Source organism: Lycium barbarum, chromosome 1 (genome assembly GCF_019175385.1).
Source record: "Lycium barbarum isolate Lr01 chromosome 1, ASM1917538v2, whole genome shotgun sequence".
In the NCBI taxonomy this organism is placed as follows: domain Eukaryota; kingdom Viridiplantae; phylum Streptophyta; class Magnoliopsida; order Solanales; family Solanaceae; genus Lycium; species Lycium barbarum.
Window position 1 is genome coordinate 107,800,807 of NC_083337.1, and position 72,089 is coordinate 107,872,895.

Consider the following 72,089-nt stretch of genomic DNA (forward strand, 5'->3'; position numbering starts at 1 on the left):
ATGGACTTCATTACAGGGTTGCCTCGCACTCCATGAAAGTATGATTCCATCTGGGTTATTGTTGATAGGCTGACAAAATCAGCCCATTTTCTCCCCGTCAGAACTACTTATTCCGCCGAGGATTATGCCAAGCTTTATATTAAAGAAATAGTGAAGCTTCATGGAGTTCCTATATCTATTATCACTGACAGAGGTGCTCAGTTCATAGCGAACTTCTAGAGATCTTTTCAGGAAGGATTACGGACTCAGCTGAGCCTGAGCACAGCTTTCCATCCTCAGAGTGACGGACAGGCCGAGCGCACTATCCAGACGCTTGAAGATATGTTGCGGGCCTGCGTTATTGATTTCAAGGGTAGCTGGGAGGATCACTTGCCATTGATTGAATTTTCTTATAATAACAGCTACCATTCCAGCATCCAGATGGCTCCGTACGAGGCTTTATATGGTAGGAAATGCAGGTCACCTATTGGCTGGTTTGATATTGGCGAGACAGAATTAATCGGCCCAGATATGATCCAGCAGGCAGTTGATAAGGTGAAACTTATCCGGGAGCGACTATTGGCAGCCCAGAGTCTACAGAAATCATACGCTGATAAACGGCTTCGTCCTTTGGAATTCCAGGTTGGTGATTGGGTATTTCTGAAGGTATCGCCTATGAAAGGCGTAATGCGGTTCGGCAGAAAGGGCAAACTTAGTCCGCGTTATATTGGGCCTTATCTGATTGTGCGAAAAATTGGACATGTCGCATATGAGTTAGATCTGCCATCTGATTTGGAAGCGGTACATCCGGTATTCCATGTGTCTATGCTCCGCAAATGCATTGGTGATCCCTCCAGAATATTTCCTGCGGATGATATTCAGGTGACGGAGGAGTTATCTTATGAGGAGCAGCCCGTAGCTATTTTGGACCGTCAGGTACGGAGGCTCCGTAATAAGGATGTAGCCTCTGTTAAGGTACTGTGGCGGAACGAGAATAGGAAGGAAATGACCTGGGAGTCCGAGGAAGAAATGAAGAAGAAATATCCTCATTTGTTCCCTATGCCCACAGGTAACCTTGAATCCCTACTTAATTTCATTTCAATGCCAATCGTATGTCATATGTGTTGTTTGTAACCATGAACTCCCCCAAAGTGTTTTCAAACCCTATAAGATTAATTTTACATTCGAGGACGATTGTTCTAAAGGAGGGGAGGATGTTATATCCCGTGTTTTCACACCTTTGGAAAATTGGAAATAATTTGGACTTGTATGAAATAAGGTCATAATTGAATTTATGTAACCCTTGAGTTGTTATGAAAGAATATTAATATGGAAGTGTCGAGGAACGCTAAGGGCAAGAATTGGAGTTTCGGAAATTAGTTCCGGGAATTACAAAATAAAATTCGTAACAAATTGGGCTCAAAAAAAAAATTAATGAATTGGGGGCCCAAACCATGGACCATGGCCGGCCACCTTGGCCTTGGCCCAAGTCCATTTACATGGTCATGTGCTTGACCATGTGACTATTAATTATTATAAGACCAAGTCTTCATAGTATATCCATTAGAGAGCAAGAAAAACCAAAGAAAAAAAATAAGAGCAAGAAGATAGAAGGGTTTCGGGTTGCTTGGAGAAAAATCACTCCCAAGAATATTGGTCCAAAAATTATTCTTTTGTGGTTTTCCTACTAAATTGGGTATTCTCTACAACTTGGTGTAGTTGGGTTGGAGAGAGAAGCACTTATTTCATCAAAGTGATCACAAGTTCAAGTGAAGAAGACTATAGAAAAAGGTAAGAATTTATCCCTTATGATTGTGTTATGAAGTCATGTTTGTGTTGTAGTATGTAGAAATGTGTTGATTGTTTGGAAAAATGAAAGTTTGCAAAGTGGGTTTGGGATATGGGGTTGTAGCCGTGAGGTATATGTGTGGTGTACATGTATGAGTGAATTTTATGTTATATTCTAGTTATGGTTATGATGAAACGCATATTAGAATTAGAAGTTGAATGAATTTAGTTGAAGTTGAAATATAGGGGTTTGGCCGTGTGGTATGGTGTTGGAAGGATGCCAATGAATTAATTTTCTTTAATGTGTTAGTTGTGTTATTGTGATGCTTGCAACGTAAATGAAGATAAAATGGTATAAGTTTGTATTGAAATGGAATGTAGAAGCTTATGTCGTTTTAGTGCGATCTTACGACATTGCGAAGATGAAGTTGTTAGGTTGCAAGTCATGATGATTATTGATGAATTTGGAAGATGAAAACATGTCATGAATATGTATGCCAAATATTAAAAGTTTTGAATGAGTTATGACTTCGGCGGAAAGTTCGTATATTATGTATATCGTGTGTATAATTTAAGAAAACGATATGAAATGCTTTCAAACTATGTTGTGGTAATCTAGATTGATAATGAATGTGAAATTGTTGAGAATAGTTTGAAAGTTAAGGTTAAAGTAAAGGTTATGACATTATGTCGGCAAGTAGAACTAGTGTTGCCATATTGTGTTTCTAATGTTGTTGTTGAAGTTGATGTTGTTGTTTGGGTTGTTGTTGATGATTGTGAGCCGAGTTGAATTCTCGGGGGTGCTATATGTATAGGGGAAGTGCTGCCGAAATTTCGGTAGACAAATGTGAACTTAAGTGAATTCGTAGAATCCATAATTTACAATTGGTAAATGTGACCATTTGCAGATTTCTGACGAAACGGGAACTGAGTTTGGAAAGGTATAAAAAGCTCAAAAGGTATGTAAAGCTATCCCGATTCTTCTCTTGGCATGTCCTAGATGTACTAGGCTTAGATTTACGCCTCGGGGATTATTCTGTTCATCGGAATCCGCGATTGAAATTGTCGCATTTTCATTCAATGGAATTAAACACCTTAAGAGTCCTTTTTGGAGAATTATGCATATTTTCCCCAAATGGTCTAGAAAACTACGGGATGCCCTAGAGTCTTTCTAGGTGACCTCATAAGCATAAAAAAATGCGTAATTTGAGCCCACCGCCTTGCTTGTCCCGAGGTGGGCCCACTATTCCCGGTTTTACCCTTATTGTACTTAAGGCTTGTTTTCGAGCAGTTTTTGAAAGAAATGTCCTAACTACTCTTTTAATTACTAAACAAAAATTGTTTTAAATATTCCATTAAGTCTTATAAATTGTTTTGGCACCCGGAACGATTTCAGAAAGATTATGCTTCTGTAATTCTTCATGACATCCGAACACCATGTATTATGACTTCGTCTGACTTCATTGGATTTGTTTGTCATTAATATGCCTCATCGAGTCTCTGAAAATATTTATGATATTTTGACTGCATTTAGTTTCTCACTACTCTATTCGTGGATGCCCCAATGTTTCCCACACTGAGCCCGGGCCAGGATATGTTGTCAAGCGTAACCCCCTGCATTGTTCGCCGTGCCTCGATGTGAGGGGGCAGGTATATGCGTACATGGGTTTGTGGAGTATGCTGTGCCATGTACGTTTGTCTGATATGATTTACTATGGCCATCTGATATGACATATTATGTTACGGGGTTATGCCCCTATTCTGATTCTTCTGTGTTGTGGCACCAGCGTCGGGAGGGTGGCCACGTTCTGTCTGCCGAGTCCCTTGGCAGGGGCCGGATTTGATATGACATGTGTATCTGTACACACTCCGCATGTTTTGAAAATATATATTTGATACTTTGTATTTTCTGTTTACTTTCTGTACGTTCTATACCAGTTATGATTTTGTTTCTGCAACTCAGGCTTTACATATTCAGTACATATTTCGTACTGACCCCCTTTCCTCGGGGGCTGCGTTTTCATGCCGCGCAGGTACCGACGACAGGTTTGCTGATCCATCCGCTTAGGATCTCATTCTGCTATTTTTGGAGCGCTCTTTTATTCAGAGCCATCTTTTGGTATAGTCTGTCACTTCTATATATGTATATCCTCGTTCATGGGTACGGCGGGGCCCTGTCCCGTCATATGATTCTGTCGGTCTGTTTAGAGGTCTGTGGACATGTTTGTGGGTTGGGGTCTTTCTGTACGGATATGTGTATGTGTTGTGTTTGGGCGATCCCATTCGCCGCGGCGGCCGGTCCGCATATATTTAGATGTTACTGTGTTGGCCCTGTGTGGCCTTTGTTGGTATTTTCTGCGTGCAGGGTATATGGGATAGTCCGTAAAACAAAGGAAACTCTGCCGAAATTTTTCTGGAAATTATCTAAATTGGAAATAAAGCCTTGTCGGCTTCTGCTATATACTAGAATGTGTTTGAGTGCCCAGATAGGGCACTAGTCACGGCCTACGGGGTTGGGTCGTGACATATATATATATATATATATATATATATATATATATATATATATGTATATATATATTTATTTATAATTAGCCCCCATTTAATAAAATATGGCATGTGCCACACGGCCAACATGGCCCCTCCAAGAACCTTCCCGAATATTTTGTGAAATTCCCATTTTCCCCTAGCCTTCCGCACTATTACCATGAGCCATTTTGTGAATTTCCCTTTTTGCCCTTAACCTTTCTCAATATTTCCATACTAATAAGCAACTTGTATATTACAATAATGTTGGAACATAGTCTTGCCCTTGACTTCTCGCAATTGTCTCGAATTATCCGAACGTACAAAATACGGGCTATAACAACATGAATAGCAAACATTTGAACCTGATCGGCATTGACCCCAATGCAACTTCCTACACTGGGAACATCGTGGCACGGGTGGCCTCGCCTGAACCGAATCACCCCTAAACTGGGACCCTGAAAAACTCAGACTCGGCCCTGAATGAGCAGATTTATCAAATCTCTGGCCTGAAAACCATGGAGGTGCACTGGTCATAGAATAGCCTGAATGCCTGGGAAACTGTTGTCGGTGCCCACCTCTAAACTAGCTCATTGGACCCGAAGATCTAGCCCTCTTGTTATGTCCCCGATCTAGCTCACGTTCACTCCTCTGCTGTTGTAAACTTTCTTCTAAGTTCTGAGCGTGGGCCTGAATGCGTGCAATATCCATACCGTCCTGAACGGACGCAGTCAAACACCTATCCATCAAATGTGGCCCTAGGCCTTTAACAAATCGGTGTACCCGGTCACCCATATCCACTACCATGGCTGAAGCATACCTAGCCAAGGAGTTGAAGCGGATACTGTACTCTAGAGCACTCATGCTACCTTGCCTCAAATTTAAGAATTTATCGTCTCTAGCTCACCGGACTTCTAGAGGCATATAATGACATAGAAAAGCATCAACAAACTCTTGCCATACCGGGGGAGGTGCATTGGCCCCCCGTGAAGCCATCCAAACTGTATACCATTGGATCGAGACATCTCTCAATCTATATGATGCTAGCTCCACCGATTCGGTGTCCGAAGCATGTATCAATCGAAGCGTCCTCAACATACCATCAATAAAATCCTGAGGGTCCTCCTCCGGCTTTGACCCAAAGAATTCCGGAGGGTCTAAAGTAACGAAGTCACGGGCCCTTGCACTAACAGCCCTATCACCTTGCCCTGAACTATGCCTCTGAGTCTGGGCCGCAACCAATTGAGTCAGCAAATTAATGGCCTCTCTCACATCTTGGCCTGAAGCATCTGGTGGAGGAGCTGGAGGTGCTGGAGCTGGGGCTGAAGCTCCTTCACGCTCCTCAGTAAGAGGCACTGTCTGGGAGGACTGAGATTGAGCCGCACTCTGGGCCTCACTTGCTTCTACTACCGGTGGCGGTGCTCTTTCAGCCCGCTTTTCTGCCACCGTCTTGCCCTTTTGGGCTGCTGTAGCCTTTCTCTTTTTAGGCATCTCTGAAATGCACAACACAAGATTAAGGGACAAGAATTTCTTCCATCATAGCTCTATCGTACGATTCTTATGAACAAAGAAGGTCATTTATTGCTAAAATGTCCGCAGCTTCTTGTTTATAAGTGTGGCGCGCAACACACCCATAACCAAGACTCTACTAGACACGGCTCGTAGACACACCCTAGGACTGAACTGCTCTGATACCACTTTTGTCACGACCCGTCTAGAGGGCCGCCACGAGCAACCGCTGCTAGCTCACCCGGGCACCCTTGGCTTACACATATACTTACATCTAGGTGAGCCATACGATTAAACATACATCTTTTTTTATTATTATTAATCAGGCTAGTCCCATTGGACGACAACATCTTTAAATCATCATTGACATCTATGCCACATCAAATGTATATAAGCCGAAGAGGCTATCAAAAGATATACAAAATATAGGCCGACAAGGCCGGACACGTCTAATCATACACACATGACTACGAGCCTCTAAGGAAAGTATAACATATCACATCAGCGGGACAGGACCCCGCTATGCCCACAATTATGTACACAATAGAATAAGTACCCAAAAGCTATGGCTCCGAATGAAATGGAGCTCTGTTGTGAAGTCTCTGAGAAAGAAGCTATGGATCGAGCCTGTCTCCGTATGCACCTGTGGGCATGACGCAGCGTCTACAAACAAAAGGACGTCAGTACGAAGAATGTACTGAGTATGTAAAGCATGATCAATATCAATATAGAAGCATAAACAGCAACATAAGAAATAGCATAGGATGGGTGATGGCAATATTGTCGTCATATGCACTTACTTGCCTTTCATAGGAACTTTCCCTTGCTAATACGTATTTGTGTACATACATCATTATCCGTATTCCGTGATAGCACCCGTACCATATTTGTGCTCGTATTCGTATACATGCCTTTATTCACATTCATATACATAGTCATATCATATTCGTACTCATATCTTATACATAGCATTTCCATAGTATACCCGACCACGTAGGATCGGTGTTTCATACATACTTGGCCAACCAAGGCTCAAGGTTACTCATACTTGGCCCTACCAAGGCTTTAGGGTTATCCGTACCCTCTGCAGAAGTGCGCGCGCGTTATGTAATCGTATGCATACTTATTTACATATCATACCCGGCCTCATAAGCTCGGGGTTTTATAATAGTCATACATATACATAATAGCTCACAAACATCTTTACTTTTAATCATCGTTATAATAATCGTCATCGTTATTATCATTATAGTCATCATCAATAGCATTATCACTATTATCATCATCCACCTCTTCTACCTTAATAGGCCTACTCGTAATACGAGAAACTTAGTACAATCGTAGCGTATCAAGAATCGTGAGTCATTATTATGATATTAATGTCGGTTAGCGTTTCACACATGTGTGGCCGGACCATGGCTTTTGGGTTTCCTACATATCTCGACATGCATGAGAATTCAGGCCACTTGTAGTTTGACTCGATTAGAAACTTTAAGGGATTGACCAGAAAAATCTTGTGACCCCTGGTGTTGTGATCGAAGCTTCCCAGGACGGTTGTTAGAGTGTGGCCAGCTCTTGGGTTTTGAGTGTACTTACATATCCCTGGTCTTCGGGAATCACGCCGCATGTAGCTCGACTTTCTGGAGAAGTGCATCTCGCTTTTTGCAGGAATACCTTCGAATTTCACCGGTATGTATCCGACCGGTCGCGGTGTTTTTTATTTAAAGTAAAATATACAGATTGTGGTTGAGTCTGAGATTGGACGGCCCCCAAGTCCTGGCCGGAGAGCTTGACTCTCATGGGCACCCTAGCTTGACGGTTGCATAAGAAAAAGTTCCACGTTTGCTCCGTAATTTGCTCGGATTTGGTTCAGTAGGTTGTCTCTCTCTTGGAGGCTGTGCACCTGCTTCCGAAATTTGACAATATTGCAAATATCTTTATGGTAATTATATGAATGTCCCTCTCGGCAGTACGTATGAATGAATGGCCCTCCCTGCAGTATGAATGAATAAATGCCCCTCTCGGAAATATGAATGAATAAATGGACCTCTCGGTAGTATGAATGAATGAATGGCCCTCTCGGAAGTTTGAATGAATGAATAGCCCTCTAGACAGTAGGAAAGTAAACATGCAATGGCCCTCTCGGCAGTAGGAAAGTAAACGTGAAATGGCCCTCTCGGAGGCAAGAAGTAAGCGTGTAATGGCCCTCTCGGCAGCAGGAAAGTAAACGTGCAATGGCCCTCTCGGCAGCAAGAAAGTAAATGGGCAATGGCCTTCTCGGCAACAGAAAAGTAATCGTGCAATGGCCCTCTCGGCAGCAGGAAATTAAATGTGCTATGGACCTCTCAGCAGCAGAAAAGTAAATGTGCAATGGCCCTCTCGGCAGTAGAAAAGTAAACATGAAATGACCCTCTCAGCAGCAGGAAATTAAACGTGCAATGGCCCTCTCAGTAGCAGAAAAGTAAACGAGTAATGGCTCTCTCAGCAGCAGGAAACAAAACGTACAATGGCCCTCTCGGCAGCAGAAAATTAAATAAAGGAAATGACAGATATGGCCCTTTCGGCTGGATAATCTTTCTTCCGTTCGTTCTGTCAGTTGTTGACCCTTGTGGCTAGATATGCCTCTTGTTGTTTTTTTCTTATGTCCCGTATTTTCGTATAACGGGAAATCAAGAAATAAATAAGACTTGTGTGTGTTGAGGAAATAATTTGATTCAAGTTGCTATGCTCATGTTGATTATGAAATCATTGATGTCAAGACCTCGGGGAAGGCCGAGGGTAAATTTGGAATTTTAGAAATTAGTTTCGGGAATTACAAAACGGGACATTTCACGAATTGGGCCAAGTTTGGACAACAAGGAATTGAAGCCCAAGTCCTTGAAGAGGCCGGCCAAGGGGGGGGGGGGGCAAGCCCAAGCCCATTTCATTAAGGTCATGTGCTATGCACATGACCTATGACTGGATATATATCAAGCACCCTTGGGAATTATCAAGAAAATAATACACAAATTCAAGAACACTCAAAAAATGGCTCTCGGCCGAAGGGTATAGGGAAAGAAAAAAAAAATTTTGCTAGCTTTTGTGGTGATCCAAAAATTCTTGTCCTTAACGTATTATGAAGTACTCGAGCCCCTCTTCAACGGGGTACAATTAGTTTGGCGTAAGGTGCTCGTTTGCGGCAAATCGGAATTTCAAGAAAGAGGTAAGATTTCCATGTTTTAATGTTATGAAATGGATATGTATGTGTTGGTGATTTAATTAGTGTGAAGATTATGGGATGAGGTTGTGTTTGTGCATGGTGTGTGTGTGTAAAAAGGGTGTGTTTGGCCGTGAGTTCCATGTGGTGCAAGCCATAAGAATTTTATCTTGTTTAGTTTGAATAATGTGTTGTTGTGATCTTTATGTCGTAAAGGATCGATTAAAGAATTGAGTTGGTGCTAGAAAATAATTTCGGACGTTATCGGAAAGCGTATACATTTGGTATATTTGTGTATATCATAGTATATTTATGACACTAAAGACCTTAAATAAGATTTATGGTTGATGATAACGGATTTGGAAAGAAACGACGCAAGTTAGAACGTTCGTCGTAACTTTTGGTGTTTTGAATGAAAATTGGAAAGTAGAGAACTTTGGGGATGTTTGTATGTGGTTTGGAACTTGTATGTAGTGTGTTTGAATAATTGGGAATGAGTGAATGAATGGACTAATGTGGAAATAGATTTGGAATTTTGAAGTTGAATCAAGAATTTGCCAACTTATGTATTAAAGTGAAATTTTGAAGTTAATGTAGTATGATTGTGGGTTGTATGGTTTAATGATGTTTGGGCTGTTGTTGTCGTCGTATTTTGAGCCGAGCTAAGTCTCGGGGGTGTTAGATTTATAGGGGAAGTGCTGCCGAAATTTCGGTAGCCAAATATAGCCAAAGACTAAAATGTTAATTCTCATGAATAGTAACTGGTAAAAGTGACCATTTGCAGTTTCTGGACGAAACGGGAATTGCGATTTGAGGAGCGTAAGGCGCCAACCAGGTATGTAAAGCCTACCTATCATTCTTTTGGCATGTCCTAGACATACTAGGTTAAGAGCGGCCCCTCGGGAATAATCCTACTCTTGGAAATCGAGGTTCAAGTTCGAGCACTATTCATTCAGCGCGGTTGAACCCTTTTGTCGCATTTGGTTAAAAGAATGTTCGCACCTCCAAAACTTGTGCTGTTGTGTCCGAAACTCTTCGAAACTTTCGTAGATGGCTCTATGGAGCCGAAAGCCTGTGATTTGTGTCCGCCGCATCAATTTGACCCGAGGTGGGCCCGCGAACCCCGATGCTCCCCTTATTCGGTTTGTCTGGTCCGTTTGTGTCCGTTATGATCTGCGACTGTCTGTTTATGACCCAAGGATGTGTTTGAAACTTCCTATGCCATTAACGTACGTTCTGTGCTTTGAATGATGTGAGATTTTCGGAAAACGACTTCTGAACAGTTTTTTCTTGCGAATTTGACAGTTTGGAACTTCGTAACTTTTATACGCATACTTTGATCAATCTGATTCCTACTCCGAGCCTTCTGGCGTCAGTTTATACCTACATGTAAACTATATGTTGAGTCCGACAAATTATTTTTGATATGCATATGGTTTCTGCACTACTCTGTTCGTGCTGTCTGCTATGACTTCGTTCGTCGGTACCCGGGCCGACTTTGTGATCGTGCGCGCTATAATATATTCGGGAGTTATGATGTGTTACGGTTTCCGAGGCCTCGCCATAGGGCCGGTTACCGTTTATGGAGTTATGATGTGATATGGCATTTGATATGTTCTGATGATGTGATATGTGTGTGATATGATGTGTTTGGAGATTGTACGGCGATTTGAAAACTTCTGGAGTTATGATGTGTTGTGGCACCAGCGTCGGGGGGTGACCACGTTCCTAAACCCTATACATGATTTGATTTGCATTTGTACGTTCGCCTCCCGCACAGGTTTGCTCGTTTGCGATGTCGGTGTGTTTGTTCTTTCTGACTCCAGCTGTGTTTGTGATTTCTGTACCTTCTGCTTTACATACTCAGTACTTCTCCCGTACTGACCCCCGTTTCTTCGGGGGCTGTGTTTCATGCCCGCAGGTACAGAAGCTCGTTTGGGTGGTCCTCCAGTTTAGGCTACTCATTCTGCTGTGTTGGAGAGCTCCCCTTTGATCCGGAGCCTACTTTTGGTACATATCTTTTGTTGTGTCTGTATTCTGTATATTTGGATGAGTGGGTACGGCGGGGCCCTGTCCCGTCCTATGTTCTTATGTTCTGTTTTGTCTAGAGGCCTGTAGTCAGATTTGTGGGTCGTGGGTCCGGTGTGTTTGCATGTGAGTCTGTTTTGCGCCCTTAAGCGGCCCGTACGCTGCTATGGCCAAGTCGGCCTCTGATTTTGTATGTATGTGTATGTACTTGGGGGCGATGTGCATTCCGCCACCCTTCTGATGTGTGTGTGTGAAATTTGGCGATGTATATTCCGCCTCCTTTCTGATTTGTGATTTGTCTGATCTGTACGGGCGACTGCTTAGGATAAGTGTTCGGTAGATATCTGATTACGATGTTGAGTTCGAATAACGTACGTTGAGTTTGGACGAGGCTGATTGTGATGGTTTGGGTGTGAGTTCGTTTGGGGTGTCCCAGAAGGGCACCAGTCGCGGCCCACGGGGCTGGGTCGTGACATTTTTATTGTCATTCTGACCCTTTTGTTTGGATATATCTTTGTCTTTCACTTTTGTACTACCCTTTTGGTTGGATATGCTTTTTAGGCTCGTTCATTACCCTTCTCGGTCGGATGTATCATTTCTCGTTTGCTTGTTGCAGATCTGACGGTCAAACAAGTTGTTCTTGCTGGACCTGGTCTTCATAGTTCTTTCGCTTTCCTGTTAAAACCTGCGTCCACAGAAAAATTGTGTGAGTTTCCTAAAATGCCGATTAGCGTTGCTGTCCTCCCGTCTGGTGGCTCCTCTGGCGTTCTTCAGAACCCTCCTGGGCTCGGTATTTTGAGAGATTTTTTTTAAAGCGAACTTATATTAATGCGTGTATTTTTGAAGATCTACAATAAAAATTTCGTAAAGTGCATCGTTCTATATATATATATATATATATATATATATATATATATATATATATATATATATATATATATATATATATATATATATATGTTATTTTATTTTTTGGAAAAATCTTTTGTCATGACATATGACTTTGAGTGAGGTTTCTCGGATCCTTCTGTTAGACCCTGTATTTTTATACGTCGAGTTATTCGCGAAGGAATCGACGTGAGTTAAAGACGGAACCCTTCCCGGACACGAAATAGAAACCTTTAATTTTTAATTTCTAAATTAGAACTAATTGTTTATAAATTTTACTTGGTATAAAAATATTATTGGAGATTAGGAACTACTTATTTGTGGTGTTAATTAAAAATTAGTGGCAACAATGAGCCAAGAGGAACATTAACGTGCCAATGCCTAGTGATGACTCAAAGTCATCTAAAATAAGGCTATTACTCATTTAAATATTGGCAATTCAATATTATATGAAGGCATGCTATTACATGTTGGAAGACTCATTTAAATATTGGCAATTCATTATTATATGAAGGCATGCTATTACATGTTGGAAGACTCATTTGAATAGTGACAATTCATTCTTGTATGAATGCAATTGACAAAAGGTTCACGTGGAAACCTTATGGAAGACTTTAATTATTCAGCATGCCACATTATTCTATTACTTAGTGGACCTAATATGACCATATGGTCTTCCACTAAAGACCAAAAAAACGGTCTTCAAGAATAGTGTGCAAATGAGGCATTAAATTGAGTTAAATATTAGACCAAATACACTCCACATGGATTAAAATTCTGCTGGTCACGTGTAGAGCTTAGGAAGAGCATATATATATATTTTATATGACTCACAAAATCAGCAAAACCCTTATTCCATCTTCAACACATAAGCTAGAGAGAGAGAGAGAGAACATAAGCCATGGCATTCGGCCATGGCTAGCAAAAAATTGATGCTCAAATTTGTTGATCAAAAATCAGATTTTCAAAGTATTCCAACCCTTAGGAAGGTGCATAGCAACGTGGAGTATTCATTGGAGCAACAAGAACAAGTATTATTTCATTTCACAAATTCTAGTCAAGTTGAGAAGTCAAGTGTTTAAGGGAAGGTTTAACTTTCTTGGCATGTATTAAGGATTTAAATGTATGGTAGGTGTGTAAATATAAATTGCATGTATGAAATCATGAATGTTGGTGTTGGAATGTTGTTGAAGCCGTAGGGGCTGTTTTAAGGGTAATTTAGATGTGTTGTGAATGTGTAAATGTGAATTGCATGTATGAAATTGTGTGTGTTGATGTTGAAGCATTGTGGAACCCGTAGGGGGCTGTTTGGTGTGAAAATAGTGAGTTGATTGTAACTAATATTATGGTTGTTGCTATCATAGATTACATAGTAAAAGAATGAAAAGAATTGGAAAGTCAAAGGTGAAGTTGTGTTGATATGAACATGATTGTTATTTTTGTTGAAATGTAAATTTGGGGCCATGTAGGGACTGTTTTGTAGAAGGTGGTGGACTGATTTTACTTGGTATTTTGATTGTTGTTGTTATGAATCTTATGAAGAGAATAAAGGTATTAAATGGTTAGAGTTGGAGTTAAATTTGTTTGTGGGTTGTTGTAAGGATTATAGTGATAATAATGTAGCTTATTTGCGTATGAATTGAAGATGTAGTTGTCGTGTGGCTGCTGGTCATATTTTACTAAAATGATATGAAAATAAGATATGAAATAATGTGTAAGAATCGTATGTGGTTTGCTAGATATGTTCGTAAGCGTTTGCAAGAATTCCGAGCATCTTTTGTGTAATAGTTAGGGGCTGTTTTGCATACGTTGTTGTTGATCTTGTTGCGCTTGGAAGATTAATGATAATTAAGATTATGCATTGTGTTGTATGTTGGTTGGGCTGTTATAAAGTTGTTTACATGAAAACGTTAAGGCTACGTACTATTAGGAATAACTTGAAGACGTAGTAGCCGTATGTGGATCGTTATTGAATATTGTGAATGTGGGCTGTTTGGAATATTGCGTGGACTGTTTGGAATGTTGTGCGGGCTGTTCGGAGTGATTCTCACATCTTGTCTTGGATAGCCTCGATATAGTACTTGAACGTATAATTATTGGAGTTAGCTTGACTATTATGTAACTAATTTGGGATGTAAGGAAACCGTCGTCTAAATTGTCTAGAAAAGAATTGCTAACGTTGGGAAACGTTTTGAATCTCCCCGTAGCTTAACCATAATTCTTGACGTCTTAATATAGGTTGAAACTTTGGGCAGCGTATACGTGTTGTGTTACGAATAAATGCCAAAGGTATGTAAAGCTAACCCTTCTTTCTTTTGGCATGTCTTAGATCTAAGTGCTGAATGATATGAATTTTGGGGTAATCCTATTCATAAGTTTCGAGTGTGATTTATGATTCTTATTCACTTCTTGATGTTATAATTCTCCAGTGATTGAGCCTCCCCCTTCAGTCTTGTGTACGTTGGATAATAGTCGATATATATCAACTTCTATTTTTAGGAACTCTATGACGACTCATGTCTTGACTTCTATAAAATGTTTCATACTATATTGACAAGCAACGTTTTGTGACTTCACTACATATTCATACTGGATATCATATGTATTGTTATTGTTCCACCTGATCAGCTGGATTATGATATTCTTAAGCCGGTAGCGGCTGCCCGAAGGGGCCATTATTATTAAGCCGGAAGCGGCTGCCCGAAGGGGCCATCATTATTATGCCGGAAGCGGCCGTCCGAAGGGGCTATTGTGTTATTAGCCGGAAGCGGCCGTCCGAAGGGACTATTGTATTATTAGCCGGAAGCGGCTACGAGTAGGATATTCTATATTTATATTGTGTATGCTAGAATTTGTGTAAGGGACCATATGGCATGGTTCAAAATGCTGTTCCAGGTTACTTCCGGGTTGCTTTCTAAACTTGTTTACTGTTACGCTTTTCCTTGTTTATGATTCAGTAATGCTTTACATATTCAGTACATATTCTGTACTGACCCCCTTTCTTCGGGGGCTGCGTTTCATGCCCGCAGGTTCAGGGATGCGGTCAGACAATCCAGCCACCTAGGAGGAGTCAGCGTTGAGAGTCAGACAGCTCCACTTGCTTCGGAGACTGTTCCTGTTTTGGTATAATTTTGTGTGTATATATTATGGGCACGACGGGGCCCTGTTCTGTCACTTATGCATGGTCATACTCTTCTAGTAGTCTGCGGACAGCGTGGGTGTCATGGATACTATTTGGCCTTACCGGCCACTGTTTTGTTGTACAGAAGCATCAGCAGCCTCGTTGGCTTGCATTGTGATATGTTACATATATATATAAATATGTTTTGGGATATTTGAGTACAGGTAACATAAGTTAGGTTATCAGGCAGGTTAAGCTCGGTCACTCGTCATGGCCCTTGGTTGGGTCGTGACACCTTCGGGAGGTATGATAGCTGATATCCGAACTGATGGAAAATTTTTAAGAATTTCTTTCGAAAAGATTCCGTCTCAGTTTTGGGATTCGCCTTGGGCACCCCCCCCCCCCACTACTTTTTATTATGCTGAAATTTTTGAGGTTCCCTAAAAATTTCTGCCCCAGTATAGGGTCTCATTTTGCAATCTCCCAGTTGATTGTTCCGGATAGGAATTTTTTAGACCATCTCAAAAACTCTGCCCCAATGTAGGGTTGACGCAGGTCGATTTTCGTATCGGTCCTCATAGCTCGATCTCATTGATTCCATCCCACTCTACAGTCTCTAAGGTTTTCTTAATGACTTTTGGGTTTTTCTTTTATGATGACCAAGCTCGAAAGTGCCTATGTATCCTGTCGCAGCAAGAATTCAGGTCGAACGTAGTTCGAGATAAAGTAGTTGAGTTTTTGGTTTTAATAAAGCGACTGGGTCCAGTATGGACTGCCTACGTATCCCATCGTGAGGAATTCAGGTCATTGTGTAGTTCATTACATAGATGATTTGTTTTTCTCCTATTCTAGTAAGATTACAAGCAAAAGATATGATTACAAGGAAATAAAAATGTGATTACGAGCAAATGGAATCCTAAATATAGTATCTCTTTAGCGCGTCTACATTGATGGCCTTGGCCCACTCTTGTCCGTCCATCTCAGCTAGGACTACAACTCCTCCTAACAGTACTTTCCTGACCATGTATGGGCCTTGCCAGTTTGGCACGAATTTCTCTTTATATTCCTCTTGGTGAGGGAAGACTCGCTTGAGCACGAGTTGTCCGATCTGGAAGAGTCGGGTTCCGACCCGCTTGTTGAAGGCTCGAGACATCCTTTGTCTGTATAGCTGTCCGTGGCATACCACCACCATTCTCTTTTCCTCTATCATGACCAATTGTTCGTAATGATTTCTAACCCATTCTGCTTCTTTTAGCTCTTCTTGGATGATCCTGAATGAATGGATCTCCACTTCTGCGAGTATGACAACTTCTGTACCGTAGACAAGGAGATATGGAGTTGCCCCAGTGGATGTATGGGTCGCCGTCCGGTACCCCAACAAGGCATAAGGCAGCCGTTCGTGCCAATTCCTTTAGTGGTCCATCATTTTCCTCAGGATTCTTTTGAGGTTTTTGTTGGCAGCTTCTAAGCCTCCATTCAACTGTGGCCGGTAGGCAGTGGAGTTCCTGTGGGTTATCTTGAATTGTCCATAGATGTCCTTCATCAAGTGACTGTTCAAATTGGCACCATTGTCTGTGATGATGGATTGTGGCACACCAAAGCGGCATATCAGATTGTTTTTGACAAAGTCAGCCACGACCTTCTTGGTTACTGACTTGTGCGAAGTGGCTTCTACCCATTTAGTAAAGTAATTGTTACACCTCGAAAATTTTTCCGTTGCTACGAAAGTGAATAAACTAGTGATGAATATGAGTGCATGATGTCCATGAGCAAGAAACGACGTTTGATGACCTTAGGCGAGATTGCAAAGGTATCCGATGTGAAATGAGAAAGTTGGCCAAGTTAAGATGAGATATAAGGTGAGCAATGCATGTGTATGGACGTGGGTGATTAAAATGAGAAGTCTAAAAAATATGGGAAGTTGCAGAATTACAACTGTCCAGTGGTCGTAAAGTGCTAGGACGGACCGTAAACTGGCATACGGTCCGTAAACTAGCAGGTCGTAAACTGCCATGCAAGGCTTCAACTTTCTGCCAGTCGAGAAATGGTAAAATACGACCTGGAGGACGGACCGTAAAGTGATTTACGACCCGTAAACCATGGTCATAAATCACCATGCAAGCAGCCAAAGCTTCTGGTTCTGGAAATGGTTAAAGACGATCGCTAGGGACGGTCCGTAAACTGTAATACGGGCCGTAAACCATGATGGACGACCACTGTTCACCTCAGCACAGATTTTGCAATTCATTAAATAAAGGGACCAAACACTTGTTTTATTTCATTACAACATTACACCACTTCTCTCTAAAAATTTTCTCTACATTTATTACACAAGTTTTCAAGGATATTTGAGGATCAAAAACATTAAATAAGTGAATCAAGAGTAAGGGAATCGTCAAAGGTCATCCAAGTCAAGAAATCCAAATGGAGAAAAACTAGGGTTTTGCTCAAAGTGGAGTATTATCAACTAAAGCTTGTTCCTACAACTTCTAAGGTAAGATTCATGATATTTATATGATGTTTAAGATATTGGAGAGTTGAAATGCATGGATTGTAGAAAATATGGTCAACTAGGTCATGAATGAAGAATAGTGACATTTTGAGGAATAGTTTGAATTGAATCACGAATGTTGTTGTGTTGTGATATGAATGTGTTATAAATGGTATTGAGATCATGAACTCGACACTTTAGATGAATGGACGAAGTTGAATGTTATGACCATAAATATGGGTGAATTAGAAGCAAATTGAGAAATCTAGATTATGTGTATGATGTGAATGACTAACGGCCATTGTTATGATATTAATGAAGGTAGAAACGCTAACATTGGAAGGAAGCGTGCAAGTGTAGAATAGTTCGACGAAAAGGTATGTAAGGCCAACCCTTCTGTCATAAGGCATGGTTCCTTGGCCAAACTCTTAAATCCTCTATATTAGTACGTTGTTTTCAATTGGTTGATATTCCAAGCTCATAAGCTCACGATCCTTGATATGTACTACGATTGTACCACGCACCTCATATGACGAGTAGGCCTATGATATAGAAGTAACGGTAATGATGATGATAGTAATGATAATAATGATGCTAAAGGTGCCTACAGGCTATTATACTTATATGTGTGCCTATGAAGGGCTATAATGAAACCCCGAGCTTATAACGCCGGGTAGAATATATGTATATGATTATGTATAAAGTATGTATACGATTACGAAACGCGCGCACACCTCTGTAGATGGTACGGATAACCCTGAAGCCTTGGTAGGGCCAGGTATGAGTAACCTTGAGCCTTGGTTGGCCAAGTATGTATGAAACACCGATCCTATGAGGTCGGGTATGCTATGTAAATGTAATGTATATGAAATGACTAAGTATATAACATGAATATGAATGTGATAAGACTATGTATACGAATACGAGCACAATTATGGTACGAGTACTATTATGGAATACGGATGATGATGTATGTATACGAGTACGTATGAGAAATGGAAAGTCCCTATGAAAGGCAAGTAAGTGCTATGACGATGATATTATTGTCTCCCCTCCTATGCTATTTTCATATGTTGATTCATTATGCTTATATATCGATGTTTCCATGCTTTACATACTCAGTACATTCTTCGTACTGACGTCCTTTTGTTTGTGGACGCTGCGTCATGCCCGCAGGTGCACAGGGAGACAGACTTGATCCATAGCTGCTTATTCAGAGATTACATAGCAGAGCTCCATTCCTTCCGGAGCCATAGCTTTTGGGTACTCATTCTTTTGTGTATATAATTATGGGCATAGCTGGGTCCTGTCTCGCTCATGTGATATGTTATACTCTTATTAGAAGCTCGTAGTCACGTGTATGTACGTTTAGATATGTCTTTCATTGTCGGCCCATGTTTTGTATATCTTTTATCGGCCAGGTTGGACCATGTACATTTGATGTGGCATAAATGCCAATTACGATATTATGGTAATGTCGTGCAATGGGACTTGTTGACGAATGAATGGAAATGCATGTCTAATTACGTGGCTCACCTAGATGAAAGCATAAGAGTTAGCTAAGAGGGTGGCCGGGTGGGCTAGCATCGGGTGCTCGTCGCGGCCTCGAGTCAGGTCGTGACAAAAGTGGTATCAGAGCAGTTCAGTCCTAGGGTGTGTCTACGAACCATGTCTAGTAGAGTCTTGGTTATGGGTGTGTTGCGCGCCACACTTATAAACAAGAAGCTACAGACATTTTAGGAATAAATGACCTTCCTTCTTCATAAGAATCGTGCGATAGAGCCATGATGTAAGAAATTCTTGTTCCTTAATCGTGTGTTGTGCATTTCAGACATGCCTAAAAAGGGCAAGACAGTGGCAGAAAAGCGGGTTGAAAGAGCACCGCCACCGGTTGTAGAGGAAGTGAGTCCCGGAGTGCGGCTCAATCTCCGTCCTCCCAGACAGTGCCTATTTCTGAGGAGCGTGACGGAGCCTCAGCCCCAGCTCCAGCACCTCCAGCCCCTCCACCAAATGCTTCGGGCCAAGATGTAAAAGAGGATATTAATTTGTTGACTCAGTTGGTTGTGGCCCAGGCTCAGAGGCAAAGTTCAGGGCATGGTGATAGGGCTGTTAGTGCAAGGGCCCGTGACTTTATTACTTTAAACCCTCCGGAATTCTTCGGGTCAAAACCGGAGGAGGATCCCCAGGACTTTATTGATGGTATGCTAAGGACGCTCCGGTTGATACATGCTTCGGACACCGAGTCAGTGGAGTTAGCGTCACATAGATTGAGAGATGTCTCGATTCAGAGGTATACGGTATGGATGGCTTCACAGGGAGCAAATGCACCTCCCCCGATATGGCAAGAGTTTGTTGATGCTTTTCTCCGTCATTATATGCCCCAGAAGTTCAGCGAGCTAGGGCCGATAAATTCTTGAACTTGAGGCAAGGCAGTATGAGTGCCCTAGAGTATAGCCTCCGTTTTAACTCCTTGGCTACGTATGCTTCGGCCATCGTAGCAGATATGGGCGACAGGGTACACCGATTTGTAAAGGGCCTAGGGCCCCATCTGATGGACAAATGCTTGACTGCGTCCCTTCAGGACGGTATGGATATTGCACGCATTCAGGCACATGCTCAGAACTTAGAGGAAAGCCTACAACAGCGGAGAAGTGAACGTGAACAGGATAGGGGACATAGCAAGAGGGCCAAATCTTCGGTCCCAATGAGTGAGTCCAGAGGCGGACACAGGCAACAGTTCCCTAGACATTCGGGTTGTTCTATAACCAGTGCACCTCCACGGTTTCCAGACCAGGGCCTTGATAGATTTGTTCGTTCAGGGCCGAGTCAGAGTTATCCGGGGTCCCAGTTTAGAGGTGATTCAGGCCAGTCAAGGCCACCTATACCATTATGTTCCCAGTGTGGGAAGTCACATTGGGGTCAATGTCGATTGGGTTCAGATGTTTGCTATTCATGTGGTCGACCAGGCCATATTATGCGTGATTGCCCCTCAGTACATGGTAGAGGTAGGACCCAACCATCAGGGTCGGTAGCCGGATCTTCGGCATCTGTACGCCCTACGGGGCCAGGTTCACATGCGCCAGTCAGCCATGGTAGAGGCAGAGGGAGAGTCCCCAGTACTAGCGGTCCTCAGCACCGTATTTATGCTTTGGCTAGACGCCAAGATCTTGAGTCTTCTCCTGACGTAGTCACAGGTATATTATCGGTATTCTCTCATGATGTATATGCTTTGATTGATCCGGACTCCACCTTATCCTATGTTATTTCTTATATTTCAGGTCAATTTATAGTCGAGCCCGAGTCGATCAAACCTTTTAAGGTGTCTACACCCGTGGGTGAATCGGTAATAGCTAGCCGAGTATATAGAGATTGTGTAGTTATGATTTGTGACCGTCGTACCATGATTGAGTTTCATGAGCTAGAAATGGTAGATTTTGACGTCATTATGGGCATGGACTGGTTGGCTTCTTGTTATGCCAATGTTGATTGTAGAATGAAGATGGTTCATTTCCAATTCCCGGGAGAACCAGTCTTAGAGTGGAAAGGGAATACGGCGTCACCAAAAGGGTAGGTTTATTTCCTATCTAAAGGCAAGGAAGATGATCACGAAAGGATGTATTTATCATCTAGTGCGAGTTCAAGATATAGAAGCTGAATCGCCGACTCTTCAGTCAGTTCCCGTAGTGAATGAATTTCCGGATGTGTTCCCGGAAGAGCTTCCAGGCCTTCCTCCCGAGCGGGAGATTGACTTTGCTATTGATGTGTTGCCAGACACTAAACCTATATCTATTCCTCCTTATAGAATGGCACCTGCCGAACTGAAAGAATTGAAAGAGCAATTGAGAGACTTGCTTGATAAAGGCTTCATTAGGCCTAGTTCATCTCCATGGGGAGCGCTCGTATTGTTTGTCCGAAAGAAAGATGGCTCCTTGAGAATGTGCATTGATTATAGGCAATTGAATATAGTAACGATTAAGAACAAATATCCTCTCCCGAGGATTGATGATTTATTTGATCAATTGCAAGGTGCCAAATGGTTTTCAAAGATTGATTTGAGATCCGGGTATCATCAAGTGAGAGTTAGGGAGAAAGATATCCCTAAGCCGGCTTTTAGAACGAGATATGGTCATTTTGAGTTCTGGGTAATGTCATTTGGGCTAACTAATGCGCCAGCGGTGTTTATGGATCTGATGAATAATGTGTTCAGACCCTTCCTGGATTTATTTGTGATAGTATTTATCGATGACATCTTGGTGTATTCTAGATCCGAGGCGGAACATGCGGATCATTTGCGTATTGTCCTTGGAGTTCTTCGAACTCGAGAGTTATTTGCAAAGTTTTCCAAATGCGAGTTTTGGTTAAACTCAGTGGCATTTTTAGGGCATATTGTTGCAGCCGATGGGATTCGAGTGGATAGTCAAAAGATTGAGGCCGTGAAAACTTGGCCAAGGCCCACAACTCCTGCAGAGGTTCATAGTTTTCTGGGCTTAGCAGGTTATTACAGGAGATTCGTTGAAGGTTTTTCTTCTATTTCTGCACCACTCACAAATTTGACACAGAAATCAGCAAAGTTTCAGTGGACAGATGCTTGCGAACGTAGTTTCCGAGAGTTAAAGAGTAGATTGACTTCTGCCCCAGTTCTGACACTTCCAGAGGGATTGGAAGGATATGTTGTTTATTGCGATGCTTCAGGTGTTGGGCTAGGCCGTGTATTGATGCAATATGGTAGAGTGATTGCGTATGCCTAAAGGCAATTGCGGAAACATGAGCAAAATTATCCTACCAATGATCTAGAGTTGGCCGCGGTGGTTCATGCGTTAAAGATATGGAGACACTATCTATATGGTGTCCACGTAGATATTTATACAGATCATAAGAGTCTTCAATACATCTTCAAGCAGAAAGAGTTAAATTTGCGGCAACGACGATGGTTGGAATTGCTGAAAGACTACGATGTTGATATTTTGTATCACCCTGGAAAGGCAAATGTTGTAGCTGATGCTCTTAGCCGTAGGTCGATTGGAAGTCTAAGTGATGTACGACCAGAAAACAGGGAAATGGCCCGTGAGCTACAACAGTTAGCTAGCCTAGGAGTCCGAGTGGTGGACTCAGGTAGCAGCAAAGCTACTATTTAGAATTCGGCAGTCTCGTCGCTAGTAGCGGAAGTGAAAGAGCGACAATATTAGGATCCCATGCTAATGCAGTACAGAGATACACTCCCTCAGAAGAAGGAGTCATTCTTTGATATTTCAGGAGACGGAGTTCTCCGATGTAGAGGCAGATTATGTGTCCCTGATGTGGCAAGTCTACGCCACCAGATTTTTAGAGAAGCTCATTGTTCCCGTTACTCCGTTCACCCCGGAGCGACGAAGATGTATCACGATCTTAAGTCCATATACTGGTGGAATGGAATGAAGAAAAATATAGCGGAATTTGTAGCCCAATGTCCTAACTGTCAACAAGTGAAAATAGAGCACCAAAAGTCGGGCGGATTGCTACAAGCTATAGAAATCCCAACTTAGAAGTGGGAAGTGATTAATATGGATTTCATTACGGGGTTACCTCATTCTCGACGTAAGTATGACTCTATATGGGTGATTGTGGATAGACTCACAAAGTCAACCCATTTCTTACCGGTCAGAACGACCTATGCGGCAGAAGATTATGCAAGGCTTTACCTTAAGGAGATAGTGAGACTCCATGGTGTTCCAGTATCTATCATCTCCGAAAGAGGGACTCAGTTTACAGCTAAATTTTAGGAGTCTTTCCGAGAGGGTTTAGGGACCCGAGTTAGCCTTAGCACGACATTTCATCCACAGAACGATGGACAAGCTGAACGTACTATTCAGACTCTTGAAGATATGTTACGGGCATGTATGATAGATTTTGGAGGAAATTGGGATGATCATTTGCCACTCATTGAATTTGCTTACAACAACAGTTATCATTCTAGTATTCAGATGGCACCGTATGAAGCTTTATATGGGCGAAAGTGTAGATCCCCAATTGGGTGGTTTGAAACCGGAGAAACTAAGTTGATAGGGCCAGACTTGGTTCAGCAGGCCATCGAGAAAGTTAAGCTCATACAAGATCGGTTGTTAGCAGCCCAAAGTCGTCAAAATTCCTATGCGAATAATCGTCAAAGGGACTTAGAGTTCGCAGTGAAAGATTGGGTGTTCTTGAATGTGTCGCCGATGAAGGGCGTTATGAGATTTGGCAAAAAGGGGAAACTTTGTCCCCGGTATATTGGGCCATATAAGATTGTACGAAAGATAGGCAAAGTGACGTATGAGTTAGATCTACCTCCCGAGTTGGAGTCAGTCCATCCAGTATTCCACGTCTCGATGCTTCGAAAATGTGTCGGAGATCCTACGAGGATCGTCCCAGTAAATGATGTTCAAGTGACAGAAAAGTTGTCTTACGAAGAAATACCCATTGCCATATTAGATGGGCAAGTACGGAGGCTTAGAAACAAAGAAGTGGCCTCAGTTAAGGTTCTATGGAGAAGCAGTAAACGAGAGGAAATGACGTGGGAAGCGGAAGAAAGTATGCGATCCAAATACCCACATTTATTTCAGCCCTTGGAAGAGGTCCAAGATGAAACGTCAAGATCATAAGGTATGCCTATTTTCCTTTTATTCTTTTAGGTCGTGTGTGGCCAAATTTTTATGCTATTGTGTTGTGGCCCTGTGAGGCATCGATATTATGGGTTGTTGTGGCCGGATGGTAGTGCCATATTATAGGGGAAACTCTGGCCAAATTTTTATAGAATCCCCGAAGACTTTAACATTCGAGGACAAATGTTCTTAAGGGGGGGAGAATGTTACACCTCAGAAATTTTTCTGTTGGTACGAAAGTGAATGAACTAGTGATGAATATGAGTGCATGATGTCCATGAGCAAGAAACGACGTTTGATGACCTTAGGCGAGATTGCAAAGGTATCCGATGTGAAATGAGAAAGTTGGCCAAATTAAGATGAGATATAAGGTGAGCAATGCATTTGCATGGACGTGGGTGATTAAAATGAGAAGTCTAAGAAATATGGGAAGTTGCAGAATTGCAACTGCCCAGTGGTCGTAAAGTGCTAGGACGGACCGTAAACTGGCATACGGTCCGTAAACTAGCAGGTCGTAAACTGCCATGCAAGGCTTCAACTTTCTGCCAGTCGAGAAATGGTAAAATACGACCTGGAGGACGGACCGTAAAGTGATTTACGGCCCGTAAACCATGGTCGTAAATCACCATGCAAGAAGCCAAAGCTTCTGGTTCTGGAAATGGTTAAAGACGATCGCGAGGGACGGTCCATAAACTGCAATACGGGCCGTAAACCATGATGGACGACCACTGTTCACCTCCGTACAGATTTTGCAATTTATTAAATAAAGGGACCAACACTTGTTTTATTTCATTACAACATTACACCACTTCTCTCTAAAACTTCTCTCTACATTTATTACACAAGTTTTCAAGGATATTTGAGGATCAACAACATTAAATAAGTGAATCAAGAGTAAGGGAATCATCAAAGGTCATCCAAGTCAAGAAATCCAAATGGAGAAAAACTAGGGTTTTGCTCAAAGTGGAGTATTATCAACTAAAGTTTGTTCCTACAACTTCTAAGGTAAGATTCATGATATTTATATGATGTTTAAGATATTGGAGAGTTGAAATGCATGGATTGTAGAAAATATGGTCAACTAGGTCATGAATGATGAATAGTGACATTTTGAGGAATAGTTTGAATTGAATCACGAATGTTATTGTGTTGTGATATGAATGTGTTATAAATGGTATTGAGATCATGAACTCGACACTTTAGACGAATGGACGAAGTTGAATGTTATGACCATAAATATGGGTGAATTAGAAGCAAATTGAGAAATCTAGATTATGTGGATGATGTGAATGACTAACGACCATTATTATGATATTAATGAAGGTAGAAACGCTAACATTGGAAGGAAGCGTGCAATTGTAGAATAGTTCGACGAAAATGTATGTAAGGCCAACCCTTCTTTCATAAGGCATGGTTCCTTGGCCAAACTCTTAAATCCTCTATATGAGTACGTTGTTTTCAATTGGTTGATATTCCGAGCTCACAAGCTCACGATCCTTGATATGTACTACGATTGTACCACGCACCTCATACGACGAGTAGGCCTATGATATAGAAGTAACGATAATGATGATGATAGTAATGATAATAATGATGCTAAAGGTGCTTACGGGCTATTATACTTATATGTGTGCCTATAAAGGGCTATAATAAAACCCCGAGCTTATAACGCCGGGTAGAATATATATATATGATTATGTATAAAGTATGTATACGATTACGAAACGCGCGCACACCTCTGCAGATGGTACGGATAACCTTGAAGCCTTGGTCGGGCCAGGTATGAGTAACCTTGAGCCTTGGTTGGCCAAGTATGTATGAAACACCGATCCTATGAGGTCGGGTATGCTATGTAAATGTTATGTATATGAAATGACTAAGTATATAATATGAATATGAATGTGATAAGACTATGTATACGAATACGAGCACAATTATGGTACGAGTACTATTATGGAATACGGATGATGATGTATGTATACGAGTACGTATGAGAGATGGAAAGTCCCTATGAAAGGCAAGTAAGTTCTATGACGATGATATTATTGTCTCTCCTATGCTATTTTCATATGTTGATTCATTATGCTTATATATCGATGTTGATCATGCTTTACATACTCAGTACATTTTTTGTACTGACGTCCTTTTGTTTATGGACGCTGTGTCATGCCTGCAAGTGCACAGGGAGACAGACCTAATCCATAGCTGCTTATTCAGAGATTACATAGCAGAGCTCCATTCCTTCCGGAGCCATAGATTTTGGGTACTCATTCTTTTGTGTATATAATTATGGGCATAGCGGGGTCCTGTCTCGCTCATGTGATATGTTATACTCTTCTGAGAGTTTCGTAGTCACGTGTATGTATGTTTAGATATGTCTGGCCTTGTCGGCCCATGTTTTGTATATCTTTTGTCGGCCATGTTGGCCCATGTACATTTGATGTGGCATAAATGCCAAATACGATAATATAGTAATGTCGTCCAATGGGACTAGTTTACGAATGAATGGAAATGTATGTCTAATTACGTGGCTCACCTAGATGTAAGCATAAGAGTAAGCTAAGAGGGTGCCCGGGTGGGCTAGCACCGGGTGCTCGTCGCGGCCCCGAGTCGGGTCGTGACAGTAATTGATGGTGACCAAAATGAAACGATGTCCATTAGAGGCTAGGGACTCGATTGGTCCTACGACGTCCATCCCCCTTGCCATAAAGGGCCATGGCGAGCATATCGTAAGTAACTTGGTGGGAGGAACCTTGATTAAATCCCCATGTATCTAGCAGTGATGCTATTTCTATACGAATTTGCACTAGTCATGCTCCATGTTCATCCAATAATACCCTCTCCTTAGGATTTTCTTCGCGAGGACGAATCCATTCATGTGAGGACTGCATGCCCTTACGTGCACCTCTCTCTGCAGTTTGCTGAACTCAGATTTGCTGAACTCTCTAGAGGGTATTCTCTTAACCTCGACGTTGGCGCAGGGAGCCTGTTCTGCTCTTAACGTGATTTCTAGAAGGTCAATGTGAGCATTCTCAGGGTGCTGGATCATGGAGGCTATCGTAGCCAATGCGTCTGTGAACTCATTCTGGGCTCTCGTGGTATGCTTGAAATCAATATTCTTGAATCTCCTGCACAGTATTTGTACTAGATTTACATACGAGAGGATCTTATCGTTTTTGGTCACCCAATTTCCTTTTACTTGATTTATGAGTAAATCGGAGTCCCCGATTACCAATAACTCTGGTATGTTCATGTCCAATGCCATCCTGAGGTCGAGGACACATGCCTCGTATTCTTCCATGTTGTTAGTACACCTGAAGTTGAGCTTTGCGGCCATCCGGTAGTGTTGTCCTGTCTCTGATATCAATAATGCCCCGATGCCTGACCCTTTGTAATTGATTGCCCCATAAAAAAATAGTCTCCAACCCGAGTATGGTTCCGTCAACTCTTCTTCCATAGCCAATACTTCCTCATTCGGGAAGAAAGTCCTTAAAGGCTCAAGCTCATTATCAACAGGGCTTTTTATGAGCAAGTCGGTCAGGGCTTGTCCTTTGATCGCCTTTTATGTCACATATATGATGTTGAATTCACTTAGCAGCAATTTCCATTTAGCCAATTTTCCCACGGGCATTGGTTTCTTGAAAATATATCTCAATGGATCCATTCGGGATATGAGGTGGTTGTGAACACCGATAGATAGTGCCTTAGCTTTTGAGCGATCCAAATCAGAGCACAACAAGTCTTTTCAAAACTTCTTGCTCAAATAGTAAATGGAAAGTTCCTTTTTGCCTTCTTCGTCATACTGAGCCAACATACAATCCAAAACATTCTCTGATACTAACAGGTACAGTAAGAGAGTACTCCCTTGCCTGGGTGGCACCAGAACGGGGGGATTTGAGAGATAACTTTTGATCTTGTCGAATGCCCCTTGGTATTCCTCCTTCCAATTCATGGGAGCATCTTTCTTGAGCTACTTAAGGATTGGTTCCATAATCATAGTTGACTGGGCTATGAACCGCCCGATGTAGTTCAACCTTCCCAAGAAACTCATGACTTCCTTCTTGGTCTTGGGCGGTGGCAATTCTTGAATCGCTTTGATTTTGGTAGGATCCAGTTCAATGCCCCTGCGGCTGGCTATGAATCGTGATAAATTTTTGGTAGGCACTCCCAATGCGCACTTAGCTGGGTTCAGCCTCAGATTAAATCTGCGAAGCCTGTTGAAGAACTTGCGCAAGTGTATGATGTGTGCTGAGCTTTCTTTTGACTTTATGATGACATCGTCCACATAGACTTCGATCTGTCGATGCATCATATCATGGAATAGGGCAGTCATGGCTCTCATGTATATGGCGTCGGCATTTTTGAGACCGAATGGCATTACCCTGTAATGGTAGACTCCCCAAGGGTGATAAAGGTTGTCTTTTCCATGTCCTCTTCGCTCATGAGTATTTGGTGATACCCGGCAAAACAGTCTACGAATGACTGCTCGTGCATGGCGCAGTTATCTATCAGGATATGGATGTTGGAGAGAGGAAAGTTATTGTTTGGGATATCCTGGTTGAGATCTCGGTAGTCTACGTAGATCCAGATCTTTCCGTCCTTCTTGGGTACCGGGAATATGTAGGGTAGGACGTTATTTCCACTATCCCCGACTCGATCTGTTTTTCTACTTCGTCCTTTATCCTGATACTCGTGTCTAGTTTGAATGTTCGGGTCTTTTGCTTGATGGGGAAAAAACCCTCCTTGATGGGTAATATGTGGGCCACTATTGCAGCGCTTAATCCCTTCATATCTGTGTATGACCAAAAGAAGACATCCACATGTTCCTTTAACAGAGCTATGTGCTCTTCTCTCTGTGTTGCCCTCAATGTGGCTGTTGATTCGCATCTCCTTGACATCCTCTTTGTCACCAAGATTGATCACCTCAGTTTCATCCATGTTCGGCTTTTTTTTCTCATTTAATTCTTCCAACTCCTCTAGCAGCCCTCCTGGAATCATTGTCGGCTCATCGTACTTATCTTATTCCTATTGGTTGCTTTCCTTGTTCGTTTCGTGACACGTCATGATATTTTTCGTCATTTTATTATGATTATTATTGAAAAATCTAGGCGAAGTAAAATTAGGCTCATTCATCGGTTGTTATTACCTGGTTGGTAAGAAAAAATTTGTTATTGTTAACGGGTAAAGGTAGCAATTTTGTGTAGATCGAGGCTTTCATTAATTCAAAAGGTAATTGATCACAACTGTGGTCCTAGTCCGGAACAACATCGGACCAATTCTGTTTTTAAGGAAAATCCATCTCTCTACCGAGGGGCCAAGAGGGGGGTAGATGTCCAATTTTTTAGGCTCTCTTTCGGCCTCAGACTGCGTATGTTGGGTGTCTTCTAAATTTCTTCAACGACCGCATAGCATTCCTCTTCTTGGAACAGTGACTCAAGACACCCATCAGCTTTCTCTTCCTTCAGCATCAGCATCTTTCTGGGGAATGACTGGTACAGATCTGGAACTGGACGAGGTAGATTCCTTATTCCAGGCTCTCTCGTGATTGCCCTCGTGAGCTCGTCTTCGTTAGGGGTATACCCCAGACCAAAATGGTAGTTTTCTTTCGGGATTGGCACAGGCTCTGTTATCCCTTCGAGGTCCCTTTCTAAACGTTTTTCCCGTTTCAAAACCGTTCCTCAGTAGGGTAGAGGCAATCATTCCATAGAATGCTGGCATAGATCTACTGACCTCTTCTTTTGCATGGGTGGCCCCCACATATTCCACTAAATGAAAGTTGGAGAAACGAGGATTCCCTTCGATCACAGGAACGATCTTGTAAGGATACTTCTAAATATCCCTCTCAGCTGCCACTACAATTTCCTGTCCTTGCCATTCGAATTTATCGCCTGGTGCAGACTTGATGATACCGCACTAGCGGAGTGGATCCAGGGCCTTTCCAAGAGCATGTGGTAATTGGCAGTGATTGCCATGACTTGGAACTCTGCTGTGAAGGAGGTGTTACACCTCATAGTTTTTGTACTTTGAGATTCGTCGTATGTTAGTGGTTCTAGTCTTGGATACGGGGGTTATCAAGATTAAATAAGATTAGATGAGTTTATTTTATAGTTATAAAGGGTTAAGTTCTTGTTTAGTAAGTATTGGAAGGATTAAGGGTTGAACAAATCGACGAGAATTTGTTTCGGAAAAAAGATGGGTTTTATGGTCAGATATACAGACCGTATAATTTTTACGGACTGTATATCTGGCTGACTTCCACTGTAAATTGATTCCAGAGGAGTAAGTTACTGGTGGGATTTTACGGTCAAACTATACAAACTGTATAATTGTTACGGTCCTTAAAGTTGACCGTAAATTCGGGTCGGCCAAGATTTTTTAAGTTATATATATATCCGACCCTTATTCATTTTATTTCACTTCCAACATTTCCCAAGTTCTTTAGAGCTCTAGAACCTTCTTCCAAATATATTTAACTAAACCCAAGTGAAATCAAAGATAAAGAGGCAAAAATCAAGAGATTCAAGTGTTGGGAGGCTTACTAGGGTTTGTAGAATCAAAGAATTTCCTTTGGTGTTGAAGTTTGGTTTATTCAAGTGGAATAAGTTGATCCAAATCTTATTCTTATATGATAAAAGGTTAGTTTTCATATCTATTTTATGTTATTGAGAATTCTTGATTGTTGAACAACTTGATTGAGGAAAGAAGCTGGAAGAGGAAGTTCAAATGTGGATTGGATGATAATGAGGAGTAGATTAACTTGGGTTCTAATTGTTAGAATGTTTTAAGTGTAATTTTGTTGTGAAGGGTAATAATGAAGATAGGCAAGTGTTAAATACAAGTGTACAAACGGTTGTGTTGAAGTTGTTGATATAAATTTATTATGAAAATGAGTTCTGAGATTTAAATGAATATAACACTTGGTTATGATATTGTGGATGTTGTTATTATTGTTTGGGAGTGGTTTTGGAATATGGTAGAAGTCGATGAAATAGAGGAAGTGCTGCCCAAATTTCATTTGCTCGTCAATTATTCTAGTTTGAACGTAAGAGTGTTTCTAAGACTTAACCTTAGTATGCATCCTCTTGAATGTAGATATTTCGGACTTCAAAGGAGAACATTAAGTAAAAAAGGAGACAAAAAGGTATGTAAGGCTAACCCTTCTTTCTAAATGCATGATTTCCTTATTGTGAATCCGTTTAAGATATCCAAAATGTCCTATTCCTAGAAACGGTAGAAGCTTATTATTCTCAAAGTTCTCATGATTTTGTTGATCTTGTTTATCGTCGTCGATCTCGTCTTATGGCAGTTGACCCTCTAAGGAAAGATGTAGGGATGATGATAATGATGATGTTGCTCTTACTTATGTATTCCTATGTATATAGATATATATAAAGCTATGTTGTGACACCGAGCCTATATGGCCGGGTATGATTACTACTGCGCGCACACCACTGCAGTTGGGACGGACAATTCGAGCATTATTATGGCCAGGTATGGACGACACCGAACCTATATAGTCGGGTATGGTATCATTCTATGTATATGTATATGTATGGAAAAGTTTTCTTTAGAAAAAGGTTAAGTAAGCATGGTGAACGTCTCAAGAGGTATAAAGGGTCTTTCTATCTTTTGTTATTCTTTATGCTTTTATCGTGTTGGTTTTCATGCCTTCCACACTCAGTATATTGTTCATACTGACGTCCTTTTGTTTGTGGACGCTGTGTTCATGCCCACAGGTTGGCAGGAAGACAGACCAGACCTTTAGGCTGCTTCGTCGGTGAATGCATGGCAGTGCTCCTTTTGATCCGAAGCCGAAATAGTTGGTATTATTCTTTTTTGTATATATATATATATATGGGCATGGAGGGGTCTTCCCCGTCTTTATGACATTACATACTCTCTGTAGATGTTCTTAGAAAGATGTGTATAGCTAGATATCCCTTAGCTTGGTCGACTCATATTTTGTATATCATTTTGATAGCCTTGCTGGCTTGTGTATATGTGGGCATAATGAATGATTTTTATATCAAGGCACCTACCTCTGATGAATTTTGTGTTATTCGGTGCATAGTAATTATGATTTAGCCATGTGGCTCACCTAGATCTGATTATGAGGATACGTTAAGAGGTGTTCGGTAGGTTAGCTGCGGGTGCCCGTCATGGCCCTCTAGTTGGGTCATGACACAAGTGGTATCAGAGTAGTTCATCCTAGCGTGTGTCTACGATCCCTGTTCAGTAGAGTCTTGTTTATGGGTGTGAAGCGCGCCACACTTATAAACAGGAGCCTGCGGGCATATAGGAATGTGATCTCCCATATCGGCTTCAGGCTAAGAGGTGAAACAGGTCATCCATTTTCTTACTCAGTTAGTCACCGCCTAGGCTCAGCGGCAAGGTACTGGTCATGGAGATAAAGCTGTCTGTGCCAGAGTTTGTGATTTTATTAGTTTGAACTCTCTAGAATTATTTGGGCCAAAACCGGATGAGGACCCTCAGAGCTTTATAGATGGGATGTTGAGAACATTACTGTTAATGCATGCTTCGGATGTTGAGTCAGAAGAGTTGTCCTCCTATAGATTACGGGATGTTTTGGTTCATTGGTATATGGTTTGGATGTCTTCTAAAGCAGTCAATGCACCTCCACCGGTATGGCAAGAGTTTGTAGATGCTTTCCTCCGACATTATTTCCTACCAGAGGTATGCCGGGCCAAAGCAAACAGGTTCTTGAATCTTAGACAGGGGAATATGAGTGCCCTAGAGTACAACTTCCGCTTCAATTCTTTGGCTAGGTATGCTCCGGCCATAGAAGCCGATATGGGAGATCACATGCACTCGTTTGTGAATGGCTTAGGGCCACATTTGATGGATGAGTGTTTGACAGCATCACTCCAAGATGGTATGGATATTTCTAGCAGCTAGGCTCATGCCCAGAATTTGGATGATCGGCAGCAACAGCGGGGGAATGAGTGTGAGTATGATAGGGGTTATAGCAAGAGGGCTAGATCCCCAGGTCCTGTTGGTGATTTTGGAGGGGATCCGAGGCAGCAATATTCTAGGCACTTAGACCATACAGCTACTAGTGCACATCCACGATTTGCGGGCAAGAGATTTGATCGCCTTATTCACTCCAGACCGGGTCAGAGTTTTAGAGCTTTGGGTTCTCAGTATAGGGGTCATTCGGGCTAAACGAGACCACCTTTACCGCGATGTACTCAGTGCGGCATGCTGCATTAGGGACAGTGTCGATTAGGCTTGGATGTCTGCTATGCTTGCGGCTAGTTAGGCCTTATCATGCAGAAGTGTCCATTCTGAGGCGATAGGGATACAATTCATCCCACAGGGTCAGCAACTGGTTATTTATCATCTATACGCCCTCCAGGGCAATGTACACAGACACTAGTAGGTCATGGTAGGGGCAGAGAAGGAGCACCCAATTCGAGTGATCCTCAGCACCGTATTTATGCACTTGCTGGGCGACAGGATCTAGAGTCCTCCCTTGATGTTGTCACAGGTATATTATCCGTATCTTCTCATGATGTGTATGCATTTTTGATCCGGGCTCTACATTATCATTTATTACTCCTTATGTTGCCGGTCAATTTGGGGTGAAACTTGAGCCAATTAAACATTTTGAAGTGTCTACACTCGTCGGTGACCCAGTAATAGCTAGCCGGGTATATAGAAATTGTGTAGTTGTGATTTGGGATCATCATGCTATGGTTGATCTACATGAGTTGAAAATGGTAGATTTTGATATCATTATAGGTATGGATTGGTTTGCTTCTTGCTGTGCCAATGTTAATTGTAGAACAAAAATAGTTTGTTTCCAATTTCCAAGAGAACCAATTTTAGAGTGGAAGGGTAATACATTGTCTCCTAGAGGTACATTTATTTTCCATCTCAAGGTAAGGAAAATGATTGCTAAAGGTTGTATTTATCATTTAGTCGGGTTCAATATATAGAAGCCAAATCGCCGACTCTTCAGTCTGTTCCAGTAGTGAACGAGTTTCCAGACGTGTTTTCGGACGAGCTTCTAGGTCCTTCCACCAGAGAGAGAGATTGATTTTTCTATTGATGTGCTACCGGATACTAAGCCCATATCTATTCCCCCTTATAGAATGCCTCATGCAGAGTAGAAATAGTTAAAGGAGCAATTGAAGGACTTCATTGAGAAAGGTTTTATTAGGCCTAGTTGATTGCCGTGGGGAGCACCTGTATTGTTTGTAGGAAAGAAAGATGGCTCCTGCGAATGTGTATTGATTATACACAGCTGAATAAGGTGATAATAAATAATAAATATCCGCTTTCAAGAATTGATGACTTATTTGATCAATTGCAGGTTGCTAAATGGTTTTCAAAAATAGATTTAAGATTCGGGTATCATTAGGTAAGAGTTAGGGAGAAGGACGTGAGTTAGGGAGAAGGACATTCCAAGGACGACCTTCAGAACTAGATATGGTCATTTTGATTTTCAGGTGTTGTCTTTTGGACTAACTAATGCACCTTATTTATGGATTTGATGAATAGTGTGTTCAAACCTTTTCTGGATTCATTTGTGATTGTATTTATCGATGATATCCTGGTATACTCTCGGTCCAAGGCAGAGCATGCAAATAATCTACGTGTTGTCCTTAGAGTTATTCAGGCTCAGGAGCTGTTTGCAAAGTTTTTGAAATGTGAGGTCTGGTTGAATTCTGTGACTTTTCTGTGGCATATTATTTTAGCTGATGGTATTCGGGTGGATACCCAGAAGGTTGAAGCTGTAAAGACTTGGCCGAGACCTACAACACCTACAGAGGTTCGTAGTTTTCTAGGTTTGGCCGGTTATTACAGAAGATTTTTAGAAGGTTTCTCTTCTATTTCTGCACCATTGACAAAACTAACTTGGAAATCAGCTAAATTTCAATTGACGGATGCTTGTGAGCGCACTTTTCAGGAGCTGAAAGATAGATTGACTTTGGGCCCGGTTTTGACACTTCCTGTAGGGTCAGAGGGCTATGTTGTCCATTGTGATGCTTCAAGCGTGGGGTTAGGTTGTGTGTTGATACAACATGGTAAAGTTATTGCTTATGCTTCTAGGCAGTTACGAAAATACGAGAACAACTACCCGACCCAAGATCTAGAGTTGGCTGTAGTGATTCATGCATTGAAGATGTGGAGGCATTATTGGTATGGTGCTTATGTTGATATTTATACAGATCACAAGAGTCTTCAGTATATTTTCAAATAGAAAGAGTTGAATTTACGGCAAAGGCGATGGTTGGAGCTATTGAAAGATTATGATATTAGCATCCTACATCACCCAGAGAAGGCGAACGTCATAGCTGATGCTTTTAGCCGTAGATTAGATGAGTTTATTTTATAGTTATAAAGGGTTAAGTTCATGTTTAGTAAGAATTGGAAGGATTAAGGGTTGAACAAATCGACGAGAATTTATTTCGGAAGAATATGGGTTTTACGGTCAGATATACAGACTGTATAATTTTTACGGACCGTATATCTGGCTGACTTCCACCGTAAATTAATTCCAGAGGGGTAAGTTACTGGTGGGATTTTATGGTCCAACTATACAGACTGTATAATTGTTATGGTCCGTAAAGTTGACCGTAAATTTGAGTCGGCCCAGATTTTTTAAGTTATATATATATCCGACCCTTAATCATTTTCTTTCATTTCCAACATTTCCCAAGTTCTTGAGAGATTTAGAACCTTCTTCAAAATATATTAAACCAAACCCAAGTGAAATCAAACATCAAGAGGCAAAAATCAAGAGATTCAAGTGTTGGGAGGCTCATTAGGTTTTGTAGAATCCAAGAATTTCCTTTGGTGTAGAATTTGGGGTTTCATTCATGTGAAATAAATTAATCCAAAGCTCATCCTTGTATGATAAAAGGTTAGTTTTCATATCTATTTCATGTTATTGTGAATGCTTGATTGTTGAACAACTTGATTGAGGAAAGAAGGTGGAAGAGGAAGTTCAAATGTGGATTGGATGATATTGTGAGGAGTAGAATAACTTGGGTTCTAATTGTTAGAATGTTTTAAGTGTAATTTTGTTGTGAAGGGTAATAATGATGATGGGGAAGTGTTAAATACAAGTGTACGAAGGGTTGTGTTGAAGTTGTTGATATAAATTAATAATGAGAATGAGTTGTGACATTTAATTGAATATAACTACTTGATTATGATATTGTGGATGTTGTTATTGTTGTTTGGGAGTGGTTTTGGAATATGGTAGAAGTCGATGAAATAGAGGAAGTGCTGCGAAAATTTTGTTAGCTCGTCAATTATTCTAGTTTGAACTTAAGAGTGTTTCTAAGACTTAACCTTTGTATGCATCCTCTAGAATGTAGATTTTCGGACATTGGAGGAGAACGTTAAGTAAATAAGGAGACAAAAAGTTATGTAGGTCTAACCCTTATTTCTAAAGGCATGATTTCCTTATTGTGAATCCATTTAAGATATCCTAAATGTCCTATTCCTAGAAACGCTAGAAGCTTATGATTCTCAAAGTTCTCATGATTTTGTTGTTCTGGTTTATCGTCGTCAATCTCCTCTTATGGCAGTTGACCCTCTAGGGAAAGATGTAGTGATGATGATAATGATGATGTTGCTCTTACTTATGTACTCCTATGTATATAGATATATATAAAGCTGTTTTGTGACACCCAGTCTATATGGCTGGGTATGCTAACTATTGCGCCCGCACCACTGCATTTGGGTACAGACAACACCGAGCCTTGTTATGGCTGGGTATGGACTACATCGAACCTACATGGTCGGGTATGGTATCAGTATATGTATATGTATATGTATGGAAAGTTTTCTTTAGAAAAAGGTTAAGTAAGCATAGTGAACGTCTCAAGAGGTATAAAGGGTCCTTCTATCTTATGTTATTCTTTATGCTTTTATCATGTTACTATTCATTCCTTACATAGTCAGTACATTGTTCGTACTGACGTCCGTTTGTTTGTGGATGCTGTGTTCACTCCCATAGGTAGACAGGGAGATAGACCAGACCTTTAGGCTGCTTCGCGATGATTGCATAGTAGTGCTCCTTTTGATCCGGAGCCAAAATAGTTAGTATTATTATTTTGTGTATATATATTTGGGCATGGCAGGGTCCTGTCCCGTCTTTGTGATATTACATACTCTTTTTAAAGGCTCGTAGACATATGTGCATAGCTAGATATCCCTCAACTTGGTCGGCTCATTTTTGTATATCATTTTGATAGCCTTGCCGACTTGTGTGTATATGGGCATAATGAATGATGTTTACATCAAGGCGCCTACGTCCAATGAATTTTGTGTTATTTGGTGCATAGTAATTTTGAGTTAGCCATGTGGCTCACCTAGATGTGATTATGAGGATACGTTAAGAGGTGCTCGATAGGTTAGCTCCAAGTGCCCGCTATGGCCCTCTGGTTAGGTCATGACAAGAGGCAGGTCCGACTTGGATTTGTAGATCGACCTCTCCTAAGGAATCACTTGGGGATCCATCGAATCCCCTGATGTTCGTCCCGGTCTGGTGAATCTTGCCTATGTCATAGCCAAGCTGTGACAGAGTGGTTACGGAGCAACGGTTGAGGCCTGACCCGTTATCCGCAAGTATCTTTCCTACAGCCTTCTAACGACATTCCAGGGTGATATGAAGGGCTTTGTTGTGGAGAAGCATATTTTAGGTTCCCCAATAATATGGGCCACTAGCCCGACTAAATCTTCACTCTCGTATTCGCTGACATATAGGCATCATCCAATACCTTCATGAGGGCATGCCTATGTGAGGTTGAACTAGCCAACAATGATAGCACCGAGATTTGTGCCCGCATTTTCTTTTAGTGCTTAATAATGTAATAATCTTTTAGCTGCATGCGCCACCAGAAATCTTCGGCCTCTCCTTCGGTTATGTCACGACCCAACCCCGTGGGCCGCGATTGGCACCCTAACTGGGTACCCATATGTACCTACCTGACAGAATCGGCGTACCAGATAGAACATTTCAAATAAGTGTTTACAGATTAAAGCCAATACAGATACGGCGCGCGCGAAAATATATATATACATATGCATACTGAAACTTTTGCATAAGCCGATGAGGCTAACATAACAGACAGAGTCATAAAATCGTACGCACCTACCTAAACAGATGTTATATCCCGCATTTTTCGCATTCGGATAATTTAAGGTAATTGCGGGAGATTAAGAGCAAGATTATAATTTTGATCTTATTTGGTGTACAAGTTGTTTATAAAATTTTTGAAGTGGGAGTATTAGGAAAGGTCAAGGGCAAAAAGGGGAAACTCGCAATATGACTCGCGGAAATATGGAGAAAGACGAAGGGCAAATTTGGAAGTTGGAAAAATGCTTCATGAATTACATAAACTAGATAAATATAAGTGGGCTTGAAGGAAATAATCTTGGAAAAATTACAAGGCCCAACCGGCCATATAGGGTCCAAGCCCATAAGGAATATAACTTGGTCAATTTAAATAATGACCAAGTCACTTTATTCATCATAATCCATAGAAATTTCAAGAAGCTTCAAGAGAAGCAAGATCAAAGAGAGAAGGAGCCAAACCCTTAGGGCCTTTCGGCCAAGAGGAAAATCACCAAGAAAATTGATAAAATTTCCCCAAAAATTATTCCCTACCAAGCTAAGGATCCCTAACAAGGTGGAGTTGTTGTTGGAGCAAGAAAGGCTCAAAATCATTCAAGTTGCCAACTTGTAGTCAAGTGAGAAGTTGAAGAAGAAAGGTGAATTTCAATCTTATTTTATGTGTTATACATTGTCACACCCCGACCTCACTGGGGTGTGATGGGCACCCGACCCTTACTTAGGGCCGAGCGAACCCTCAGACTCTCGCTACACATAAAATCACGTCAACTCTTTTTTTTTTCTTTAAAACAAATAATAAAGTACATAGCAAAACTTTTCTTTCAGAAATATTCTTTCTCGTGGCTTTCAAGCCGAACAAATTTGTGATCAAAGAAAATTCATTACGTACACAGACCGACAATCAATACCCACGACACTGTCTGCAAAGCCTCTAGTAACATCCCAAAAGCATAACATACAGAATCTGACTCGGCAGCACTCCGGGAACAAATGGAGCTTGCCATCTACACTGGAACATCTTCCATCTGTCCTCAACTCAACTGGGAGTACCTGCGCGGCATGAAACGGAGCCCCCGAAGAACAGGGGGTCAGTACGGAAATGTACCGAGTATGTAAAGCGGAAATATAACAATATAAGCAAAACCGAGCCAGAAGTATAGAACTAGAACAGGTAGTATCGGATCCGAGTCCGAAACGGAAATACAGACTGTGCGGCCAGGACCACGATATATATCATAAGCACAGGGTGTAGCCGTCTCAATCGTGATATGAAACAGAGGTACAAAGCCTAACTGGCAGGATCATCGTGTGGATCGGGGCACAGAGTGCGACTGACATACCCGCAACCGAAGCTAGGGGTGTAGAACTATAGCCGACTGAAGCATAGTCCGGCTCAATCATGCAGCAGCAACACCAACAGAATCATTCTTCGAATCCGCTGTCCAGAAATGTAACAGGCAGAACCATGCATGCAGAATCATAAACTTACACAAGCACAGGTAGTATACATTTACCTCAGGTTTCGGCCCTTTAGTGAGGGGCGCAATGGACAGTGCACTGGGGTGTGCACGAATAACCAGGTCGCCACAGGGTCGCCTCTAGTGCACAAGTCATACCCAAGAGGTTCCAGCAGGCAAATACGGCAGTTAGAATGTCCAAATGCTTTACTTTCTTTTGAAAAACATTTTTGTTTCACACATATAAAAGAATCAACGCACAATTTCCGCGGCCATAAGTCCAGCGGTCGCTACCACGCATACCGCGGCCAAGTACCCAGCGGTCACTATCACACGTACCGCGGCCAAGGGTCCAGCGGTTATAATCACACATACCGCGACCAAAAGTCCAGCGGTTACAATCACACATACCGCGGTCGAGGGTCCAGCGGTCACAATCACACATTTGACATACCGCGGTCAAGGGTCCAGCAGTCTATGTCAGGCACAATCACAAGTGCGGCAAACGCGGTCAAGGGTCCAGCAGTCAATGCCACACGTCCGGCATGACGCGGTCAAGGGTCCAGCTGTCAATGTCGGATACGCCGCGGTCGAGGGTCCAGCGACCAATATTACATATGCGCATATTCACATAACCGGCCTGGGACTCGGTGAAACAGAAAACAACCATACAGGATACCAAATCACTACTTCCCAAACATAAATCAGACGTGCCAGGATCATGCGTCACACAAGATTCAGGTATGCCAAAATCGTATATCAGAAAATACAGAAGATAAGTAGTTTATCCAAATTATCAGGGAAAGGTTTTCAAAACGTTTTAGATGTCAAAAACATTTTATAACGCTCATGAAGGTGGTCATAACACCTATCGTATAGTAAACAGCATAATAACCAGGAGTCACCTGCGAACTCCGGACAAGAGTACATTGGCTAAAGCCATACAGCACATATCAGGGTTTCTGTCCCCGCAGTTGGTTCAATAATAATTAAAATCCGTCTCAGGATAGATAAAATATCTCCCGTTTAGTAGTCGGGACAATAGCCATAAGTCCCTAGACTTGTCGCACCGAAGTGAGACAAACAAAACCATAGGAGGGGCGCCGGGGGTAACGGGCCCACCTCGGGTCAAGTCGGGGTGGCGGACATGAATCACGCCCATTAGACTCTACGGAGTCATCCAGGAAAGTTTCGGAGTGATTGGATTACATTTGTGAAAGTTATGGAGGTTTAACCACTTTTTTTCAACAAAAGCACCTTTTGAAGTTCAATTGAATTGAATGAATAGTACCAAGAAATCAATCTCGGTTTCCGATGAGCAGAATTGCCCCCGAGGCTAAAAGCTCCACCTAGCACACCTAGGACATGCCAAAGAACAAAGGGGAAGGCTTTACATACCTCGATTGCGCCTTTTGCTCGCTTGGCTTCAATTCCAATTTCGTCCAGAATCTACAAATGGTCATGTTTACCAATTGTCAATTTCAAGCTTTTCAAGAATCTAAGCTTAATCACATAATTGCCTACCGAAATTTCGGCAGCATTTCCCCTATAAACTCGCCTATCCGAATTTCCAATTGCTCTCCTGTTGACACAGAAATACCAACAATAACATATGGATACAACCATATCTTCAATTCTTTTATTTCAACAAGAACAACAACATATCAAAACAGCCCCCAACTATAACATAACGATGCCCGAAATTCTAACGAACACTTGCAATACACCAAGCTGCCCGTATGCACTTCTTATACCTTATTCCATGCAATCTTTTCAGCAAATTTCTGAGAAATACAACAGCAGCCACACGACACCACATCATCTATTCATATGCAACTAAACCACATTATTATCTCTATAATCCTTACAACAACCCACAACAATTTTTAACTCCAACTCTAACCTTCAAATTCCTTCTTTCTCATCACATAATCTATGATTACAACAACCAAAATATTAATTCAAATCAGTCCATCAATTTCAATTAAAACATCCCCTAATCCATAAATCTCAACAAAACAACAAACGAGTTTATAATGTTGTTTTCTCCGTTCTAATTCGTTAAATCTCTAAATAGACACTTTAATAACATAAAATGAATCTTATAAATACCTTAGAAGCAGCTCAAACACGAATATTTCATTCCCCAAGACCAATATTTAGCTCAAATTGAAGGAAACTCAACGTACAATGCTTTTCTCTTCATGAGCTTCGGGATTCGGGGCTCGGATTTTGATCAAAATGACCTTCTTAGCCTTGAAGTTTTCTCTCTCTCTCTCTAATGTTCTTGGAAGATTTTATGTTAAATGAAAAGCCCTCAAATAATTTTTCCTTATATACTTGACGTTAATGGGCCTCATGGGCCGAAATGTGAATGTTTGGATCGGGTCACAATTTTCTGCCCCGCCAGCCCAACTTGCATCGTCAATATCTGTTGATCCAGCTATCGTTTTGATGAGCGGTTTGTTGCGTTAGAAACTATACTTGATGAAATTCATTTTAGAATTTTGAAACACCTTAAAACTCCTCATATACTAGGAGATATGCCTCCAACAATATGGGCTAAAAATCTGGTCCGAGATATTTTCTGAAGTTGTTTGGATTCATTTCGTTCAGCTTCGTTTAACTTATAATCCTCTTCCGACCCTCATGTAACCTCTTATACATACATATACATACTCATATACGCTCATAACGGGATTTCAAATCCTTTAGGTTACGATGTCACCTCGGGATACTTAAGGCAACCATATATATATAACGATATTCTTACTAACTCGATTAACTTTCCTTGAACTTTCTTAACTCATTCTTTCTTGTCTTAATTAAAATAGCACGGACTCTTACGGGGTATAACATCCTTCCCCCTTAGGAACATTCGTCCCCGAATGTCAAATTAGTCCTACATAAGTATACTGCTTCTGGTGATGTTATAACGAATCATTTGTAACTTGAACTCATCTAACATGCTGTGCCTTTCTTTACTTAGCCTAATTCCATTCTCCACCTGACATCTGTTAATATTGATCTTCCAAATATAGTAGACACTATTTAGCTACCTCTGTAATCGACTGCAACTTACCATGCCCATCCACACTTGAAGCTTAAGTCGAGTTCTTCTTGATCGTCCTCTTTAAATTCACTGTCTTCTTGTAACTAGCTCGTTCTGACCATCTCACTTAAGTCATTTTGCAATTTCCCTTAATCCCACTTATAACACTTTAAGCATATTATCTCGTGTCGTTTCTCTATTTTTGACTCAACTCTTCTATTGCCTCTTTACTCAGATTTGCTCTTAGTTCTCCTATCATGCATCTTATTGCAAGCTTTACACGAGTATGTGTAGGTACTCAAATCAGCCAAGAAAATATCTTAGCGTTGTCTCACTAGTCTTTATGCTTTACTTTAGATTCTTCCTTCATACCTTCCAATAGTATCGGGGCCCAATTATGGCTTTTGCTCTCCGTACTAATGATGTCTCTGTAGTTTTGCCTTAAACCACCTTACACCTTTCTTTGACGTATCCAAAATATTGCAACCGCACTATTGTTATTGAATTCTTACCCTTTTTATATTTCTGGGAAAATTTAGGTAGAGGTTCTTCTGTACTTCTTACTATCCCAAAACCTGCACGCAGGAAATACCAACAATGCCTCACAGGGCCAACATATATACGTTTATATATCATATCGTATCATAGCCACACAGGCCTAACAATTTCAAGTAAAAGTATAAAGATGTCGAGACTTACCTCACATGTCCAATTCAAACTGCACCTGTTACACTTTCCTGTTTACTTTCCTACCTACATTATCTTTCATTCTTCAACCTTATTTTTCAATCATATCTCAATATCCTTACCTTATCCAACATGCCCCTTTCGCACCGTTGCTTACCTGTGTACAGTGTAGCTTCTAATATCATCGGCCACTTTCTTCTGTCGATACCGTTCTTCAGCTGAAATCAAGGGTTAGTAAAAAGGAAATTCCTTTCCTACAGCTGGCTCTATCGCACGATCCAAGATTCAAAGAAGATCAACAATCCCTAGATGCCCCGTAGTCTCTTGTTTATAGATGTGGCGCACAACACACCATAAACAGGACTCTACCAGACACGACTTTGTAGACAACCCCTAGGACAGACCTGCTCTGATACCACTCTGTCACACCCCGACCTCGCTGGGGTGTGATGGGCACCCGATCATTACTTAGGGCCAAGCGAACCCTCAGACTCTCGCTGCACATAAAATCACGTCAACTCTTTTTTTTTCTTTAAAACAAATAATAAAGTACATAGCAAAACTTTTCTTTCAGAAATATTCTTTCTCGTGGCTTTCAAGCCGAACAAATTTGTGATCATACAAAATTCATTACGTACACAGACCGACAACCAATACCCACGACACTGTCTGCAAAGTCTCTAGTAAGATCCCAAAAGCATAACATACAGAATCTGACTCGGCAGCACTCCGGGAACACATGGAGCTTGCCATCTGCACTGGAACATCTTTCATCTGTCCTCAACTCAACTAGGAGTACCTGCGCGGCATGAAACGCAGCCCCCGAAGAACAGGGGGTCAGTACGGAAATGTACCGAGTATGTAAAGCGGAAATATAACAATATAAGCAAAACCGAGCCAGAAGTATAGAACTAGAACAGGTAGTATCGGATCCGAGTCTGAAACGGAAATACAGAGTGTGTGGCCAGGACCACGATATATATCATAAGCACGGGGTGTAGCCGTCTGAATCGTGATATGAAACAGAGGTACAAAGCCTAACTGGCAGGATCATCGTGTGGATCGGGGCACAGAGTGCGACTGACATACCCGCAACCGAAGCTAGGGGTGTAGAACTATAGCCGACTGAAGCATAGTCCGGCTCAATCATGCAGAAGCAACACCAACAGAATCATTCTTCGAATCCGCTGTCCAGAAATGTAACAGGCAGAACCATGCATGCAGAATCATAAACTTACACAAGCACAGGTAGTATACATTTACCTCAGGTTTCGGCCCTTTAGTGAGGGGCGCAATGGACAGTGCACTGGGGTGTGCACGAATAACCAGGTCGCCACAGGGTCGCCTCTAGTGCACAAGTCATACCCAAGAGGTTCCAGCAGGCAAATACGGCAGTTAGAATGTCAAAATGCTTTACTTTCTTTTGAAAAACATATTTGTTTCACACATATAAAAGAATCAACGCACAATTTTCGCGGCCATAAGTCCAGCGGTCGCTACCACGCATACCGCGGCCAAGTACCCAGCGGTCACTATCACACGTACCGCGGCCAAGGGTCCAGCGGTTATAATCACACATACCGCGACCAAAAGTCCAGCGGTTACAATCACACATACCGCAGTCGAGGGTCCAGCGGTCACAATCACACATTTGACATACTGCGATCAAGGGTCCAGCAGTCTATGTCAGGCACAATCACATGTGCGGCAGACGCGGTCAAGGGTCCAGCAGTCAATGCCACACGTCCGGCATGACGCGGTCAAGGGTCCAGCTGTCAATGTCGGACACGCCGCGGTCGAGGGTCCAGCGGCCAATATTACATATGCGCATATTCACATAACCGGCCCGGGACTCGGTGAAACAGAAAACAACCATACAGGATACCAAATCACTACTTCCCAAACATAAATCACACGTGCCAGGATCATGCATCACACAAGATTCAGGTATGCCAAAATCGTATATCAGAAAATACAGAAGATAAGTAGTTTATCCAAATTATCAGGGTAAGGTTTTCAAAACGTTTTAGATGTCAAAAACATTTTATAACGCTCATGAAGGTGGTCATAACACCTATCGTATAGTAAACAGCATAATAACCAGGAGTCACCTGCGAACTCCGGACAAGAGTACATTGGCTAAAGCCATACAGCACATATCAGGGTTTCTGTCCCCGCAGTTGGTTCAATAATAATTAAAATCCGTCTCAGGATAGATAAAATATCTCCCGTTTAGTAGTCGGGACAATAGCCATAAGTCCCTAGACTTGTCGCACCGAAGTGAGACAAACAAAACCATAGGAGGGGCGCCGGGGGTAACGGGCCCACCTCGGGTCAAGTCGGGGTGGCGGACATGAATCACGCCCATTAGACTCTACGGAGTCATCCAGGAAAGTTTCGGAGTGATTGGATTACATTTGTGAAAGTTATGGAGGTTTAACCACTTTTTTTCAACAAAAGCACCTTTTGAAGTTCAATTGAATTGAATGAATAGTACCAAGAAATCAATCTCGGTTTCCGATGAGCAGAATTGCCCCCGAGGCTAAAATCTCCACCTAGCACACCTAGGACATGCCAAAGAACAAACGGGAAGACTTTACATACCTCGATTGCGCCTTATGCTCGCTTGGCTTCAATTCCAATTTCGTCCAGAATCTACAAATGGTCATGTTTACCAATTGTCAATTTCAAGCTTTTCAAGAATCTAAGCTTAATCACATAATTGCCTACCGAAATTTCGGCAGCATTTCCCCTATAAACTCGCCTATCCGAATTTCCAATTGCTCTCCTGTTGACACAGAAATACCAACAATAACATATGGACACAACCATATCTTCAATTCTTTTATTTCAACAAGAACAACAACATATCAAAACAGCCCCAACTATAACATAACGATGCCCGAAATTCTAACGAACACTTGCAATACACCAAGCAGCCCGTATGCACTTCTTATACCTTATTCCATGCAATCTTTTCAGCAAATTTCTGAGAAATACAACAGCAGCCACACGACACCACATCATCTATTCATATGTAACTAAACCACATTATTATCTCTATAATCCTCACAACAACCCACAACAATTTTTAACTCCAACTCTAACCTTCAAATTCCTTCATTCTCATCACATAATCTATGATTACAACAACCAAAATATTAATTCAAATCAGTCCATCAATTTCAATTAAAACAGCCCCTAATCCATAAATCTCAACAAAACAACAAACGAGTTTATAATGTTGTTTTCTCCGTTCTAATTCGTTCAAACTCTAAATAAACACTTTAATAACATAAAATGAATCTTATAAATACCTTAGAAGCAGCTCAAACACGAATATTTCATTCCCCAAGACCAATATTTAGCTCAAATTGAAGGAAACTCAATGTACAATGCTTTTCTCTTCATGAGCTTCGGGATTCGGGGCTCGGATTTTGATCAAAATGACCTTCTTAGCCTTGAAGTTTTCTCTCTCTCTCTCTCTCTCTAATTGTCACGACCCATCCCCGTGGGCCGCGACTGGCACCCTACCTGGGTACCCAGACCAAATCGCACATTCATTTACCGAATCCAAACTTATTTCAAAATTTCATAAAAGTCATATCAACATAATTTATATCAAAATATGTCTTAAGCGGTCGCACATATCAAAATATCATATCGAATCCGAAAGGAGCGGCGGAATAGACATCGCCGGTCATAAGTGCAAATATAAGCATAAGGGCCATTTAGGGCCATCATAACAAATGGACCGCTTTAAGACCAAATATCAAAGTCAAACAAACACATATAGGACCCTCGCCCCACAAACATGACTACAGGCCTCTACGAATCCAAAACAAGACATATGGCGAGACATGGCCCCGCCGTACCCAAATAGTCAAATGTACAAAATATACATAGCAAAAGATGTCTGTACCAGAAGTGGACTCCGGATCGAGGAGGAGTACTCCGAAATAGCAGAAAAGTGAAGCCTACGGTGGAGGATCACCAATGTCTGTACCTGCGGGCATGAAACGCAGCCCCCGAAAAGAGGGGGTCAGTACGAAATATGTACTGAGTATGTAAAGCACGGAGTACAGAAATATGGGCCAAAACTGAAAGCAAACCGGATATCAAAGGGAAGTACAAATCAGTATGTCAAAATCCGTTTCAAAATCATATACATATACATAATGCAAACGAAATCATGCAAAGCTCAAGAACGTGGTCACCACTCCGACGCTGGTTCCACACACAGCATAACACCGGAAGGTTTCAAATCTCCGTACATCCCCGAACACATACATATGGGAGCGTATCACATCACCAGCCATATCACAGCATAACTCCAAACGGAACCCAGCCCTATGGCGAGGCCTCGGGAACCGTAACACAGCATATGGCCGAATTATCATAGGGCGCACGAATCATAACCGGCCCGGGAACCGGTGAACGAAGTCATAATAAGGCACGAGCGGAGTCGTGAGCGAACAAATGCAAATCATATTTTAAAATAGCCTTTCAAAACATACTAATTTCATAAGTCATTTCATAGACCAAAATAGACAGATGATTACTTGATACGGAACTTTAATTCACGAAATGTTTCCAAAGCGGTACGTATGGCTCAAACGGAACTTAACATATCATAGTAGTCAAAACATATTTCATAGAGGGAAGTTTCAAAGTCGAAGATCTCATATCGAAGTTCATCCAAAAAAAAAAGAGCCCGATAGGACAAATAGGGCGTCTCGGGGTTAGCGGGCCCACCTCGGGTCAAATCGAGGTGGCGGACACAATTTACGAACATTTAGAGGCTAACAGATCATACATAATGATTTCAAAGTGACCCGATCACATTTCCATAGGTTTCGGACATTTAGTTGCATTCTAGCCAAAATAGAGCCTTTAGGCTTCAATTGAATTGAATGAATAGTAGCCATTTTGTAGATCGGGTTTCGAGGAGCAAAATTGCTCCGAAGGTTCCAATATTCACCTAACATACTAAGACATGCCAAACGAAGAAGTGGGAAGCTTTACATACCTTATAGACGTCTTACGCTCTCCCTAAAATCAAATCCCGTTTCGTCCGGAATCTGCAAATGGTCAAAGTTACCAATTAGAGATCCTTAGGCTTAAGAATTCCATTAACTTCATTTTTGTCTGCCGAAATTTCGGCAGCATTTCCCCTATATATCTAACACCCCCGAGACTTAGCTCGGCTCAAAATATATCAACAACAACAACCCAAACATCATCAAACAACATAAACCATAATCAAACCATTCTAACTTCAAAATTCTACCTTATTACATAAGTTGGCAACTCTTCATTCAAACTTCAAAATTCCAAATCTATATCCACATTATTGTATTCATTCACTCATTCAAGATTATTCAATCACATCCCAAATATGTTCCAAACCATATACAAAATTTCCCGAAGTTCATTACTTTCCATATTTCACCCAAAGCATCCGAAAATTACGACGAACATTCTAACTTGCATTGTTTCATTCCAAACTCATTAACATCAACCATAAGTCATATTTAAGGCCTTAATATCATGGATATACAATGATATACACAAATATACCAAAGGTATATACTCTCCCATAAAGTTCCGAAATCGTTTCCCAACACCAATTCAATTCTTTAGACATTCATTTACGTTATAAAGGTCACAACGACGCAACTAACGAACTAACAAATCCATTCCACCTTGCCTTACACACTATATAGCTCACGGCTAGCATACCAAACACACATACACACACGGCTTCATACACATACATCAAAACTACGGAATTCTCGTCTATTATCAATCCTTAACACATTCATATCAATTCCATAACATTAGAGGGGCAACATTCATACCTTTTCTTGAATTTCCGACTCGTCGCAAACGCGCACCTTCCGCCAAACTAATTGTACCCCGTCGGAGAGCATCTTGAGTAGTCTACAATTATGGAAAGAACAAGACTTTTAAGCCTCAAACAAAAGCTAGGATTTTTTTTTTTGAATGGGAAAAGGGGTTCGACCGAGAGCCCTTTCAAGGGTGTTCTTCAATTTTCAATTTTTTTTTTGTTCTTGATAAGTCCAAATGATGACTTGATATATATCCATCTATAGGTCATGTGTAAATCACATGACAATTAAAAATGGGTCTTGGGCCATGCCAATGGCCGGCCACCCCATCAAACTTTGGGCCTCAATTCTTTTTTTTTTGTCCAATTCTTGGCCCAATTCATAAAAGTCCCGTTTTGTAATTCCCGAAACTAATTTCCAAAATTCCAAATTTACCCTCGGCCTTCCCCAATGACTTAGCACCAATAGTTTCATAACCAACATAGTCATATTATCTAGAATCAAAATATTTCCTTATAACACACAAGTCTTATTCATTTTTCTCGATTTCCAAATATGCGAAAACACGGGACAGAACACTAATGTTCTTGGAAGATTTTATGTTAAATGAAAAGCCCTCAAATAATTTTTCCTTATATACTTGACGTTAATGGGCCTCATGGGCCGAAATGTGAATGTTTGGATCGGGTCACAATTTTCGGCCCCGCCAGCCCAACTTGCATCGTCAATATCTGCTGATCCAGATATCGTTTTGATGAGCGGTTTGTTGCGTTAGAACTTCATTTTATGGGCTAAAAATCTGGTCTAGGAGATATGCCTCCAACAATATGGGCTAAAAATCTGGTCTGAGATATTTTCTGAAGTTGTTTGGATTCATTTCGTTCAGCTTCGTTTAACTTCTAATCCTCTTCCGACCCTCATGTAACCTCTTATACATACATATACATACTCATATACGCTCATAACGCGATTTCAAATCCTTTAGGTTACGATGTCACCTCGGGATACTTAAGGCAACCATATGTATATAACGATATTCTTACTAACTCGATTAACTTTCCTTGAACTTTCTTAACTCATTCTTTCTTGTCTTAATTAGAATAGCACGGACTCTTACGGGGTATAACATACACGGTGTATATGTGTTGTAGTATGTTAAAATGAATAGAATTCATGAAGGAAATAAATATAGCATGTTGGCCGTGAGGTAGCATATATATATGTATGTGTAGGAATCATATTTCAATCATGTTGTCTAGTATTTGGTTGTGAATGATATGTAGGAAATTGAAGTTGAATGAGTTTGGAGAAATCGTAGTGTACATGCATGTTGGCCGTGGGCTGTGAGTTAATAGGGAAGAGAATGAGTCAATTTTATGTAGTGTTTTGGTTGTGGTTATGTTGCGGATTCTATGTGGCTAATGAATGCATAATAATCTTGTGAAGTTGTAGTAGGTGGAGACTTGTTATAGAAGTCATGTAAATTGAATGTAAGGTTCTGGCATGCATGAAAAATAATGTGGTTAGTATGATGTGGTTGAGATATGAATTATTATGTTTATTGAAGTCGGAAGATTTTGAAGAAAGTGGTAAATTGAGATCATGTGTATTGAATGAAATGTGTGAATCGCTAGTATAGTTGTTGAATTATGTTGATAGTTTGGCCGGGTTTGAATTCCCGGGTTGTGTTTGATGAGAATTTGACCAAATTGAATGTCGAGGATGGTATATTTACAGAGGAAATGCTGCCGAAATTTCAGTAGCAAAGTGCTTCCTTAAGATTTTAACTCTAAGTCTTCTAATGAGAGTTTTGGTAAAAATGACCAATTTGCAGATTTTGACGAAATTGTGATGTGAATTTGGAATAGCAAAAGGAGCGGAAGGAGGTATGTAAGGCTTCACCCTTATTTCTATGGCATGTCTTAGTTGTAATAAGTTGGGTACAAGCCTCGGGGACAACTCTGTTCCCCGGGATCCGCACCTAAAGTTTTCTCCTTTTTGTTCAATAGAATTGAACTAGAAAGTGTGCAATGATGGAAAGACCTCCTAAGCCCTAGAACTTGCATAAATGGGACCCGATTACCGTAAGACCCTCACAAGTAACGCTATGACACGTAACATACGTAAATCATATACGCTACCTCATCCGGCCCGAGGTGGGCCCGTTACTCTCGGATTTTCCTATAGTCGTGGTTGACTTACTTGAAGTAAATCCAAAGGGGACTTTTAATCCCAATCTCGTTACCGAATGATAAGTACTATGACTACTCTAACGAGAATGTTTCTATGAGGATAATGATAATTACAATGTTAGACAAGAGAATGTACCTTTGATAAGTACGACCAGAACGACTCTATGACTAAGATGACTAAGCTAAGTATCTTATGTAAACGTGAAAGTGATAAGAAAATTTTTGAATCATATTTATATTTCCTAGTTATAACCTTGTTTTCTAAGACTCCAAAGCCTATGACTGTCATCTATAATGGCCAAGATTTCATTCTACGGTTACTGTAACACTATTCTCCGTTGATAGTCTCGCCTTAAAATACTTGTTCCTTCAAGGTGAGACAAAGCTATCACTAGCATTCCGTAATGTAATCGGAGATCACCGACCTTGTGTCACCCCGATGGATACCTGATTTTCCTTGGCTCTCTTGTGTGCTTATACGATATATATATATAAAATGGGTATACGTGTATGGATATGTATATATATATAAGACAAAGTAATTGTATATAAGAAATGTATATGTATGTGTATACGGGGAAAAGGGAATGGCCACTGTTATATCACCACCTGATTCAGTTGGATTCCATCCTGGACACGGGATGCCCGGACGCGGGATATAGGAGAGCCGTACGCGGCGACTGTATATATATATAATGTATGATACATATATGATGTAATGTGCTGGGACACCGTTGGGGGAGGGGTGGGTGGAGCCGATTGTATTCGGCGTCTGTAAATGTGAGCAAAGGATACCGTTACTGAAATGCACTGTTTTCTGTACGCGAGAATAAGTAATATATAAATGTAAATTTCTATGCGTATGGAAAGAAACGTTTCAAAGACGAAAGGACAAGCCTACATGACAGCCGTCCTGAAAAGGGGCCTTCCTATGAACAGGTTACTTTCTCGCCTCGTTATATGCCCTGTGACTCCATGATATTATTAATCGTACTCTATGTTACTGCTTGTATTATTTTCTATGCCTTACATACTCGGTACACTATTCGTACTGACGTCCCTTCTTGTGGATGCTGCGTTTCATGCCGCGCAGGTCAGCGGACAGGTGGACTTGATCCTTAGGAGCTCTGCCAGCAGTACTCTACAGCGCTCCAGTCGTTCCGGAGCCTTATTTCAGTGGTACTATTTTGTGTATATATAATCTCGGGCACGATAGTACTCGGCCCTTTCTATGTATAGTGTACTATGTCTAGAGGCTCGTAGGCAGATATGTACAGTCGGTCAAGTATAGTTAGATATATGGTGTTTTGGCATGTTAATGTTGCTGTATAAAGTGCTACGAAGTTTATTAGCCTATGTTCAGAATGACGCTGCTAATGTTAATGTTCAAAAAAACAATATATGGCTCTGTTTACACGGTTTGCTAAGAGGTAAAGGTAATATGATAGATAAGGAGTGCTCGGTACAAGTATCGGGTACTCGTCACGGCTCCTAGTCGGGTCGTGACAACAGATGTAACCCGTAACCCACATACATATCTACAGGCCTCTAACAGACATACAGAATCAGATGACGGGACATGGCCCCGCCGTACCCAAAATTATCATACATACAGAATATACAGATGTCAGAAGATATATACCAAAGGTATTCGCTCCGGATCAAAGGAGCTCTTCAAAATAGCGGAATCTGAGTCCTAGACTGGCGGCGTATCACCGGGTGCGTCTGTACCTGCGGGCATGTAACGCAGCCCCCGATGAACCGGGGGTCAGTACGAAAAATGTACCGAGTATGTGAAGCGGAAATATAACAAACATAATCACAACCCAGACGGATAGACAGAATCATATTCCAGACGGACGGATAGAATCATAGTCCAGGCGAACAGACAAAATCATAATTCATACGGACAGACAGAAGTATGATCCAAACGGACGGACAGAATCATGCATGCAGAGTCATACAGAGTCATACAGAGTCATATGCTTATACAGATACATATAGCATATACATACATACAGATCCCGACCCTCTCATGAGGGACGCGGTAACAGAACCCGGCCCTCTTAGTACGGGACACGGTGGACAGACAGAATCAGATCATATGCCATCCTGGCCGCCATCCCCATACACAAATCATAATATCATACAGATATAAACAGATCCCGGCCCGCACACCGACGAACGCGGTGAACAATGCAGAGGAGTATGCACGATAACAGAACCTGGCCCGGGCACAGTGAAGGAAGCATTGAGACATCCACGAACAGATTAATGAGAAACCACATACATACAGATCATTATACAGACTCAATCAAATTGAAGTATGCCAAACGGCGAGTCAAATCAGAGTAACCGGATAGTGTTCATAATACGCGCCTATATCCTACTTGGGAAGGCACGACAGATTATTACCAGAGTAAGACTTTCGGATGTCAAAATCATTTTGTAAGATTTATAGAAAAATATCATCATATCATGATTAGAATGTTAATCCAGATGTTGTCTGAGAAAGGCGGACAGAAACAAAGTAGTTAAAGTTATACAGAAAGTATCGGGCCTTGTGGGCCCCCCTCGAACCAACCCGAGGAGGTGTACGTAAATTACAGATAGTAGACCTTATGAGGTCGTCCATAATGATTTGGAAGTATTCCGACTCCGTTTAGGAAGGTTGCATACTTAAGGTTCACTTTGAAGACAAGTTATAAGGAAATGGATTCAATCTTACTGAAGGAATTGGAGCGAATTTCCATCTCGAATTCCGAGGAACGGAGTCGTATTTAAGGCTCGCGGCCGAGCCTATTATGTTCAGAACATGCCTAAGAATGAAGGGGTAGGCTTTACATACCTCGATTGCGTCTTACGCTCGCTTGGCTTCGATTCCAATTTCGTCCAGAATCTACAAATGGTCATGTTTACCAATTGTCAAATTCAAGCCTTTAAGAATCCAAATTTTATCACATACTTGCCTACCGAAATTTCGACAGCATTTCCCCTATATATATAACATCCCCGAGACTTAGCTCGGCTTAATTTATCAACACAGCAACCCAGAAACAACATCAATAACAACAACATGCATTACAAGACACCTAATATGGCATACTAGCCATCTTTCCGGCATAACATAACATCTTCCATTCCGACCGTACACTTTCAAACCAATCTTACCATTTTCATATTCATCACTCATCAAGATCATTACAACATGAATCGGAGGCATATCATATCGTTTTCACCAAATACACATAAGATATACGCAATATACAAGTTTCCTACTAAGGGCATATTTCACCCGCAACCTCCAATCTTTAGCATAAACATCCATAGCATATTCTTACAATTTCATTCCCATAATCACATAAACTATACTAAAATCACCTACTTTCCGACAACCAATTAACAACACTTTTTCTCATTTTCATCACAAGATTACCACACAATTAACATACTAATTAGAACAAATCCATGTTCTCTCCAACATATAGCACTACACGGCCACACACACATATTTATACATCCACACGGCCATGCACTAAAATTTCCAACTTTCATTAATTCATTCAACTTTCATTTCCAATACAAATTCCATCACCACCACAACTAGATTATAACATAAATTCGACTCATCATAAGTATACAACACACACACACACACGGTCAAAACCTCCCACACGGCCAACACATATTCATACACAAAACACATAAGTTTCATACTCCTTACTCAATTCCACACTCTACAACATGCATACACCTTCCATAACATAACAAAGGCATGAAATTCTTACCTTTTCTTTAAATTCTTCACTTGCCACTAGAATTGTCCTCTTGCCAAAATAATTATACCAAGTTGTAGAGAATCTTGAGCTTGGTAATAATCCCACAAGAAATGAATTTTTGAACCCAAGATTAGGCTCCAAGAATTTTATCTTTCTCCTTTCTCTTTTTCTCCTCTCTAGCCGTGACCTCTTTCTTTTTTTTGTTCTTGATTTTTCTTTGTTTTTCTTGAAGCTTCTAGCAAGCTTATCCACATATATAATTAATTAACCACATAATAATTTGTGGGTTTGGGCCAACCTATGGCCGGTTGGGATTCCCCTTGTTGGGCCTCATTTCTCTTATATTATTTTGAGTCCAAATGGTTACATTTTGTAATTCATGAAGCAAATTTTCAAAATTCCAATTTTTTCCCTTGGCCTCCTTTCGTTATTCCACACCTATATATATTCATAGCCGACACATTCATACCAAGTAAGGTCCAAATATGGCCTTATTCATTACAAGTCAAGTTATCTCAATTTTTTTTCGAACATGCAAAAATGTCGAATGTAACATCATCGCCCTTTTCTGAGTATTTTCCTTCCTTATGGCGCTTTGGGCTAATTCGTCAGGAGTATAGCATCTCCCTGAACGAGTCATGCCCTGGGTCATAGCAGTCTGCACAGTGATTGGCTTTTTGGGGTCAGACACAATCTGTTGTGCTACCTGGGCTACCACAGGTGCTGGGACCAAGGTCCTGAACATGGGTATAGCCTTGGGAAGTCTCGGAGTGGGGATCAAGACCTTGAATTTGGGACGTTCCTAGAGTGTGATGGAAGCAACCGTCTATTCAATAGGCTCGGTGACTTTGGGAGACAATATTCCGCAAGCTTCCCATTCTTCGTCTCTCTCTATCATGTAGACCCCATTGTTTCCATGATTCGGCAACTGGTTCGTGTTCACGTTGGGAGTGGCAGTTTCTAAAATGTTTTCTCTTTTATCGATCAGATCCTGAATTTTGTGTTTCAATTTATGCAACCCTCTATGTTGTGCTCGTTCCCTCCCGAATGGTAGGCACAAGTCTAATCGGGCATGTAAAACCTTCTTCCGGGCTGTACCAACTTAGGCGGGGCTTTCTGAATCAACCCAGTGGTCAGTAGCCTCTCCAGTAATCGAGCCTTTAGTTCGAGGAGCGTCGTGAATTCCCTTAGGGTTCTTTTCTCAAAAGTTGGACGTGGTGCATTATATGTTGAGGGTGGCAGCTGATTTTGGTAATTCTGGGGTTAATAGGCTGGCGGAGGGTTGTTTTATAGTGGGCGGGAGTTTTGCTGGGGTGGAGGTTGGTATTTTGAATGCGGTGGTGGGTGATCAGAAGGAGCAGGCACACGGACACTGGGCAGAGCAGTGTATACTTGTATGGCAGTAGTGAAGGCTGGTTGTGTGTAGTGCACAGGTGCTAGGCTGTACGGAGGGGCAAAGTAATTTAGGAGGGGCAGAGTTTGGTGAGAAGATGGTGTTCCTTTTGGGTTTTGGTTTGAAATGTGGGATATACTCACCACGTCCTCTTTCGTTTTGCGGAAGATTCTCGCAGCGGTTTGCCCAGTTTCTTTGTTGAAGATACTGATGATCTTTCCAGATTTGAGGCCGTCTTCTATGGCTTCCCCCATTTTTACTAACTCGAAGAACGGCCTCCCGGCTATGGACAACATCCTATCATAGAAATTCGGCTCCTGTGACCTGATCAATATGGAAACGAGTTCTTCCTCGCTCATTGGTGGCTGCATACGAGCCGTTTCGGCCCTCCATCTCCTGGCGAACTCCCTATAGTTTTCCGTCGTCTTTTGCTTGACTTTTTTGAGGTAGTAACGGTCTAGTACGTTCTCGATATTGAACCGAAACCTTTCCATGAAGGATTCTACCATGTCTTCCCAGCGGAGCCATTGGCGCATGTCTTGTGTGGTGAACCATTCGGTCGCTTCATCAGTCAGGCTACGACTGAATAGCCGCATGATTAAGGGTTCATTCCTTTTCACTCTGACTAACTGGTCGCAGTATGACCGGAGGTGTGCTTTGGGGTTTCCTGTCCCGTTGAACATTTTGAACTTCGGGATTTTAAGCCCTTCTGGCCGGTCTAGAACGTACTAGCGAAATTATTTTTTTCGGAGTTATTCTTTTCGGCATCGGCCGCCTCCCTTCTCGCCACCTTTTCTGGGAGAGTGGTGACGGTAGTTAAAAATGTCGCAATTACATCCTCCTGGGATGCTTCCTCTTGTGAGTCCTGGGTGTCTCCGTTGCGGAGAGCGAGCTCATTCCTCGTTTCTTCGAGGGTACCAGTCATTTTGTCTTTACCTTTATCGGGGAGGGATGCTAACGCAGCCTTGGATCTTGTGAAGTATGCCAGCTTTCGATGTCACACTAATTGGCCCCCTTTCTATAAGATAAGAATAAGTCAACGATAAAGAAAGTTAAAATCTGGGCACCAAACATAAATGCAAAATATCACATATAGGTATTTAAAGCGCAAGTAGCACACAAAGTCATACACTGAAGCTTGAGTACTTTCGGTCCGATGTTTTAAGGTTTTGGACATTACAGGCCTTTTATGTCCGGGTAGATCTTGGTTTGGTCTTGCGATTGACTTACCACGGCTAATCTATCATAAAAATCTTAAGTAAACAAGGGGGGAATTATAATTTAAACCATGAAGGGACCGAGTATTACGTAGACTGCTTACGTATCCCGCCGGGGGAAATCAGGCCCTACGTAGTTCGATTACAAAAGAAGGATATACATTTCTTCCTAAATATCCTTTGGCTAATCCTAACTACAGACATCCCCAGACCAGGCCCGACTAGGGCTTCCTGCGTATCCCTCCATTGGGACATCAGGTCAGTGCAGTTTTTTTACATTTTTATCAGGGGTGGGGTAACATTTGTTCAAAAGAGTGGACACCTAATATCTACCCAAAAGTATAGCTTCTGCAAGCCGCTGTCCTTACAAGCTTGCTTTCTCATATCGAATCTTTCTTTCCCTTAGAACCATGGGGGGAGTAGGACCAAGATATGTCCGGTCCTGATCATATTTTTGAGTTCATGTTTGAAAGCATGGCATCCTTAAATATCATGCACCCTGGCTCCAGTATGGTATAGGCAAAACTTGTTTATGTTGGGCCCTAACGGTGCAGGCTCGTAAACAGGTTCCACATGCCTGATTTTATTCACTGAAGCCAAAGTCGAGAAAAAGAGAGCGTACGACTCCTCGAAAATTGTGAAATCGCACCGCCACACTTGGATCTCGAGGATAACTCCCTCTCCTAGGGTGATGGAGTCATGGACCAATAAAGTATGCAACCCCCATAAAGTTTCGATGATCTTGTCGTCAATTAAACTAATAATCCTCCTCCTTAAAGCCAACCATTCATTCAAAGTATGGCCCGCTTGATTGAGGGGAAACAGGCATCTTTGTCCTTTCAAGGTTCTCCGAAGCCATGTAGAGACATCGAGCATCATCATAGGTGAAGGTGCATAGAAATTCGTTCGCTCATCTGTGGGGTCATAATTACCAGATTCGTCATCAACATTATTCACTTAAAATTCGGGGAACATATCAAATGGGTTCTCCCCTTCTTCGACCCCTATTTCGACAGGCTCTGTCTCTTCTATAACTTGAGGCTCTTCCTCCTCTTCCTCCGGCTCTTCTTCTCACTTTTCTGATTCTTCTTTCTTCCTCTAACTATTCTTTTTCAAAGAGCTCAGGATCCCTTTCTTGGGGCTCTGTTCTTTCTGGCGAGTCCGATACGAACACCCATGGATCCGAACTGGCTCCTTGTTCTTTGTTGGTTCCCTCCGAGGTTCCTTCTCTAGGTGTTACGGGCCTTCTCTCCAGTGGTACGTAGTTTAACACTAATTCCCCCACCTCTTCAGGGACATTTTCGTAGTACTGTACTCGAGGTACGGCTTCCAGCGGGTTCCTAACCATTTCTAGTAATTCGTCCACTTCCTCAATCTTTTTCCCTATTTCTTGGAGGTGTTTTTCCATCTGCAACACCTTTCCTCACAGTGTCTCAGTGGTCTCACCTAAGTTCCGCGCATCATGCCCTCCTTAATTTGCCATCATAAGTCAACCTTTAGCGGAGATAAGCTCGGGTAAGTTTCAAGCCTCATGGTTTTTCTTTTGGGTACATAGTTTAGATTATCGGATCAATCGTACTAAAGCTTAATATATTTGTTATACACATAGCAGGTAAGTATGCGAAGCACGTTTTAAATAAGCACATAATTTATAGGTATTTCTACTACTCGTGTCCCTAAGGCCTTTTGGGTTAAGGCTTTCTTAGTCGTTCGAAACATGTAAGTGCCATTTGTGAAGGTGAACTAACGCCCCAAAAAATTCATCGTAATTAATAAATAATAGTAATATCTTCTCTGAAGGGATTACAAAAAGTGATGACAAAGCCGACATGGGGCTTATAGTGAAAAAAACAGTAATCAAGGAAGTCCTCTGGCGGCCGATGTTGAGGCTTGGCCTGTATTCGCCTTCTTGACCCTTTGAAGGGTGGTCTGTATGCAAAGGCATGCCTGATATATCTCCTTCTAACAATCATCGGGTCTGTCTCGTCCAAGATCCTTGCCAAATGCTTGTCTGTACCTTCCAGGCATTCTTTCGTACGTTCCTCTTCTTGGGCATCTTGGGGAGGTGTGAGCCCTGGAGTAAGTGCCAAGTGTCCCTACAGCCATCCGTGATATCTTGGGTCGCACCCTGCCTCAAACCTATGTGGGGCTAAAATATCTGGACCCCAGCTTACTCAGCTATTCCATTCTCAAAGGATTAGCCTCGTGTGCTTGATTTTCTGGTATGTGTGCTCAATGATGAACTGCTCGGATTTTCCCACTTGAGGTATCACTTGCAACCTTCTGAACTGTCTCAACACCCAGGATAGATAATAAGGACGGATTCCTCAAACCCCAGCTAGTTGTAAAAATGGGCAATTCTTTCCTCGGACCACCACAGTCTCGAAAATTAAAATTATGAAACATCCAATGGATCTGGTCTTCAATCAAGTCAGTGAAGAATTCAACCCAAGCATTTTTGACATGAACCCGAGATTTGGACAGTAATTCACACGGCGATCTATCCGATTTTGTCAACTCCAACCCGGAACCTTTTTGGCCATGTTGAGGTGTTTGATAATCCCCCATTGCAGTAACATATTACATCCCTGGAAGTGTCGAAAATGATTTTGACACTTTTCTAGAGCCCAAAAGATGTTGGCCAATATGATTGGTGCCAGGTCAAAATACCTTGTTTCTTGATCTTTAGTTATGCTGTAGAAGATGACATGGGCCAGGTAGATCACCCAGGTGTCTATGGCCAATGACTCGTCCTGTGGAATCACCATAGTGCCTAACAAGGCTATGGCGAAGGCTAAAGGCCCAGTGATCTCCCATTCTTCTCAACTCCTGAATTCCTTTCGATATAGAGTGTATTCGGTGAAATCCTTGAATATTCGGTATAGCTCTCTCAAGGCTACAGTGGACCCTTGCGCCCAGGGTGCTTCAGTCAAAGCAAGAAACCTCATGATTTGGCTGACGGTGGGCTTCTGTAGAAATAACAGATTGTGATTCGGCTTATGTCGCCTCCTTAGACAGGTTCTGTTGCTGTCTATGGTATCCCTGATCTCTTCTAGGGTAGGAGTCATTTCAATTTCACCAAAATGGAAGAACATTGCTTTATCATCCCAGTACCCTGCCAATACCTCTATCAGCTCCGAAAAACCTTTCATTGTCATAATAGAGGGCAAGTGTCCTAAAGTGCAATTGATCGTTGTTATATCCCGTGTTTTCGCACCTTTGGAAAAATTGGAAATAATGTTGATTTGTAAGAAATAAGGTTATAATTAATTTTATTTGACATAGGAGTTGTGTATGAAAGGATATTAATGTGGAAGTGTCGAACAAGGCTAAGGGTAATTTTGGAATTTTAGAAATTAGTTTCGGGAATTACAAAATATGATTCACAAGTTATTGGGCCCAAAAATTGAAGTGGAATTGAGGCCCAAATATGGGACCTTGGCCGGCCATAATGGCCTTGATCCAAGCCCATTATTTGGTCATGTGCTTGGTCATGTGACCAAGTCTTTATATGATATACATTAGAAGGTTCAAGACATTAAGAGACTTAGAAAAAAAAATCAAGAACAAGAGCAAGAACAAGGGTGCTCTCGGGTTTGAGGAGAAAAAATAGCCATCAAAAATCTTGTTCCAAAAATTTATTTATTGTTGATTTCCTACTAAGTCAAGATTCCTTTGTAACTCGGTATAGTTAGATTGGAGTGGGGAGCATTAGAATCACCAAAGTGATCACATCTCCAAGTGAAGAAGACTTGAAGAAAAGGTAAGAATTTCTACCTTTTTATTGTGTTATGAAGTTTTGATTGTGTTGTAGTATATAGAAATGTGTTGATTGTATGGAAAAATGGAAGTTTGCAAAGTGGGTTTGGAATATGGCTTGTAGCCGTGGGTGTGTGTGTGTTGTGTGGTGATAATGTGTTGAAATTATGTTGTGTTCTAGTTGTGAATGTGATGGAATTCATGTTGAAAATGAAAGTGGAATAAATTTGATTGAATTGATAAAAAATAGCATTTGGCCGTGTGGTATGGAGTGGTTTGGAATGGAATGGATTAAGTTTGTTTAGTGTGTTAGTTATGTTGTTGTGATGTTTGTAATGTAAATGAAGTTAGAATGATATAAGTTTGTATTGAATTGGAATGTAGAAACTTATGTCGTTTTGGTATGATTTTCCGACATCAAGGAAATGAAGTTGTTTGGTTGCTAATAGTGATAATCATTGATGAATTTGGAAGTTGGAAACATGTTATGAAGTTGTATGCCAAAGATTTGATGTTTTGCATAAGTTATGATTTTGGCGGAAAGTTGTATATTATGTATATCGAGTGTATATCTTAAGGCAAACGATATGAAATGTTTCTAGAACTATATGGTGATGATCTTGATTGTTGATGAATGTGAAATTATTGATATTAGTGAAAGTTTGGGTTAGAATGAAGGTTATGTCAACTTGTTAGAAAAATGACTAGTTGAAGGATATTTGTGTTTTTAATGTTCTTTGTTGATGTTAATGTTGTCGCTTGGGTTGTTGTTGATGATTTCTAGCCGAGTTGAATTCTCGGGGTGCTATGCGTTTAGGGGAAGTGCTGCCGAAATTTCGGTAGACAAATATACATTAAGTTGAAACTTTGGTATTCATGGCTTACAATTGGTAAACTTGACCAATTGCAGTTTTTCGACGAAACGGGAAGTGAGTTTGGAAAGGCGTAAGGAGCTTGAAAGGTATGTAAAGCTATCCCGATTCTTCTCTTGGCATGTCCTAGATGTACTAGGCTTGGATTTACGCCTCGGGGATTATTCTGTTCATCGGAATCCGCGATTGAAATTGTCGCATTTTCATTCAATGGAATTGAACACCTTAAGAGTCCTTTTTGGAGAATTATGCATATTTTCCCCAAATGGTCTAGAAAACTACGGAATGCCCTAGAGTCTTTCTAGGTGACCTCATAAGCATAAAAATGCGTAATTTGAGCCCACCGCCTTGCTTGTCCCGAGGTGGGCCCACTATTCCCGATTTTACCCTTATTGTACTTAAGGCTTGTTTTCGAGCAGTTTTTGAAAGAAATGTCCTAACTACTCTTTTAATTACTAAACAAAAACTGTTTTAAATATTCCATTAAGTCTTATAAATTGTTTTGGCACCCGGAACGATTTCAGAAAGATTATGCTTTTGTAATTCTTTATGACATCCGAACCCCATGTATTATGACTCCGTCTGACTTCATTGGATTTGTTTGTCATTAATATGCCTCATCGAGTCTCTGATAATATTTATGATATTTTGACTGCATTTAGTTTCTCACTACTCTATTCGTGGATGCCCCAATGTTTCCCATACTGAGCCCGGGCCAGGATATGTTGTCAAGCGTGATCCTTTGCATTGTTCGCCGTGCCTCGATGTGAAGGGGCAGGTATACGCGTACATGGGTTTGTGGAGTATGTTGTGAGATGTACGCTTGTTCTGATATGATTTACTATGGCTATCTGATATGACATATTATGTTACGGGGCTATGCCCCTATTCTGATTCTTCTGTGTTGTGGCACCAGCGTCGGGAGGGTGGCCACGTTCTGTCTGCCGAGTCCCGTGGCAGGGGCCGGGTTTGATATGACATATGTTTCCGTACACACTCCGCATGTTTTGAAAATATATATATCTGATACTTTGTATTTTCTGTTTACTTTCTGTACGTTCTATACCAGTTATGATTTTGTTTCTACAACTCAGGCTTTACATATTCAGTACATATTTCGTACTGACCCCCTTTCCTCGGGGGCTACGTTTTCATGCCGCGCAGGTACCGACGACAGGTTTGCTGATCCGTCCGCTTTGGATCTCATTCTGCTATTTTTGGAGCGCTCTTTTATTCAGAGCCATCTTTTGGTATAGTCTGTCACTTCTATATATGTATATTCTCGTTCATGGGTACGGCGGGGCCCTGTCTCGTCATATGATTCTGTCGGTCTGTTTAGAGGTCTGTGGACATGTTTGTGGGTTGGGATCTTTCTGTACAACTGTGTGTATATGTTGTGTTTGGGCGATCCCATTCGCCGCCGCGGCCGGTCCGCATATATTTAGATGTTACTCTGTTGGCCCTGTGTGGCCTTTGTTGGTATTTTCTGCGTGCAGGGCATGTGGGATAGTCCGTAAAACAAAGGAAACTCTGTCGAATATTTTCTGGAAATTATCTAAATTGGAAATAAAGCCTTGTCAGCTTCTGCTTTATACTAGAATGCGTTTGAGTGCCCAGATCGGGCACTAGTCACGGCCTACGGGGTTGGGTCGTGACAATCGTTCTCTGGTGAGTATCACCTATTACACCTTGTACTTTCAGAGCATGAGCACGCCACATATTTCACCATATTAATGGAGTATCGTAGATGTCCTGTGATGTTTTGAAAGGTACAAGCCATGGGACGTATGTAACAATGAAGGAAAGAATGAATTACGATCTTGTAGGTCGTAACCGGGATGGACAACCTTATAACCAAAGGTCATGACCATTATCAAGTATGAATAACGATAAATATCATGTATGGAGAGTTTTGCAAGATTCTAGGACTAAGCAAATCGAAGAAAATAAGTTTGACGAAAATTTGGAAAACGTTGGCAGAATTTTTGACAGAAATTTTAGGTCAACATTAGAGGGGTATATCTCCTAGTATATCAGCAGTTTTGAAGTGAAACAAAATCCTAAATTGAACTTCAGGAAGTCTAGTTTCCAATGCAACAAACCATTCATCAAAACGACATCGGAGTGGGGAGTTATGGGCATTTCAATATGAGCCTCCAAGCTGCCAAATGGCTCCCTCCGGGCCCCACTTGGAAAGTTGGTGGAACCGACTCTCAAGGGGTATAAATACCCTATTATTCCACTTTTTTCATCTTAGGACTTCTAGACACATCCATAAACTTTTCTTAAACACTTATAACCCTTTAAATCAAGAATTCAACAAGATTACACCAAACTAGTTCATGAAAAGTGATTGTTCTTGTTTCTACTTGACGTTGTGGGGAGTTTGGTTTTGAAGAAAGTTGGTGTGGCTAAATTTCTTCAAATTTAAGGTATTTTATTCATCTTATCTCTTATGTTAAGTTGATTTGAAGGTTTAGCAAGTCTTAAAAGTGAAAATAGTTATGGAGGAAAGGTCATAAAGTGTTGTGTTGTAGTTGCTGAGTTCATGGACTATTTTGAGCATGTTGTGGCTGTGTTTTTGGGCTAATTCCCATGTATATGGATGGTATCTAATGTTGTTGGTGTGTTGATGAGATTATGCTCCTTGATTGGGAAGAAAGGAAGTGTATATTGTTATTGTATGTTGACAAACATTGTGTGGGATGTTTTATGGAATATTTTGGTATGGATTATGATGTTGTTGGCATTAGTTTGGATGTTGTTGTATTGGTTGTTGGTATTGTGATTTCGGGCTAGGGATATAAATAGAGGAGATGCTGCCCGAATTTTGGCAGATTCTAAAGGAGTTTAATTTGAAGACTTAAGATAGGCGTATCGATAAGCCTAACAATAGTATGAATTCTCTTGAATGTAAATTTACGAGCTTCGGAGGACAATCGTTAAGTGGTTAAGCTACAACGACCAAAAAGGTATGTTAAGGATGTCCCTTTCTTTCTAAAGGCATGATTCTTTTCTTATGAACCTATATGTCTTTTCCATAACATCCTTATTCCCAAAAGATATAAGTTCATAATTATTAGAGTTTCTTATGATGCTAAAGATAAGTATGCTCCATCATGATAATGATGATGATGATGATCCGATTCTAGAGATTCTAAAGCATATGGATTTGATGCTATTATGAGATTATTGAGTTTATTTCATGATTTTCTTGATTTCAGTCATTATTTTTTATCTCACCTTATGATAATTGTTCCTTCAAGGTGAGATATAGCGATGATGATTGTTCCATAATATAAATCGGAGGTTTACCGATCTTATGTCACTTCGTTGAGTTTAGGAATGTGTACTTAAGCAATGTTTTGTAGGACATGAATAGAGAGGCTTATGGTGTATCTCAGGATTTGATTAATGTTCAGTTAAGCGAGACGAAGTTCTAATGGCCCAGAACTGTGCTTATAAGTCTTATGTGATCATGAGAAGTGCATAGAGATTACTCATGGAGGCCGGGCCATAATGTTGATTATATTTACCACTGGTCTACGACCAGTTAGGCAGCTATGTATTACCACCGAGCTACGGACGGTTGGGCAGTTACCATTGATCAATCGGGCAGATGCACTCTACCATCGGGCGATAATCGGATGGGCAGTTGCCACCGTGGTATGGTCGGTTGGGCAGTTACCGCTGATCAGTTAGGCAGGTAGTACCAAGATGATATGAAGGTCAGGACCACAGTATTATACACAGATGTAGTTAATGATATGAGAGTACAAAGAGACATGCGTACTAGGTTCTCATTAGTAATTCAGATGGGTCAAGTTGATTCTTATCCTTACTATTTGAAGCATATGTTTATTACGTTACATTTCCGCCTTACATACTCGGTACACTATTCGTACTGACGTCCTTTTTCTTGTGGACGCTGCGTTCATGCCCGCAGGTATAGAGAGACGAGAGGAGGACCTTCCACAATAGGCGGCCTCCAGGTACTAGTCTTGATTGGTGGGCTCCACTTCTTCTTGGAGCATTGCCGAGTTTGGGTCCTTGTATGTATTATTGTGTTTTACGGGTATGTCGGGGGCCCTGTCCGAACTTCTATACTTCAGTATGTTCATAGAGGCTTTGCAAACAGTTTCTTGTATACAGCTTAGTTATGTCTTGTCTATAGTTACGTCGGCATCGTGGGCCCAATATACATATACATATGCATGATATTATATTCATAGTTAGCCTCCTTGGCCTTATTATGCCATTCGAGACATAGAAGACGCAAGGTACAGTTTGGTTCGCTTGGCCCAAGTACGGTGCCGGGTACCAATCATGCCTTACCAAGGTTGGGGCGTGACACACCCAACCATTCATACCAGGCCCTCAGCAACCCCGGACCCTCAGTGATGATGTCACAATGGATTCTTCCTCCCATCTACAAAACAGAACACAGTTAAGATTCCCCCATCCCCGTAGCTTGAATGGTTTATCACATAGGCACGAATATGTTTCCACAGAGGACATAAATGAGATGCAGTATTTTTTCGGGTCATAGACTGTCCGAACACAGGGTAGTCATTCTTAATGGGCCTTAGGTAGGTCTGAGATACCCAAGGCCCGTCTAAGTATAAATGCTCTAGTTCAGTAGGGATTTGGCTTAGCTCTATCCTATATTTACTAGAGTAATTTTTCACGAAAGATCGAGAACCCGAGCAAACAACTGGGGTTGAACTGTTATGGCTGTTGGACGATCGCGTACCAACCCCGCCTTATAACGGTTCCAAAGGAAAATTTTTGGTTTTATAGTGAAGAGACGACCGCGTGCTCTGCGAAGTCGCCTTTGGAACAAAGCGTAAAATAAATGCCAGGAGTGGTGGAGTTATGATATCCATGCAATGATAGTTGATAATTGCGAGAAAGTAAACACATAGACAGTTTAAGGCAAATAAAACTCATATTATTTTGGAATCCTTATGGTTAGAACCTTTAAGCCCCCAGTGTAGTCCCCATCTATTGCGGTTCGCTTTTTACACCGGGCGTTAGGGCATAAAAGGCTACTAAGAACTCGTTGATGCTCTTTCAGACTTTGTTTTAAAAGAGTCGCCACCTACAACAACAACAACATACCAAGTGAATCCCACAACGTGGGGTCTGGGCAGGGTGTCACGATCCGGCTAGGGGCCGCGACGGGTACCTGGGGCTAACCACCGAGCAACACTTGTTCTACCGCTTATCATACTCATTAAACATTCTTTTATTAAATTCATACTCACATTATAAGAAAATCATCTTTCCTTTGAAAACATAAATACTTTTATATACATAAGCCTTTCGGCCATCAAAATAATATATATATACATGATAGCAACCTCGTGAGACCATATAACCCACGCTTCGTATCTACGAGCCTCTACTGGAGTGCTAGACATAAGGACAGGACAGGACCCCGTCGTGCCCAAAATATACATATGTACAAAAGAATAATCATAAGCACTTCCGAACAATGGAGTGCTCTCAAATCAGTTGCTAGCGCCTTTGGGTCTGGATCAAGATCACCTCCCTGTCTACCTGTGGGCATGAACACAACGTCCAAAGAAAACGGACGTCAGTACGAACATTGTACTATGTACGAGAGGCATAAACAATAATGATACATCAATGAAATAAAGGAAATATCAATAAGAAACATCTGTATCTGACTGTCAATTATAAAGGAAATAAATCATGCTGTCTTACTCATACTTACCATCATATCATATATGCATAAATGTATTAGCTGCCCGTCCATATCGGATCGGTGTGATAATCAATAACATTAGCCTGCGTCCAGGCCTCCCGCGTCCGGGTTATCATCTCATGCCGCCCACTAGTGGTGTCTGCCCATGCAATCTAGCCAGGGTGTATACGCTACCTGCCTTAGCGGTGACTGCCCGGCCTTATAGGAGCGGTGTTATATCATCACCATAATATGTTCATCATAATATGCTTATCATAATACATGCATAAAGACTCAAGGACAATTATACTTTACCGGGGTGACGTAAGGTCGTGATCCCCCGATTTCATTATGGAGCATTCATTGACATTCTGCCTCACCTTGAAGGAAATAATACATAAGGTGAGTGTAAACAATAAATGACCTCATTAACGTTATAGGATCATCATATCATGAACTCTAGAATTTCCATACTTTAACTTATCATCATCATTATTGGGCTCATAACATATCTCTTATCTCATACAGCTATTCATGAACATAGGCTCATAGTTTTTCAGGAATGTGAGAAATTCATGAAGAGGAAGGAAAGCCATACTATAGGATTCATGCCATAGAAAGAAAAGACTAGCCTCACATACCTTTTTCATTTTACTACTCTATCGCTTGCTTGTTCTCCTCTAATGCTCACATCTTTACCTTCAAGAGAATTCACATTAACATTAGTTAATCGGCTATAAGAACGTGTTACTATTTCTAGGGAGAATTGTGCAGCATTTCATTTGTTTCTACTACTTTTCCCATATTCTATATCAACTCCCAAACATTCATAACAACATTCACAATATCGCAAACAACAATCATCATTTATCTACATTTACCACAATTCACCATTTCCCTTCAATTTTTCCACAATTATGGTTATAGCTCATTATCGCGTTTTCTCATATATCATACCTATTCCATGGTATAAATGTCATTCATAACGTATTCACAATCACAACATACCAACATTCATGATTCATTCCAACTACTACTCAACAATGATACTATTCACTCATTTATGACCCAATTTCTATACTCTTTTACAATCTGAGTGTTTCAACTTATCAATACTTCAAATATCATGAAAATACCATAAACCATACCTTAGACAGTGTAGAAAAAATCCTTGAATGGAAATACTCTTCTAGCACCAAAACCCTATTTCACTTCTCTTGGGATTTCTTGGTTTGGATGACTTTAATGGGTTTCACACTCTTGATTCTTGTTGGTTTGATGAAGTTGACCATCAATTTCCTTTGGATTCTCTTGGATGAAAAGTGGAGAGAATATTCTAGAGGTTTCTTGACTTGTAGAGTGAAAATGAAATGAAAATGAAATGATAGAGAGGTCACTTATATTAATTCAAAATCTGTCCCGACTAGAACATACGGTCCGTATATTTTTAACTGACCGTATGTCTGGACCGTATGTTTGGTCCAGTGAAGTGTGCCATTCTGGGCTGAACCTACGGTTGGACATACGGTCCGTAGATTTTATACGGCCAGTATGTCTGGCCGTATAATGTCCAGCTATCCGGGACTTGTTCTCGTCGACTCGTTTGATCTCCGATCCTTACGAAACCTTCATGACGCTTGTTTAACACCTCAATACCAATCTAAGGAACGTATTCACTCTTCTATAATACGTCATATGCCATCATTAACTAGTCGTCGGTAATTCCTACCCGACACATAACATATCCTTTTAGTCAAATGTCTTTGAATCTCGATTAAGATCATCAAATGTTATTTCTTACTTATCCAAATCATCGTATACCTCATGTTCCACACTAGCCTATTCGCTGTACATTAACGGGGAATTTTCCAACGTGTAACATTCTTCCCCCCTTTTGGAACATTCGTCCTCGAATGTTAAACACCCGGAATTCTATGAAAATTTCACCAGAGTTTCCCTTGTAATATGGCACTACCAACCTGTCACAACAACCCATAATAATGATGCCTCACAGGGCTACAACACAATATCAACATATCTATGTCCACACACAACCAAAAGCATGAAAAGTAAGCATATATACCTCATAGTGTTAGTGTTTCATCTGGAATCTCTTCTGAGGATTGAAATAAGTGCGGATATGTGGATTTCATCTTCTCTTCCGCCTCCCAAGTCATTTCTTCTCGGTTGTTGTTTCGCCACAAAACATTCACTGAAGCTACTTCCTTATTTCGAAGTCTTCGCACTTGCCTGTCTAAAATGGCAAAGGGCACTTCTTCATATGCTAGCTTTTCTGTCACTTGCACATCATCAATTGGAACAATCCTCGTAGGATCCCCAACACATTTGCGGAGCATTGAGACATGAAAGACTGGATGGACCGATTCAAGCTCTGAAGGCAAGTCTAATTCATAGGCTACATGACCCACATTGCGGATAATTTTATAGGGTCCATTGTAGCGAGGACGTAATTTCCCTTTCTTGCCAAATCTCATCAGCCCATTCATTTGCGATACCTTCAAAAATACCAAATCATCGACCTGAAATTCCAAGTCTCGCTGGCGGTTGTCCGTATAAGATTTTTGGCGACTTTGGGCTGTCAACAATTGGTCTCGGATCACCTTGACTTTTTCCACCGCTTGTTGAATCAATTCAGGACCTATTAACTGTGCTTCTCCTGTTTCAAACCATCCAATTAGGGATCTATATTTCCTTCCATATAATGCCTCATACGGAGCCATTTGAATACTAGAATGATAGTTATTATTATATGCGAACTCGATTAGGGGTAAGTGATCATCCCAACTACCACCAAAATCTAATACGCATGCCCGTAGCATATCTTCCACAGTCTGAATAGTACGTTCGGCTTGCCCATCTGTCTGCGGATGGAATGTCGTGCTAAGCTTCACTTGGGTACCTAGACCTTCTTGAAAGGACTTCCAGAACTTGGCTGTAAATTGTGCTCCTCTATCTGTGATGATGGATAGTGGAATACCATGGAGCCTCACAATATCCTTAAGGTACAACCTTGCATTATCTTCCGCTGAGTAGGTGGTTCTGACCGGAAGAAAATGAGCTACTTTCATGAGTCTGTCCACAATCACCCATATGGAATCATACTTGTCTCGAGAACGAGGTAATCCTACAATAAAATCCATATTGATAACTTCCCATTTCCACGTAGGAATTTCCATCGCTTGCAGTAATCCTCCTGGCTTTTGATGTTCGATCTTTAATTGTTGACAATTTGGACATTGGGCTACAAATTCTGCTATGTCTCTTTTCATGCCATCCCACCAATATATTAATCTAAGATCGTGATACATTTTGGTTGCACCTGGGTGAATAGAATACCGAGAATAATGAGCTTCTTCTAGAATTCGTCGGTGCAATTCTGCCATATTCGGCACACATAACCTGTCTCGGTATCTAAGGATTCCGTCCGTGGAAACTTCAAATGGGGACTTCTCTCTTTCATAAGACATATCTCTGTGATGGCACAATTGAGGATCTTCATACTAGCTCTCTATCACTTCCATATTCGGAGACGAAACCGTGGGATCATTTATACCAATTCCTGCACTTCCCGAATCAATTACACGTACTCCAAGATTAGCTAGTTGACGGAGCTCATGAACCATCTCTTTCTTTCCGGAGGAATCTCACATAGGCTACCCATTGATCGGCAGCTAAGCGCATCAGCTACTACATTTTCTTTTCCGGGGTGGTATAAAATATTCACATCATAATATTTCAATAACTCTAACCATCACCTCTGTCGCAGATTCAACTCCTTCTGTTTGAAAATGTACTGTAGACTTTTATGATCTGTATAAATATCGACATGCACTCCATACAAG